The sequence below is a fragment of the Natator depressus genome, chromosome 6, assembly GCF_965152275.1.
Source record: "Natator depressus isolate rNatDep1 chromosome 6, rNatDep2.hap1, whole genome shotgun sequence".
Lineage (NCBI taxonomy): Eukaryota > Metazoa > Chordata > Testudines > Cheloniidae > Natator > Natator depressus.
The window spans coordinates 25657015-25728148 of record NC_134239.1 but is presented as its reverse complement, the minus strand read 5'-3'; the positions used below and the strand labels follow the sequence as shown (position 1 = coordinate 25728148).

Here is a 71134-nt window from a genome sequence, read left to right as displayed (position 1 = left end):
CTCCCTCCTGTAGGAGGCCCTTCCTGCCATGTGCAGAGACAGCTCTGCAACCCTCCCCCAACACAATATATTCACCCCCTGGAAGAGCCCCAGGCAGGCCCAGAAGGAGTTGTACACATTGTGTATTCCCTGGTTGTCACAAGGCCTATAGAAGCTATCGGGCAGCGGGGTACAAGTTAAGATTTCAGCACATGGAGCCCTTATATTGCCCCCCTTTGCTATGTGGCGGATTAGACAGAACAATGCTGATTTCTCCCTTTGTGTAGTAAAGCCTGTTCTATTGCAGAGGTCAGAGATGGGATTTGTTGCTCCCTGGAGAACACCATCTGTTTCCTCACACTGTCTCATGTGTAGCTTGCAGGCTGGGACTCCAAAGCGCTCTCAAGTTGCTTGAATTTCTCCAGGGTTGAGCTCATAAAAAAAAGTCTGTGACCAGTGGGTGCGTGACATGCAACAAGCAAAGTGGCACATTGGCTGAGCATCCTTCTGTTCATCAGAATTTAAAAGGCTCCTTTCAAGATAGCTGTTTTTGTGTAGTTTAATTCTGTTATTTTGACTCTGTGACTGCACGGTTTAGCACTAATATACAATGGCAGGTAGATATCACAGGGACAGAGGCTTTAGAAATTGGCCAGAGAGAGTTTGAGGTGCCTTTCTAAAAGCTGGAGAAGAACATTTCTTTCCCTACCATTTAACTAAGAGTAACAATAGTGTATTGTCTTCTGTCTGGGGAATCTCCAAGTACTAGAAACATATTTTTGAATGTTAGAAAGGAAGGATTAACATTCCTGTTTTACAGATGGGGAACTGAGGCACAGAGAAATCAAATGACTAACCCAAGGTCATACAAAGGGTCTAAGGCCAAGCCAGGATAAGAACTTAGCCCTTCTTGTTACCAAACTGCTACTGGAACCACCAGGCCATCCTCCCTCCCCTTACCAAGATACTATCTACCGTGGCTTCATTCAGGCTGGTGGATCCTTCCATCACAGCAAGAGGCCTTTTCTTTGTGTTCAGGGAGAAGAAATCAGAAGAAGACGAGCTCCCTGAGCCATGCTCCAAGCAGCAGCAGGCAGGAGCAAAAAGAACCTAGCCAGAACATAAGGACAATGCACTGAGAGGTTCTTAAAGCCAGGTGGAAAACAGCATCAAAATACAGAGGAAGAGAAAAATCCTACAAAACTGCATTAAAAATTAAAGGGTAGGTGGTTTGACCTCTTGCCAGAGATGATGCTGAATTCTTCTGTCACAGTTAAATGGCTCAGTTCCCCGCCTTGGGTTTACCTTGTATAGAGAACCCCCTCTCCTCCCTATATAAGAATGGCCTTCGTGGGTCAGACCAGTGCCCAGTATCCTGTCTTCTGATAGTGGCAGATGCTAGATGCTTCCAAGGGAATGAACTGAGCAATTACCAAGTTGTCCATCCCCTGTCATCCAGTCCCAGCTTCGGCAGTCAGAGGTTTAGGGACATCCAGAGCATGGGGTTACATCTTGGCTAATAGCTATTGATGGACCTATCCTCATAGGTATATGAGGATATATATATATATATAACCCAGTTATACTTTTGGCCTTCACGACATCCTCTGGCAAGGAGTTCCACAGGTTGACTGTGCATTGTGTGAAAAAGTACTTCCTTATGTTTGTTTTAAACCTGTTGCCTATTTGTTTCACTGGGTGATCTCTGGTTCATTTGTTATGTAAAGGGGTAAATAACACTTCCTCCACACTATTCATGATTTGATAGACCTCTATCATATCCCCCCTTTAGTCATCTCTTTTCTAAGATGAACAGTCTCAGAATTTTTAATCCCTCCTCATATGGAAGCTGTTTCATACCCCTAATCAATTTCTTGCCCTTCTCTGTACTTTTAAAAATTCTAATATATCCTTTTTGAGATGGAGCAACCGTAACTGCAAACAGTATTCAAGGCGTGGGTGTACCATGGATTTTATATAGTTGCATTATGATATTTTGTCTTATTATCTATCCCTTTCCTAATGGTCCCTAACATTCTGTTCGCTTTTTGGACTGCTGCTGCACACTGAACAGATGTTTTCAGAGAAATATCCACGATGACTCCAAGATCTCTTTTTTCAACGGTAACAGCTAATTTAAACCCCATCATTTTGTATGTATAGTTGAGATTATGTTTTTCAAGGTGCACTGCTTGCACTTAATCAACACTGAATTTCATCCACTATTTTGTTGCCAAGTGACCCAGGTTTGTGAGATCACTTTGTAACTCTTCACAGACAGCTCTGGAATTAACTATCTTGAGTAACTTTGTATAACGTGCAAACATTGACACCTCACTGTTCATCCCTTGTTCCAGATCATTTATGAATATGTTGAACAGCATTGGTCCCAGTACAAAGATATTTGCCTCTTGCCACTGTAAAACTGACCATTTATTCCTACCCTCTGTTTCCTATGTTTTAACCATGGATCTGTGATCCATTACAATACCTTCCCTCTTATCCCATGACTGCTTATTTTGCTTAAGAACCTTTGGTGAGGGACCCTATCGAAGGCTTTCTGAAAGTTCTACACTATATCCATTGGGTCACCCTTGTGCACATGCTTGTTGACTCCCTCAAAGAATTCTAATAGATTGGTGAGGCATGATTTCCCTTTACAAAAGCCATGTTGACTCTTCCCCAACATATTGTGTTCATCTAGGCATCTGATAATTCTGTTCTTTACCATAGTTTCAACCAATTTGCCTGGCACTGAAGTTAGACTTACCAGCCTGCAATCAACAGGATCACCTCTGGAGCCTTTTTAAAAAATTAGCACTCTATTAGCTAATCTCCCGTCATCTGGTACAAGCGATAGATTACAAACCACAGTTAGTAGTTCTGCAATTTCATATTTGAGTTCCTTCGGAACTCTTGGATGAAGACCGTCTGATCCTGGTGACAGCACCAGCTCCCTTCTCTTCTCACGCAGATGCTCCTCACTTTTAAAGATCCATGGAAAATGCCAGACAATTGTGTGAAGCCTCAGAACCACAGGCTTCATACAAGCTACTTCACAAGGAAACAGGTCCAGACTGAATAAAGGGTAAGGAGGCCCTGTCCTTCTCCAGTTCAGTGCTTGTCCACAAGCTGAGGCAAATGTGCCAGTTCTACAAAGTAAGATCTCAGCTCTCCCAGCCAGTATCCACAGAACTATTGAGGAATAACAGTGAACACATCAAACACACCCCGTTCCTGGTCACACCCTGGAATGCCCATCGCCTCCCCACTCCAGCATGTCTCACCTGGCATAGAGGCCCACAGTGACAGGGTATTTTCACCTGGACCCAACAGGGCCATGGGATAACATTGAATTGAACTCTCTGTGGCTTTTCTCACACTGCCCAGCTCTTCACTCCATCTTTCACCTTCTTTTTTCAGTAAGTATTGTTATGGCAGATGGTGGTGCTCATATATTTAGAATTCTAAGTTCCTTTCCCTTACTTACTTAGCACAGTGAGGAAATTTTGACTAGGAAGATATGCTGTCCGGTTACTAGGTTTTGGTTATGCAAGGTTCTGTGTAGGGGCAGCTTGAAGAGAGAGAGTGCTGGGCAAGCAGCAGGAAAGCTTGCTCATTATCTTTGTCTCTGAATAGTCAATTCTTGAGGCAGAGTTGCTTCCTAGGAACCAGCCAATGATGTTGGGCTGAAGTTCCTGGAAGCAGCGATTGATGTACATGTTGTTTGACCATCTTTGTTCCAGGACTGGTGTATATGTGTAGACAAAGCAAGTTACAGTTAAAGTCAGCCCAGATTCTGCATCACTGATTTTGTCTTTGCTGGGAAACTGACCAATATTTTATTCTCCACTCCCTCCGCTCCTTTTAGTCAGACCCTCCTCAAAAGAACAAAAACCCAGTAACAGCCAAGTTGATCCTTCAAGGCCAACATTTACAAAGGAATTTAAAATTAGGCACACAAATTCACCCATCTCTAGTGACCCTGACCATCCCATTGCCACTGTGCCACCTGAAACCACTACCCCTATAGCTTGGACCTAAATACCCTACGTCCACTCCCTGAGATGAATTCTGAACCCTGCATCCATTTATAAATGTTACCTTTCGTATAGTCCAGTCTATCGTGCCTTAAGCCTGAGGCTTTAATTTGCTACATGTCCATTCTACAGGCATTTCTCAGCTGATTTATTTTACCCTTTATTTCATTAAATGTGCTTACTATATTCAGTTTGCCACTATAGGCCTCACCCCACTTGCTGTATCAATTTCAGAATGATCGTCTCAGTTTTTTCCAGCTTGTTCAATAGTAAGTAGCATTAAACTCAGAACATTTATTAAGGACCATTGACAATGGATTTTTTAGTCAAGTTCAGGCTATTAATCTCTATTATGATTTATCTCAGCTTTTCACACCCTGTTGGTATTTGTTTAGCTCTCTGCTAGCCATTCAGTGGAGATCCAGATAATTTAAGATTAATTTCCTTCTCCTATAAATCAAATACTTTAATGTCTTCAGTCCTCTCCTCCGCAAAGGCAAGCAGGTTGCTTGTCCCTGCAGGTCTTTCTCCATAAGAAACAAAGAGCCAAAATCAGAGGCAATATGTGATGTTCGTGTAAATTAGACTCACTTAAACTCCCTTACACTTTTGGGACCAAGTTCAGAGATGATGGCTCCAATTTTCCAATGTGCTATGGCGGTTCTGCACTGCTCTGGCAGTACAATGCAGGATCAGGTACCTGAAAGATTCCTCCTTCATAGGGAGATACCCAGATGGTGTAGAGCCATTGTAAATAGCCCCAACCCTGGCCCCAGCACAGGGGTGTGACCAAAGAAAAGGGAAGGTGGCCAGGGTGCATCTGTGTCCTGCTGACACAGGCCACTGGAACAGTCCTTGGCATAGTTTGGAGCCGCCTGAAGGCTGCTCTAATTTATGCTGGAGGCTCAAACCTGGAGCCCCATTAGCTGTCAGTAATAAGCAGGCTCTTCTGCTTGCTGGGACCAGCCACTGGCTAGCTGGAGATGGAGAACATTCTGTTCTCTTTAGGATCTTATTCCTCACCCATTCCCGTGGCATCTGAGTGCCTTGCAGAATCAGGAAATTAACTAAAAAATTTCTCTACTTAGAGAGAGGGGTTTCCATGATTCAGGGCCACCCAGCCCTAGTCCAAGTTAGGGCTACAAAAGTACAGCCCTGATTTACTCCAGCACTGGAGGGTCCTTCAGGGCAGGGCTGTTACCTATCCAGAAACAAAAGCATTCTGGCTTCGCAGGACATGACAGAACAATAGCCATCACAAACCTCCACAAACAATTGAAAGGCTTCTTTCATGTTACGCGTAGGATGATGGCACTGGTAAGGACACCAGTCACCTGAGGATTGTGTATGTCTGCAACATTAACAGCTGCTACAGGGACAAGAGCCTCCATGGACTGATGTCATTAGAGTGATGCTGATTTAGATCAGCCAAGGATCTGGCCCAGAATCCTGTCCTCTTAGTATTTGGCATGGCAGGTCAGTAAAGGAGGATATGATATTTAACTGTTCTGTTTTAAATTCTCTCACTTTATCATTTACAGTGATCTGACTCCTTAAACTGTTTACTGTGAGATTTTCAAAAGTGCCTATGGGCGTTAGAAGCACAAATCCCATTGACCTGTGTTCCTAATTCCCTTTGGTTACAGTAAGAACTACTAGTGTAAACCCACTGAGGTCAACAGAGCTGCACCAAGAAAACACGTGGCCCAAGATGGCTTCCTCCACAGCAGAGAAGGCAGAGTGAACTGTTTTAACATTCTGGATTTTATTGTTCTGTACCTCTGATGCTTTTCCAGCACAGGGATTTTTTTAATTATTACTATTAAGAATTATTCATATGATGGAGGCACCTAGCAGCCCCAGCCGAGATGGGGGCCCCATTGTCTAGGCACTACATGCACACAGAGTAAGAGTGTGTTCAGTGTTCAGTATTTGCCAAGATGCGGTTTGACACCTGGCCAATTCTGTCTTCTCTCAAGAGAAGCCCTGGCTGGCAAAGGCTGGCACAGGTGCCCTGTGGCATCAGGGTAAAACTCACCTAAAGTCTTAATCTAAAACAAAGAACCCCTTAAAAATCCCCAGAATGAATGGCCCCTTGAAATGCAAATGCCGGAGGTCTGTCTAACTAGGTACCTAGCCCCATGACCATTGTGTCAAAGTGGGTGTCCCACAGCATGCTTGGGAGGTAGGGCATCCCTGGTATTCCCATTGAGAGACTAGGTGACATGCCTAAAGTCCATTGGAAGCCTGTAGCAGAGCAGAGATTTGAACTCCAGTGCCTTGACTGCAAGTCTGTCCTTCTGCCCCGCAATTTGAGGACCAGACTCCTTGACATCACATCTTTCCCTAGCCTGCCATGACTCAGCATCTTTGGCTTGTATAAAAATCTAGGAATGCCCTCCCCCGAGTAAAATATGATTCTGGATGATCATCCCACCTGGGTCCTTCCAGTAAGAAGCAGCCCATCCATCCGTGGCAGTCCATTGAACTGTGGTGTTGTTTTTGTGCAGGTTTGTGTCAAAGGAAGTGTCCTTATTGCATTATTTTCAGTAGCATGTATTTCTCTCTCCTAGACATGGTGGAAATAACCCACTCCATGTGTCCGTACATCTCCAGTATTCCCCTCCTCACCCGAGGCCAGGCTCTTTCCAGATCCCCACCCACCCTGCCTGGGGTATAATTGTCTCTGCGTCAACTCCCAACCCCAAAATTTAGCACAGAGACATGTTCCACACAGTCCCCTCCACTGGCTCAAAACAGGATAGTTATGCTGGGGATGGATTGTAGGTTCGGGTGCTCTCAAAGCTCTTGTCATTAGCCTAAGGTGCCATATGCATGAGTGACCAGCTCCCAGCATGGCCCGGGAACTTGGTTCTTGCTCACTTACATTTTGGCTACAATCGATACAGATTGTATACTAATCAATACAGATTCTTCATAGCAAAATCCCCCCAACTCTCCCAGCCCGGGCTCTTCTTGCCTTTCCTTGGCACTCCAGACCATCCATCCAAGCATGCCCATTGTCTCAGGTTCCTTATGCTCCCGAGTGGAGAGAGAGAGATAGAAGCCTCCCTTTATTTGCCAGGCAAAGGCAGCTTGAAGTGGGATTTCAGCCCCAGGGCTTTGTCCACTTCTTCTACCAGCTGCAGGCTGTGCCACTGGGCGATGGGTCGGCGGGGATTGGCCAGCATGTCTGACCAGTGGCGCAGCTGGTTGCCCGTGGCTCGGCAGCCCAGGAGCACCTTGCCGATCTGTTGGTTCTTGGTCACCTTGTCGTGATCCCAGACCGAAATCACCAAGTCGATGTTCTGGAGGGAAGGCACAAATGGAACAGGTGAGAGAGAGAGAGAGAGAGAAAGAAGGAAGGAGGGGGTGCATGTAAAGGGATAATAAAGATAATAGGGGGCAGATAGAAAAGGAAGCAGAAGAAGATGGTGGGCAAAAGGATTAAGCGGAAAAGAAAATTGAGGGTGAATGGCTAGAGAGAGAAGCGTGATTTCCCCATAGGGATGCCTATGTAAAATGTTTGAATCCCTTCTCTCTGTGAGGGGTATGTTCTCTGTCTCCTAAAAAGTACCGCTGGCCCCTGAGCAGGTTGGCTGGGGCTGCCTACGGAGAGGCATGTAGGCCTCTGCAGGAGTGTGTATAGAATCAGTCACGGAAGGGTTAAGTGGCTACTGAAGAGTAGATGCAGTTGGGTTTGTTAACCCCACATGCTTCGTGGCCATGTAGAAAAGGAGGAAGAAGCCAGCCATGACTGGGGATGGGCTGACTGGACAGACTGACTGACTGACATGCATCCCCACCCCTTCTTGAAAATAAAGCATGAACTTTTATTTGGGATTTGGCTTATCCCCTGGAAAGGGAAGGGCTTGGAGGTTCAGCTGGTTGGGCTGGGAGGGTCATGCTCACACCAGGGAGAGGGAGAACCCGCTCTGGGATGCTTCCCATTCCTTTTCATTACCTCCTGACCACTCCCCTGCTCCCAGTCATGCTACAGAAAAGTGTGAGAAATACAGTATCCGGGTCTGGAATGAAAAATGCAATCAGCAAGGTCCCCTACACTTCCCCAGGGTAAATCCGGGGTGAGAGATTTCCTCGGAGGATGATGACATCAGCCAAGAGGGGGCAGCACCTGAAAGCCACTCGCTCCCCATTCACTCAAACCCTTCAGCCCACACCGCCCTGAGTTCCAGACTCCTTGTCTGTCTGTATTGCAGGAGATCCCTGTATTGCAGGAGACCCCACTTCATTTCCCTTAGCCTTGCACAGCAGCTGAGCAAAGCTAAGCCCCCACCACAATGGCAGCGCCTGGCACCAACAGGACTATTATAATTTTTTTGTTAGCACCTTCAGTTATAGCAGCCACTTCACAGCCAGTGACTTTGGGTTCATTGCTAGTGGTGCCTGTCTGTTACTGAATGCTCTCCCTGGCTGGGGAAACCTACCTGGATCTGGTTGAAAGGCACCTCAAAATTAAACGCCTCATTGAAGTAGGGGCTTAAAGTGCTCTTCTTCACACCTGTCTTCTTCTTCTTCCATTTCTTCTTGTTCAAGATAAGCTGCACTTTGACAAAGGGGTCTGAGAAACAAAGAGAACGTAGGCAGGAGTGGAGGGCATGACCAACCAGTATCATTAATGCTATCCCTTGGCGCAAAGATTTCCACAGCTGGCCCATGAAACAGCTTCATGGAACATTGACATTCAGAATTCTGCTAGCTTTCCTGGTAACTGGCCTCTGCATGGCTTTGCCAATGCCCCTCGGTCATGACCTGCAGCAACCCCTGCTTTCCAGTCCCGGGCTTCCCCCACAATTCAGCCAATCAACCTCAGTCCTGATCTATGATATCTCTTGAAATTCCACACAGCTCTGCCAATGCACCTGAATCCCAACTTCCAGGATTCCTGCTACTCCTCATGGTGGTTGTGTTGGGGCAAAATGAGGAAGAGGGGTAGATTCAAAGGAGAGGCACGGGATATGAGGCATCTAACCTCATATGCTAGGGGATTCCTTTAAACACAGAGTGGAATTGCTCCCCGTCCCATACACGCAGAGGGGGTCTACCCTGAGCCCTTTCCACCCACAGACACAAAGTCCCCCCACACACTCTTTGGGGTTGCCCCCAGAGCCCTTCTGCTGAGGGCAAATGCAGAAGTTGCCTATTGTACAAGCTTTTGCCAAACTGTGTTACAAATATATGTTTGCAGTGTTGCTGTAGTCATGTTGGTTCTAGGATATTAGTGCAGGGGTAGGCAACCTATGGCACACGTGCCAAAGGCAGCAGGCGAGCTGATTTTCAGTGGCGCTCTCACTGCCCGGGTCCTGACCACTGGTCCCGGGGGCTCCGCGGCTGGCCTGGGGTACCGGCCGCCAGACCCCTGCCAGGTGGTGTTCCGTCTGCCAGCCCCGGGTCCCGGCCACCAGTCCCGGGGGCTCCGCTGCCGGCCTGGGGTCCCAGCCGCCGGCCCGGGGCTCTGCAGCCGCCCCCAGCTGTGGCCTACTGTCCCCAGCCTGAGGCAGTGAGGGGTGCAGACTGGGGCAAGAGAGGGCGCAGCTCAGCACCCCCACCTTAAAAATTGTTCCAGCGCCACTGTACTGGGATATTTTTAAGTCCTGATTTGCTGCTTACATCACTATCATGCCACGTGGAACAGCGCACTGCGTTTGATGTTGAGATTAGAATGTACATGTAAGAACTGGAATCAGAATTTTCTGACAGATTTCAAGATTTCCAGCAATTTGGCCCAATGCTTTCTTTTCTAATTAAACCTGAAAAGTTCAATGAAAGCGACTTGGATTTGTCTGTATTTCACTGGATGGGTGTTGAAGATTTCAAAATGCAGCTCATTCAGTTAAACAGCTCAGAATTGTGGGCCTCAAAGTTTGAAGCTCTGCAGACTGCACTTGAAGCTACCAAGAGAGATCGTGGAGCCTCTATTCTGACCTGCTGGATGTCCCTGCCAGTGAAATTTAACTGTTTGAAGAAAACTGCGTTTGCAATGCTTTCAGCATTTGGATCCACATACCTGTGTGAACAGGTATTTTCACACATGAAATCTGTCCTCTGTCCCTCTCACAGCCAGTTAACAGCTGATCACTCAGAAGCCTGTGTGCAGCTTAAAGTATCCAAATACGTGCCAGACGTTGGAAAACTCAGCAAGGGCAAGGATCACACTAAACTGATAAGATCTGCATTTTAATTTAATTTTAAATGAAGCTTCTTAAACATTTTATAAACCTTATTTACTTTACATACAACAATAGTTTAGTTATATATTATAGACTTATAGAGAGAGACCTTCTAAAATTGTTAAAATGTATTTACTGGCACGCAAAACCTTAAATTAGAGTGAATAAATGAAGACTCGGCACACCACTTCTGAAAGGTTGCCGACCCCTGTATTAGAGAGACAAGCTGGGTGACCTTTTTCATCAGCAGAAGTGGGTCCAATAAAAGATATTACCTCACCCCTTATCTCTCGTGCAAATATATGGTGTGAGTGTTGGAAACTGGAACTAGACAATCAAACTCATTCATCCTCATCACCTGAGGCTGAATTTGAATCCACAACTCTTACCATTGGTGCCTTCTGTATTTCTGTCTGTCTTATTTCCACTCCCATTATAGCAATAGGAGTCAAGCCTGAACTGTGCTGGAGCAGAGAGAGACCTGTGTTTAAGGCAAACCTGTCTACTTGGCGCTTATCTGTCAATGCAGCATCATGGTGTGTCCTTCCTTGTGTGCCCCACACTCCCGAATCCCACACTGTACAACCATTGTGGCCGCTTCTGCCTTACCTGATAATCCACTTGAGTCCATCCTCTTGAGCTTCTTGGCTTCCAAGATCACCACGGTGAGCTTACTGGTGCTGGGGATGTATCGGAGTGAGAAACAGATCTCCCCAAGGCGCTCTTGCTGTTAGAAACACAAAGTCAAAAGAGAAGTGATCACTGAATGCTTGATGGCAGGATCAGAGCAATATAGCCAACCTGGCCAATGCCAGGGGCCGATGGGGCTTTATGGACTAGGGTTAGCCTTGGGGCCATAGGACTCCCAGGGGTAGGGATAGGGTTACCAAGGGTATGGATCTCCAGGGTAGGGTAAGGCCTGTGACCAGTAGGGAACTTCAAGGTAGGCTTAGGGCTTGGCTACACTTGCGAGTTACAGCACAATAAAGGAGCCCTGGGTGCACTAGCTCACTACCCATCCACACTGGAAAGGCATGTAGAGCGCTCTGACTCTGCGGCTACAGCGCTGCTGGTACTCCACCTCGGCAAGTGGAATAATGTTTGCTGCGTCCCCGCTGGAGCGCCGCGGTGCCAGTGTGGACGAGATGTTGCGTTACTGCACTCTGACCAACCTCCGGAAAGTCCCATAATCCCCTTAAGTCAAGTGGCCACTCTTGTCATCGTTGTGAAATCGGCTGCAGGAATGCGGAAATGCCCTTTCAAAGCTCCATTTCGGAGAAGCCAGCTGCTTATCAGCTCCCGAGAAAAAGCAAACATTTACTGTTTGCTTTGAGTGAGTGAGAGAGAGGCGGGGGGAGGGGGGTCTGAATTTACAAGACAGCATGCTGACACACTCTCAGCACCCCAAAAACCCACTCTTTTCCCCCCACACATACACACAACACCTCCCTGTCACACTCCACACCACCACCACCCCCATTTGAAAAGCACATTGCAGTCACTTGCATGCTGGGATAGCTGCCCATAATGCACCGCTCCCAATGCCTCTGCAAGTGCCGCAAATGTGGCCACGCCAGTGCGCTGTCAGCTGTCCGTGTGGACAGACTGCAGCGCTTTCCCTGCTGAGCTCTACGAAGGCGGGTTTAACTCACAGCACTCTACATCTGCAAGTGTAGCCATGCCCTCAGAGTTACAAAAGGTAAGCTTCTCTGGACTAGGACTATGCATGGGGCTGGTAGGGCTTCCCAGAGTAGAGTTAGGGTTAATAAGGGTAGGCCTTCACTGGCTAGGGTTAGACCTGGGTCCAGTAGCACTGCCCAAGCTAGTGTTAGAATTACCAAGGGTAGAGCCCTCTTGGGTCAGGTTAGGCCTGAGGCTGGTCAGGCTCCCCAGGCTACAGTTAGGGTTACTAAGGGTGGGGCTTTCCAGGCGAGTGTTATGCCTGGGACAGGTAGGGCTCCCTGAGCTAGGGTTAGAGTTACTAAGTGTAGGGCTCCCCAGGCTAGGGTAAGGGTTTCTAAAAGTAGGCCTCTCTGGGCTAAGGTCAGGGTTACTGAGAGTAGGGCTCCCTGGGGTAGAGGTAAGGTTATTAAACGTGGGCTTTTCTGGGCTAGGGTTTGGCCTGGGGCTGGTAGGGATTCCCATATTAAAGTTAGGGCTACTAAGGGTAGGGGTCCTTGGTATCAGGTTACGCCTGGGGCCAGTAAGATTCCCCAGGCTAGGGTTAGCATTACTAAGGGGAACCCCTCCGAGCCTCGGGTTAAGCCTCAGGGTGGTAGGACTTCCCTGGCTTGGGTTAGGCCTGAGGCCAATAGTGGTCCCCAGTCCAGGCTTCGGGTGGCTAAGGTAAGTGCTCTCCATCACTGCCTCTGCTGCACCTGTCCTGTGGATACACAAAGGAACTGGCCTGTGAATGCAGCATCTTTCACCTGCATTTAATCAGTTCTCCCAGAAGGGTGCCACCGGACATGACCAAAACAGTAAAGATACAGGTTACACCTCATGCTCCAGGGGTTTAGAAGTGGGAGAAAACATCCAAATTTGAAATTTCAAACAACATGTTTTGGTTGAAATTGCAATGAAAAAAAAGGGTGAAAATGTGAAAATGTTTGTGAAAATGATGTCCCGTTCTCTGAGCTCCTCTAGTGTGGAATTATAGCCTCATGCTTTGCAAGCCACAGTTCATCAAAGGCCATGTTCCTCTGGGGGCAAAGTTTGTTGAAAATGTTGTCTCTTTTTTGTTGAAATGTTGATGAAATTGCCCATTTTTCAACACTTTGACCAGCTGGTTGAAAAGTGGGACATTTTCATGGAAATGTCATTGAAAATACTGTCCCAGTTTTTGGTTGAAATTTTGACAAATTTGCAAATTTTTGATCAGGTCTGCTACACACTCCATTGTGGATTTTTATCAGGTGAATAAATAATTTACAATTAATCTTGTATTCCCTGAATTTTACCTTTTTTTTTTCCTATTTGCAAATAATCTTCAGACACACCAAGAAAATGTCCAGTTTTATAACTAGGCAAAATTAATAGCAAACTTCTACTTGTTAATTAGGAGTATTACAACCAGGGCTACAAACTATAGTTCATGCTGTAACTGATGGGACTCATTTACATAACTTATGTAACTATTTTATGTAACTCTAATTACATAAGTGGTATAATTTACAGTGAATAACGAGCACGGCATGAATTTTGAACTGTAGATTTGACTGTCATCTTCAACATTTGCATTTCACACTGTTTTGGTTAGTAGCTTTTCATCCAACCAGAGAATAGAAACAATTCCACGTGACTAGATAGCATTGCCAATTCTTGTGATTTATATCATGAGTCTCATAATATTTGGTGCTTTTCTTAAAACCCTAGCTCCTGGACTTCTGTCATTATAAGAAAATTTCCATTTTCAAACAACTTTTAAAAAGTACAGTTCTAGCCTTCTGGCCCTCATGATTATAGAGGAAAGCTTGAAAATGTGAGCCTTAATGGCTCAAAAAGCAAGAAAAATAAAAAGAACCCAATGTTTATTATTTTGAAAAATCTCATGATTTTGAAGTCAGGCCACGAATGATTTGGGGCAGGGGGGTGCTGACTCATGACTTTTGACTGCTTGGCTTGGCCATCCTGCTTCTGTAACCAGCCATCTCAGCAGAAGTTGCAGTTCCCTTGTTATTTATCAAACAGAGCAACTCAACGTTTGGCAAATATTCCAGCTACAAATGTGCTTTTCCTACTCCTTTCGGGGAGGAGCGAGTTATTTCACCCAGGCTCATGGAGCAGTTTACTACCCACAATCCTGGCCATCCATGCTGGCTAGTGAGTGGGAGAAGGCTCCTCCCACTCTTCACCCCTCTCCATCCTTTCCTTGTTTACTGGCTCATTGCAGGGAATCTGGAGGGAGTAGCCTCTGCTCTCCTCACTGTGTCTGGAGGGGAAATCTGAGCAACCAGGCAGGCTTTGCTCCCCTGTGCAATTGAGTAAGGACTGCAACAGTCCTAGCCCATGGGACTTCAGCAGAAGTACTTGCTGACGAGGGAGGTGCTGCTCAAGAGGAGAGAAGGTGGTGGAATCAAAATTTCCATGGGGAGATCTGTGAGATATTTTGCCACTGGTTCGGTTTCACTTTGCCCACTTGCTGCTCCCCTCACTCCAGGATTTGACTTGTATACCCACCTCCCTCTTACTGGCAGCGGTGAGCTCTTGCCACTGTTCAATCACGTGCTGCAGATCAAAGTCGCCCAGAGGCAGCCGGACCTCGCCGATGATGTCGTGTTTGGCAAAGCGGTTGAAGTCATAGATCTGCATCACCAGGGTGGACTCGGACATCTCCGCCTGGGGAATCTGTCCGGGAGGAGACCAGAAAGGAATGGTAGTGGGGGGGTTAACAATATCACTGTCGTGCTCTTCTGTTGGAGCTCAGTCTCATGAGACTGGGGCAGCAGAGCTGTAACAGAGTTTCCCTCACTCCATTGCCACTCCCTTTCCCCCTGCGCTGAAGGCACATCTGGGCCTGGGCAGGCCCTCCTCCTCTCCCAGAGTGAGAGTCAGCCTCCATGGTCATTCAGCGCTTGGATTCCCAACACGCTGCTCTGCTGGCCCTAAACCCGGAGCAGGAAGGACCCCTGAGTCTTGGAAACCAAAAGACGGAGGGAAGATTTGTTGCTGTGATCATTTTTGCAGGAGGGAGCACTGAGAGGTGACAAGTCCCCGTTTCCCACTCAGACTCAGCAGAAGAAACTGGCAGGACGCAGACATGCTTGTGCAGGAGACCAAAGCTTTACTCCTGCAGGTGCGTGTACGGGGCTGCACAACCGGGAGAGCAAACTGATCGTGCTCCAGCACACACGTGAGTGAGGGATTCATGGGGGGCAATGGAGGGGAGCGTGCAGGGCACTAATAGCAGCAGCCTGGCTGCTGCAGCACTGGGAAGAGTGCCGGCTTCATTGAAGCCAATTAGTCAGCCTCTGCTGAGGATTAATGACCCTTGGGTAGTAACTGCTGGGCTAAGGAGGCAGTTTGGCTCAGCAATGGGGAAGATGTAAGCGGGAGGAGCAGGAGCTAGGGGGAAGCTCAGAGGGTGAGCCTGAGCTGAGGAGAGATGGCTGTATAGAATTCTCCTCCCACTGTATAAGCCTGCAGTGCATTCTGTTGTACTGTGTAAGTGAAGAATAAATACCCACGTGGTAAAAGGGTAACAATCTGGTGTGAGGGGGTGGTTAAGACAGCAAGAAACAGGCCAGGCCGTACAGCACACTGGGTAGTCACAGAGCCGCCCTCTGACGGGGGAAAAGTAAGTATGAATGTAAGAAAATCTCAGACCCTGTTTCTTTATTCTCAAGAATCCAGGGCATAAATGGGGCCATGTGGGTAAGAATGGGGGGGCCTGAGGAGACATCCATCTTCTGTGTCTCTCCTCCTTGGCCTCACTCCTGCCACAAAGCAGGAGGAATTTGTTGGAGGCGCAGCAGTGCTCTCCCTAACAGGATCATGTCCTCATCCTGCTTACTTGTTTACCTTGCTCTCGTACGTGCCACACTCTGTATCTGCGCTCTGCAGGATCAGCACTCGCTATGTGAGGTCTGCTTTCAGCTCACAAACAGTGAGTCAAGAGCAACTTACAGCAGCGATCCGGATGAAAGGGAGTAGCTGAGAGCATTTCTCACCTGGAAGGTGAAGGTCTCATTGAAGACAGGGTTCAGAGTCTTCCGGTAAACCTTGCTTTCATACTTCTTCCTCATATCAGATGTTAAGTAGACAATAACGTATGGGTCAGAGGTCCCCCCGCTGTCCATGGCCTTTAAATCTGCTGCCTGCTTCACTCCAACTTTCATCTGAAAAATATCAACAGCAAAAGGTTATTCCATGTAAGGAGAGACATCTGGCTCGGCTTTGCAACCTTCCAGGTGGATGTACTCAAAGTCTGTTGCAACTGGACACAGAAAAGCACGGTAGGTGCTTTTTGTTGTAGGAAGCAACGTTGGGGGTGCTGTTATGGGTCAGTAGCCAGGAAGACAGGAGGGACCCTGGTGGCCAACTGGAGGGCTAGGACCTATTCAGTATCTGCAGCTATGCCCACAGGTTTAGGGGAGGAACTGGAGCTGTGTGCACAACAGAGGATCAGCATGTTGGCTGGCTGTTGTGGGGGTGGACAATGTGATGGGCAAGGGGAAGAGGTGCAGAGCTGGCTCTGAAAGGAGAGGGTTTGGGATGCTGTGAAGGAGGAGAATCTGACGATACAAGAAAAAGGCATTTCCTGCATCTTCCATCAGTACTAGGTGGCTCACCCTGGCGTAGCAAGTCCTACCTCCTGGCTACGGAAGTTATACTCCAGGGAATACTGCAGCCTTCCTCGCTTCTCGTTCTCGAGTCCAGACTCCAAATCTTCCATATCTGGCTGGACCTACAGAAAGAAAGCAGCAGAATGTCTTCTGAAATAACATTGCTCATGAAGATTCAAGACTGGGATCTCTGGGATTTCTCCATGGCTGGAGACTAGGGGCAACAATGCAGTTCTCTAACCATGTCACCGTATTCCAGAGATGATGCTGCCAGCCCAAGCTGCTTGCTCCTTCCTGAGCAGATAAGAGTGAACCCCAAGCTCATTACACTCTACTGCAGAGTGCTGCAATCCTGGAGGTCACTGTTTTAAAGTCATGTTTAGATTGTGACAAATGATGAAAGGATCCCTATTACATTCTGGGAGTATAAGTCTGCAGACCGGCCACACTGAAGTGAACCAAGCAAACAAAAATCAGGACAGCCTCAGGATTATGCAAGGCTCCATTAATAAGCCCAAAAAGGGACACTGGTACATCTTATTCTGCCACACTAAACATAGATCTCTCTCATGCTGGCTACTCAAAGACAGTCTGTACTTCCGTTTTTCTTCCTCTGTTTCCATAGCTGATTAATTTGGAGCTCATGAAAATGAGTAACTCATAGCACTGGTGCAGAGGAAGTTCTCCATACACATCTGTGCTAAACCATCCTCATTCTGGCCCGCAGCAGACATTGCTAACTTAGCTTGAGGTCGTTTCTGAACAGAAGCTGCCCCAGTGGTGTGTCCCTGGCAAAACCCGTAAGTTCTTGGCTCTCCAGCCTTGTCACTCAGTTCCCTAGAACGTGCTGCTGCTTTCTGAGTGCCCCTGCATGCTGTAGAGTGAGGCGGAGGAGGGGCAATGGGAGGAGCATACCAGGCTGGCAGTGGTGGAGCCATTGATGTTTTGCAAGTTGAGTTTCTCCTTCTTCTTGTGCTTCTTCTTGCAACAGCAGCACTTGATGATGCAGATGAGGAAGAGGATGAGGAGAAGGCCTGCCGCAATTGCAATGACGATGAGAGCCCATCTGGGTACTGTTGCACCGTTTTGGAGACAAAGAGAGAAAGAAATGGGGTTAGATCACTTTTTATGGAATGCCTGTCTAGATAATCCCTGTTTCTAGGGAGAGAATGTTATCAGGACTCCTGAGTTATCATCTGAGCCCTGGGCACATCACTTAAGGCCCAAATGGTGGACTTTAGGCACCTACATCCACATTTAGGCACCTAAATAAAAGTGGCCTGATTTTCAGAGATGTTGAGCTTTTGCAACCCGCCCCCACCCCCAAACTAACTCAGAGCTGTGTGTGATCAGCACTTCTGAAACTGAGGCCACTGTGACTGATCTGCTGGAATATGGATTAATTAATTGTCTAATGTTTGGCACACCCATCTGAAAAGTCTGGCCTTACCTTCCCTGTGCCTAAGCTCCCTAGCTGTCGGGGGCGGGGGGGGGGTGGGAATAATACTCCACTACCCCCTAGGGATGGAGTGAGGGTTAATTCATTCATGTTTGTACAGTGCTTTGAGACCAATGGAAGAAGTGAGAAGTATCATAAAAGGCCAAACGGTCGATGTAAGTTCATTTCAAACATGGGTAGCTGGGTAGAGAAACTGGCTGAGATTTTCGAAGCAATCTAGGCGATTTAAGTGCAGGCAAGTCCTGAAATGCTACAGTGGCATAACTGCTGTGCTTTACAGTAAATGCTCATTACAGCAACCAGAGGGGTTCTCCTGTTGGCATAGTTAATCTACCTCCCCAAGAGGCGGTAGCTAGCTCGACGGAAAAATTCTTCCATCGACCTACTGCTGTCTACACTGGGGGTTAGGTCAGCTTAACATAGCTGGGGCAACTTCCCTGTTGAGTGTCAAGCTGGTCTTAGACACTTGTCTCCTATTGAAATTAATGGGAGCTATCTATCTAAATCTCCAAGGCTGCTCTGAAAATCTCATCCACTGGTTGACTGGGTTAGCAGTTTGTGCCATGGGGAAAAGGAAAGACCCAAATGCAGAAGCAACTGCACTCGTTCAAGCCAATAGCACCTCCGATATTGCATTCACTATCCCTCGCAGCCTGTTTTATCCCAACGTAGCATGTCCTGCTAGCACTGCAGTGCTGGTTGTTCTCATCTTCACAAGGAGACGGCAGTAAGCAAACAGGACACATCCTGCACAAACACTGCCATGTCCTTTAAATCCCACTGCCGACACCCCGGCAGGTCCCTTCATGTGCTTCCTGATCATCATGTGCTTGGGAGAGACCAAGAAGTAGTGAAGGGGTTGTGAATATCAGATCCAGCAGTGACACATGTTATGTTCCCAGCCATCGTTAAATGATGTGTCATTTTGGTGGCGGAGGTGCCTCTGTTTGAGGAATCAGTGCAGGTCAGTGTGACAGAACCAGCATCGTATCCGTGGGAATTCATATTTGTTTAGAGGTTGAGATGCGAGCGCCCAGCTGAGTTATATCTTTTCCTTGTTCTGGAGATCGGCTTTGCTAAGCTCTTGTACTTATGATCGAGTTTCGCCTGCAGTTCTGCAGCAATGGAACTGGCCTGGGAGTTCACTCCCTTGGTGCAGGAATTTGCTGCAAAATACAAACTTGCACTTTGGGGGAAAAAAATGTTCATGGCTGAAAAAACTCACGGTACAGAACATAACTGGATGTAACAGCTGCACTGTTGCCTCCAGGAGACCAGAGACAGCCTGGAACAATCACTCTCCGACAGCCTTGAACCACTAGGCTGTTAAATCTGAAACCTAAAGATACCAGTTTCCATGGCCGCATTGTTCACTCTTTCCTGGCTGATCTTTCTAGCAGAAACATCCAGTGAAACGCCTCCTCCTGCCCCCCCCAAAATAAACCCTGAATGTACCAGTCATTGCTAGATTTAATCGGGTTAACAGCTACCTACATTTTCAAAATGTATCAGAAACTGCCACTGGAGTGCGGCACAATCCAGGAATCAGGCCACAGAATTTTCAGGCCCTCCCCCGGCACCACGCTTATACTGTACAGCTGAGCACAACCTGAAACTGTGGTGCCACTAGGTGGCGCTGTCATCATTTCCTAAATTCCCCCTTTCTTCATTACTCTTTCTAAAATGCCCAGTGGCTACGGGAGCCACCATTCAAACCTGAAACGGAGTACTTGTGGCACCTTAGAGACTAACAAAGTTAGGACAAAGTCATCACATCGAGCCATCCTATCTTTGAGTTTTCACTTCAGGTCACCATGAAGTGGAGCTGGAGGGGTGAAAAAGGCAAAGGAGCTCGTTGGGAGAAGGGACCGCTAGGCTCTCAGGCCAGGAGCAGTGTCCTCAGTCTGCAGGGTACACCTCCCTCCCTCCCTGGTTGGGGTTCGGGGGAGCTGGCAGGGGTTTGGGGGAGCTGAGGGCTTTAAAGCTTATGGTGGCAGCCATGGAGCCTTGGCTGGTGGCAGCCATTTGTGAGATCAAGGATAAGACCAAGAGGAAGCACGGTTGACTCATGATGGATTCAGCAAATAAATTGATCCCTGGTGAACCCAACACTTGTGCCCACTCTGCCACCTTTAATTTACTCACGAGGTATTTTGTTAATAATGTCATCGATGAAGCCAGGCTTGGCAGTAGTCAGAGCAGCGGTACTGGGGGCAGTAGTGCTGTTTGAACTCATTTTGTTAGCCATGAGTAAGTGTGGGCGACCTGAAGAAACAAACACAATAATTGGGAAATTCATTTCCTTTGCACTGTTTGTCTCTCCAATCCCAGACTCCAGTAAGAGTAAATACATATAACATATGAAACAAACATAGTAAAATATGAGTAGCTTGGACCAGATCACCTCTGTAATAATGTGTTAATTTGCACTATACCATTTAACCACTAGGTGTCTCTGTGTGCTGGACAGAATTCCAGACAGGTTGTAGTCCCTGATAAACAACAGAGACAAAGCTGGGACTCAAGCTATGCGGAAGTCTGTTTGATTGTGTCTGTCATCTGTGCTTTTCTTTAATAAATGCCTCCTATTTAAGAAAGACTGTGATTCTATGTAATGTGACCATCTCCTCCTGCAGAGAAACTACTGGGAAAAGGACAGAGAGGATGAAAGCTCCACTTGCCCTCAGGGCATTTTCCTGCAACCATCGCCTCAGGTGGGAGAGATGTGAGGAGCTGTAGGTGCAGGAGTTCACGCTCCCTCCCAACCCTATACAATTCAAGGATCCAGGGGGAAAGGAACTTCCTTCTCCACAGAAACAGGAGCCATTTGGCACTGACCTTTCCCTGTGGCAGCATGGCTGGAGCAGGAGTTGTTTGCATTGACTGGATCCCCTTGTTCAGTAGCAGCCTCAGAGGGAACCCACGGTAGGTAATACATGATGCCACAGAGAGCAGTTTCTCTCCTGCTCCGTTCTCTTCCTTCCCCAGCCCTGCTCCTGAATTCCATTCATGGTGCAGATGAGTATCCACATGAAACAATGGAGGGGGAGATAGTGGAAAGTCTGTGATCCATGCATGGAGTGCCCAACTCTCATGGGCCCCTTGCATTTCTATTGCATCCATAGGTCCCTAAGGATTCCAACGTGTGTGGGCGGTATTACAAACCACACAGACAGACCTCTGTTTTCACTCACTGAAATGCAGCCCCCTCTGGGGTGGAACGTAAAAGAGGATTAGTAGCAGGCTGTAACTCCACACTGCAGTTCAGCACAGGAAATGGAGAACACTGTGTCCAACTGAAACTACAGCACGTTAGTAAACTTGGAGCAAACTAGACACTAAGAACTGCATCATAGTACACCATCTTCGTTATGATGCTGTGCAGGATCTGGGAGCCTCCAGGCCTGAGACATGACTGGATCTTTCACCTCTGCTATGTTAATCACAGCCTCCAGCACTGAGACAGCAGCTCATTACCTTTATAGAAGTGCACCATGGCATCTAGTGTTGGACCCTTAATCCCCAGGCCGTGACTGTATTACCGCTGTTCTATGAGAGCATTGCACCTGGCACCCACCAGCGCGGAGACACAGTCATATGGCCAGTGGGACATTACAGCATGGACAGGTGGAAAGAAAGAATGAGTGTCCAGGAACCACACATCATCCTTTTTTCCAGAATTAACAGGAAGAGATTTATTATTAAATGAATAAACATGGAGAAGAGAGGCTCGGGATGTGTGTATGTGAGGCTGCTAACAATGGACCAGGCCCCATTACTCAGCTGAGCAGTAGCTCACACAACTAGTCCCATTTACTTCAATTATTTATATTACTATAGCACCTAGAGGTGCCACCAAGATCAGGGCCTCATTGTGCTAGTCGTTTTACATACACATAGTGAGACCCAGTTCCAGGCCCAAAGACCTTACAGTCTAAATAGACAAGGCAGACAAAGGATGGGAGGAGAAACAGAAGCACAGAGAAGAAAAGTGACAGAGGAGCCTGGAATAGACCACACCTCTCCTGGGCCAGTGCTATAGCTATTGAACCATACTGTCTCCCCTGGGGGTAGCCATGAATAATAGCTGAGCATTGTGCACAAAGGGGTCACAATCTGGCCTAATGTTGGCTGAGTGGGAAGCAACAGGAAAAATTGCTGTGATAGTGAGTCAGCAATCAGAGAAGTCCTTTGTAGGGACTTCAGCAGGAGGCAGTGTGTGCTAGTGGATGGAGCACTGGACTGGGAGTCAGGAGACCTGGTCTAGTCCTGGCTCTGCTCCTGCCCTGCTGGGTGACCTTGGGCAAGTCACTTCACCTCTATGCCTCAGTTTCACCATCTGTAAAAGGGGGTAATGATTCTGACCTTTGTAAAGTGCTTTGAGATCTGCTGCTGAAAAGCTTTAGGTATTATTAGTACTATTACTAGGAATGTCTACACAGTTACAATATACAAGGCCCTTTCCCCAAGCAAGGGTGTGCAACACCCATTCATGAACGTGCTGGGTGCTGGCCGGTCAATAATCAAAGCCAGGTGTGTGGCTCTCCTCCCTGGAATAGTATTAATAAATGCCATGCCAGATTGATGTGATGGACACTGCAAAGTATGTGCCTATTTACCTTGGCTCCCAGCAGCCACTTGCTGAATGTGAGCATGTCTCCATTTAATGAGAAAATGCAAGTGTATATTGTCCGCCACTCAGCAAAGAGACAAGTAATGGGCAAAGAATATTCCTAAAGAGAAACTTCCCTTGACTGAGTTTTGTAGCGAATGTTTCATAACACTAATGAAGGTACATGGAGCTTTTTGTTTTCAAAGTGATTCACAAACCACAGCTAATAATTGAATTAATTAATTACAAGGCTATTCATAGATTCATAGATATTTAGGTCAGAAGGGACCATTATGATCATCTAGTCTGACCTCCTGCACAACGCAGGCCACAGAATTTCACCCACCCACTCCTGCGAAAAACCTTGCAGTGCAGTGTAGTAGCACCTAGAAACCCCAACGGAGATCACAGTTCAGCTAACACTGGGCACTTCTGAAAATCCCATGTAAATTTCCAAACATCAGGCAGGCAGAACAAAGAATGGACTCTATTCAGTGCTGAAGGAAGGCATTTGTCTGAAGTAAAATTACTCCAAAGCAGCCATTAGAAAGTACTTTAATTAATTTTGTTTTAACTTCAGTGAAAAACCTCTCTTGAATTTAAATCTTCCCCTGCAGTGACAGCAACCCTAACCAGCCGCTAGTGCTGTGAATCAGAAAGTCAAAACTGTAAACAAAAGTGAAAGTAACCTGTGCACCTATGTCCCTCCGAGTTCCATGAAATGCAAAAAGAGGATCCATAAAAATGGTGCAAAGCAAATTAGATTTTTAATGGTCTTGCACTTTTAATAATCCAATTTGGTGTATTCAGTACTCCAGGTAACGAACACTGGGTTTCTAATCGTGTGCATTTCCCCCCTCAAATCTCTGTGTAAACTGTCAGATTAGAAATTTATTCCCATTCACACTTAATTTAAGAAAGCCAGTGCAGGAATTTCTACTGCCTTTGCTGCATAATAGACTTCTATAGTGATGCCCAAATTTCTGGACTGTGGCTCAGACAACGCACCTGTAGAAGGGAACAAAACCACCACTTACACCCCTATGCCTAAGGCAGCAAGATACCGGGTCCAGGTATTGTAGAGATATGTTTATGAAAGACTGTGATTTGGAGATGCTTCCTCATAAGGGACAGTGTGGGAATTTGGAGATGTATCCTGGGAGGGTGGGCCGCAGCTCACTACAGAAGCTCTCCAGTTTGTTTTATTAAAGTTGTATTCCTTTCTCATTCACTGGCTTGTTATTTAATGAACCCCAAGATTGTTACAGGCATGTAGGAGTAAGCAAGGTTATTTGCCTGCGGACTCCTTCCGTGGAGCAAGTGGGCAAGGAATGGGTGAGGAACAAGCATAGCCTTGGCTCCAGCTCCCTACTCACTAAGCCAGATTGGGATAAGTAGGACAGTAGACTTTACTGATGGCAAAGTAAATTCCTATTCCAGGAGAGCAAGAAGGAAGCATTGGGACTCAAAGTGGAGTCTCTGAGGCAAAATGTCTCCTGGGGCTGCTCCCTGGTTGATGCAGCTTTGGCCTCACCCCTTGCTCAGGGCTGTGAGCTTGAATCACAATCTAACCCTAGGAATACACAAGTTGTGGGACAATAAGCTGGTTCCTCCTATAAACATGGAACAAAAAGATCTTTGGCATGTGCCACGCCCTCAAGATAGCTCTGGCAAACAAACAGTGATAACTCCCAGCTGGCATCTGGAACAGAGCGTCAGGAAAAATGTCCAACTGCACTGAATGATGTGGATTTTATCAAATTCACAGTATCCAGTCCACACACATACAAGTGCACAAACAGGCATACACAGATGCCAGCATGCACAGGGACAGGCATCTGATCAGAGACTCAGAGATACTTACACTAGATGTAAACATGCACCCACACACGTATGCACATATTGTATATACTGAATGGACACACACAGACATGCATACACTTACAAATACATTCAGACGTCATGGATAGATACAAATGCACACACGCATACTCTATACACACGCACATGCATACACACAGGGCCTGATTCTCATTTATACTGTGGTCCCTTTATATTGCTCTGGCAGCAAAAAGGGGCCTTAAAGTAGGAATACATTACACCACTGCCAGTGTGGTTTAAAAGGGCCTGAGTGTATGTGAGAATGAGGCTTATGGTCTGCATCTATGCACTGCTACGTTCACCAGGCAAACGGTCTAACTGTTTATTGGCAGGGGCCTTAGAAATGGGAAGGAAGGAAGGAAGGAAGGAAAGCCCTTGCTCAAATGGCTGGGGCTCAGTGGTAGAGAACAATGAAGTAAGAGAAGAGGAAGAGCACAGATACTTCTGTATCATCTTTCACCAGATCTCAAAGCACAATATAAAATTAGCTCTACAACACTCCTTCGAGGGCGCTAAAGGATCTCATCCTCCACCTCTGGGGTGGAAATACAGCAGCTGCTAAACAGCACACAACAGTTTAGGATAGGAGGTGAAGAACAACGTATCCAACTGAAACCACATGAGGATTTGGTTAGGACAGCATGGACTAACACCCCTGCTCATTCTAAAAATGCCACAGAAGTTTTAATACTTTGACTGCAGGACAGTACTGAGGCTCAGGGACAGGGCTGTGTGGGAAGCTTGCTGGCTCCTCAGTTGTTATCCTCCTTCACCTTTCCTTCACTAGCACCCAACTCCTCCAGGCCCTGGACAGCTTTCTTCTCAGGAGCACACTTCATCTGCCACAAATGCAACATTTATGCCTGGCTACACACCCCGGAGTGACGTTCAGCCTGAGAATGGGTGTGTGCCTGTCGCAGCTTAATGTGTGGGTGTGTGTGTGTATACACAAAGGTGGGGATCAGGTGTCCACAGCAACTCTTTCCCACTGCCTGTTAATTGCCTGGCAACGCTCCTGCTTTACTGGGCGTCATTAAAGGTCAGAGATTAGTGTCCCAAGGCCACCTTCCCAAGGAGCTTCTCCAGGCACCTTATTTCTTAACATTGCAGAAAATTGATTTCTGGTGCTATTCTCTTCCCAACACCTTCTGTAGCCCAAGGCCTCCATTAACACTATAGACCAACTCCTCAGCTAGTGTCAATTAGCATCACACCACTGACATGAGTGGAGAGATGCTGACTTTTATGTACAGGGACAGCTCCCTAATTGGTGTCAGTCTATCAGCATTCCCTTCGATGGTGCTCTGCTAATTAACACAGCTGAGGGCCTGTCCCTATATATAGAAAGCTAGTGATAGGCTGTCTTCTTCTTCTTCTCTTCTTTTTTTTTGTGATAGCTAGAATACCAGGTTGATTGTATGAGGCTTAATATCAATCAAAACCAGCAACTCACATGTGGTCAGTGTGTGTGTGTGTGTGTGTGTGTGTGTGTGAGTGAAAGTAAGTAAGTGTAATGGGGCAGGGATTAGCCCTAATGCATTAGCAGAACTGTTCAACTTTCTCAATTTCCCCTCAAGCAGGAAGAACTGAGAAGCAAGACAGTTTAGCCACCTTTTACTTCTCTGCTCCCTCTTTACGCTTCAAATCCCAGGGCCTCATTCTTCTTCCACTGTGTCTGAGCAACTGCCACTGACTTCAATTACTGCTATTAGGTGAAAGAAATATATTACACTGCAATACCCTTTCTGTAGGAGAAAGTTAGTACAGAGTTGAGGGGGTTTTGCGGTTCTGGTAAGGAGAGTAGGGATAAATCTCTGAGCTTTATAAGGCAGCAGCAGGCCCTTCCATCCTGGCTTGTTTTATTGGTGGATCTCTGGGGATGGGGGAAGCTGCTACCCAGTTGGAAGTGTTCCCTTGAGCTACGGTTGCTCCAGTTTCGGTTGGTCGGGTGGAAGGCAGCGGTCACAGTGGAAGGAAGCGGAAAGCTGTGCAATATGGGTCACTGGTGGTGGTGCCAGAGTTTTTTATACCTAGGCCATCTTGGTAGATTGTAGGTTCACATTAGGAGGGTCTTTCACATTGATATAGCAGGGGTGGACCCAGAAGAAGTGCAGGTGCAGTTAGCGCTGAGATTTTGATGCGGGGGGACTGCTCTCCCCCCAACAAAGTTACGTTCCAAAGAGATCTGGAGATTGGAGGGTGCAATATTGGTATTGGTGCAAATACACACTAAACCAGATCCTCAGCTGGTGTAAATCAGATTAGCTTTTCAATGGACCTCTGGGGAGCTATGCTGATTTACATCAGCTGAGAGGCTGGCCCAGGGTAAATATCTGATAACCTATCCAGTCAGGTGAACAAGTAGGAGCAAGCAAACATCAGCCCATCAAGGAAGATTCTTTTCCCCAAAAACTGCACAAGCAAATAAATACTTAGATAGTTTTTGATTGGCTAGTACAGGGGTGGCCAACCTGTGGCTCTTCAGAAGTTAATATGCAGCTCCTTTTATAGGCACCAACTCCGGGGCTGGAGCTCCTGGCGCCAACTTTCCAATGTGCCGGGGGGTGCTCACTGCTCAACCCCTGGCTCTGCCGCAGGCCCTGCCCCCACTCCATCCCTTCCCGCCCCCTCCCCTGAGCCTGCCGTGCCCTGGCTCCTCTCCCCTCCACCCCCCAGAGCCTCCTGCATGCCACAAAACAGCTGATCGGGAAGCTGCCGGTGGGCAGGAGGCTCTGGGAGCAGGGTGGGGGGAGCTCATGGGAGGGCTGCTGACATATTACTGTGGCTCTTTAGCAATGTACATTGGTAAATTCTGGCTCCTTCTCAGGCTCAGGTTGGCCACCCCTGGGCTAGTAACTAGAGATGAGTGAATACTGCAAAATATTTTCTGCTGATATTTTCTCAACTATTTGCACTCATTTCAGCTCACACTGCAGGCTTTTCTGTGTTTATTTTCCATGAATAGTCTAACAAATGAGTTTCCTGGATGCTCTTGCATTTAAAGCACTGGTTGGCAACCCAGTATATCTTGATCCAGTTCTCTCTGCCACAGACCTCCTGTGTGACCATGAACAAGTCATTCAATCTCTCCCTGTCTTGGGTCCCAATCTGTAACAGAGACAATCATTCTCTTTCTCCAACATGTTGTCTGACTTGTCTATTAGATTGGACACAGGTTCTGTCTCGTATGTACTTGTACAGCACCTACCTCAATGGGGTCTCTATCTCAGAGCTACTGTAGTACAAATAATTAACAATTATGATCCTTGCAAAGATTCTGGTGAAACAGGGAATGTTAAGCAAAAATTGAAGAATATTTACTGAAATCAAACCAAGAATTCACAGTCATGTGCATTTGCACAATACAATCCGAGCATAGGCATAGATAGTATGGTTCCTATATTAGGGGGGCAGGGGCTTACTGCTATTAATAATAGGTATAGGTCTAACTTCCAGATTGACCGATTTAGTGGTATTTCAATTACAGTGTACTTAATGAGTGAGTCGGGGCAGAGATGCCACTCTCTCCCCAAGCCCCGCTGTGTAGGGCTGGCCAGCCCCAGCAGCCCTGCCGTGTGGGGCTGGCCTGAGCCGCCTGGTGTCACCGCTCACCTCCCAAGTGTTCTTCCATGCCCCCATAGAGAGGGCACGCCCCACAGTTTGAAAACTTCTGGTATACAGTTTGGGGGCAACACCCCTTCATGTCCCCCAAATTGCCGCCCCTAAATGAGCAGGTAACAGGAAAGTACTGTATGTCCAGTCAGAGAAGTATGAATTTGAATATTTAACACTTGCAATAAAACTGCTCAGGACCAGACTTCAGAACAATTCTTTGGAGACATTATTCAGTGAATACCTTTAGTAACAAAATAAACTGAAGAAAATCACAATTTGTTTGTGGAGCCATTCACAAACAGAAAAAAAGAGGAGAATTATATGGAATAAATGCTTCATTAGGCATTAATGGCTAAGTTGTACTAGTAACTAAAAAGTATCTGTTGGATTTTCTCTGATTTGAACAGGTTGCTTCCTGCCATGATATAATGAAGTAGATCCCATTGCAAGACTAGCAAATAGAAGCCCACTATGGGTTTTCATTCTCCATAGACAGGCCCCCAACCTTCTGCACCTTCCAGCTGATTTGTGCGGCTCTGGCAGTTCAAAGCAGCCCTGAAGCTGGCTTAACTGGTTACTTGAAGACTTCTCTTGTCTACAGAGGATCTTCAGGGGGCAAGTTGCCATAACAATTCATACACTGCCCCCACTTCTGGTCATGTGGAAAAAGGGGCATAGTCAGGGTGTCCCTATCCCACAGTGATTCCCCAGATGCTGGAATGGCCCCTTAGTACCATGGGCAGATGGTGTAAATCAAAGCAACCTTCAGACTGCTCTAGCTTGCTCTTATGGATACCTTCCCACTCACTCCCTCTCTCCCTGAGTTGTGCTGTGTGTATCATGGGCCCGCCCAAGGATCTGGCCCGGAATCTTTGCATTCAATGGCCAGATTGTCAGCTGGTGAAAAATGGGGTAGTTCCAATCTGTAGCTATGCTGATTTATGCCCATGCAGGATCTGGCCCCATGATATATAAAATATGCAGTGACACGTAAAATGTTATGTCGTAGAACATATTTCTTAAATGTTTCCTCAAATGGCCAACTTTATACTGTTTTGTAATATATTCTACAACTGCTCTTCATCCTGCCAATGTAAATATCCTGAGTTCCACAAAGCTTATGCAGTATTTTGGATGAAACCATCAAAGTCCTATCGGTTCTCCATTAAACTTCCCTCAATAGTTTGCACAGAAGTCAAGCTTGGAACTGATTTCCTTTCCCTAAATCTCCTTTCCCCTCAACCCCATCAGGCAGTATGCTGCATGCTAGATAGTTATTGGCCTGCCAGTCTGAGAGATGGCTGCATTTCAACAGAGCTGAATGTTTAGTGCCTGTAAAGAACATTGGGTCCCATCAAGATGGAAGGTGCTACATCATCATTGTACAATAGTACTATTTGCTTTGCAGTGCATTTGATCAGAGACAGAATAAATATACAGGAAATACCTTTATTCTGACCACCAAAGTTGGACAATGAACAATTCTGCTTATCCTGTGGGTGACTGCAGTAAACAATAGAGCTGGAACTAGCCAAAATCCATACTTGCCCACCAGCCATTGAACGCTTAACATTCTGCAGACAAGCCCCTCCAGCCGTCCCCTAATGGGCAGGAAATGAATGCTGTGCACAAGAATGAATATACCCAGACCACGGGGCACTAAGCTGATCGTACGGGATAAAGCTTGGCTTCGTTCTGGGATTTCCGAGGAAAGAGACACTCGTTATCACTGAGGAAGATACATCTGAGCTTGAGGCCAGACTGGGATCTAGGTTACAGCTCCTATAGAAGTCAATGGGGTTGCACACAGAGTGGAATTTGGCCAGTCATTTTGTATCAGATAAGCAGGTAAGGGATATATAAGAGGAAGGAAACCACTTACCTCTTTGTTTCTAGCCTCCCTTTTTCCCACCTTAGCAGCAGCTGAGCCCTTCTCCTGGGTATACTGATTCCGCTCCCTACCTCGGAACCTGAAAAGGGCCCATTGTTGTGGGGGCCATTAGCCCTCAGCTCAGCACACAGGGCTGGTGGCTCACAGCAGGGATCACCGTGTCTCTGTACAGTGCAGCCCAAACAGGAAATTCTTCTTTGCGAGCTGCGAAACCAGACCGATTGGAAAGGCTCTAGGAAGCCCCACCTCAGGCATTAAACTATTCACCTGCACACACAAAAAGCCACAAAGGGAACTCCCAGTGGGACCAGGAAGCAAAATCAAGAGACTCTCTCTGCCTGGGGACAAGCTAACAGGCTTAAGAAACTGGAGGCAACAGGTATTGTTGCTCTGCTGCTTGTTTGTATCAGGGGGACAGGAACCTCTGAAGTGGAAAGCTTCATTAAATTTGGTGTTAATGATCTTCCTTATTTTGACCCACCTCAGCATACCTGACACCCACACCTTCTGTTAAAGCCACTTGCTGTAGCAGTGATGGGGCTGCAGGTTGTCCACCACTGTGTTATAGACTTCTCCTCACTGGGGAAGTCTGGGGAAGGAGTCATTAGCAGCTACCCCACAGCCAGCGTTGCTACACCACTGTCTACAGTGACTGTTGCTGGACGAGGCTGGGACTGAAGTTATCATGAGCTCTGCACAACCAGCACTTCTACGCCATTTCCAAGAGTGACTCTAAGGCCTGGTCCACACTACAGAGTTAGGTCTACACTAAAATTTCGCTCCCACCAACGTGACTGCCCCGCTACACCGACTTAATAACTTCACCTCCATGAGCGGCGTAGAGTCATGGTCAATGTAGTTAGGTGGACGCAGTGGCAGTGTAGACACTGGGTTGCTTACGTCGGCTGTTACTGGCTTTCAGAAGCCGTCCCACAATGCCCCACACTGACAGTACAATCGATACAAGTGCTCCTGGTGAGGACGTGCACCGCCAACACAAGGATCAAAGTGTAGCAATGCACAAATGACGTAATTACTGCAGCGGCTGTACTAAGTTAGGTCGACTTAATTTTGCAGCGTAGACTTGGCCTAACTAGGAGCCTGCCTGGAACAATTACATCAGTGGTTCTCAAACTATTGTACTGGTGACCCCTTTCACACAGCAAGCCTCTGAGTGCCACCCCCCCCCTTATAAATTAAAAACACTTTTTTATATATTTAACACCATTATAAATGCTGGAGGCAAAGCGGGATTTGGGGTGAAGGCTGACAGCTCACGACCCCCCATGTAATAACCTCACGACCCCCTGAGGCATCCCAACCCACAGTTTGAGAACCCCTGAATTACATGCAAGATCCTTGGCAGCTGCTCCATCCATTTTGCACTAAAGGGATGGAGAGCTGCTTTGGCAGGGCAGATGGCAATTCCCTTTGCATAGCAGAATACACAGGTGGTGTAAAGCCAGCATAGCAAGCTGGCCATTGGGGGCTTCTCCAGGAGTGCTAGTTAAATAGCTCGGAGGCTTCAGTCCCCAGTTACCCCCCAGGATCTGGGACAGCAGCAAGGCACCTATGTCCCCATCCTTAGGAGCACAGCGGAGAATCAGGCTCCAGAGCTGTAATGAAATATAATATTCTTGCATTACGATTTGGTCCCATTAACACAGACAAGGTCAAACCCTGCTGTAAAACTCTCCGCTTGCAATTGTGTTACAACCCAATTGCCCACAGGGGCCATTTGGCTGTGCAGAAAGGTTCTAAATGACTGAGATGCAGCAGGGCTGAGTGTGACTCCTGATGGGGCTGGAGGCTGTGGGGTCTCCGCAGCCAGTGGTCCTCCATCATTCCTTGCTCAGTATTGTGTATGGAAGCTTATTCCTCAAGACATTATTTTCCAGGAGAAGTGTGCTCACAATTTATTTTTCTTTTAAAATCCACTTCTCAGATGTGATACTGTGAGAATCAGAACATCAGAGCCTCCCCATCTTGCCCTTACCACCTACCCCCCTCACTCACACTCACACGCTCTCTCTTTTTCTCTCTCCCTGCCTAAATTATCAAGACTGTGGCCAGTGAGCTACATCCTTCCAGCAGAATAAATCCATCCAAACAAAGTTCACAAGCCACTGGGCATGTCACAAAAATCAGTGAACTGGTAGTACATCAGACTCGTGGGTTTATCTTGAGAGAGGGAGTTTTCTTTCTCTGTCAACTTTGCTCTGTATATCATGCCTAGTGTAGTCTTCTTCTGTGCAGCATTTAAGAGAATAGCCCATAGCAAACAGGACTGCTTAATTATTAACTCTGGACCATAATAACCACTGTAGTCAGGAAATCCTTGGTGAGCAAGTCATCAGCTGGGATGCGGAAAATGGTTTCACAGATGGTAAACGTCAAGGCTGTGTCTTAGTGGTGCAGGAATGCTGGCAGTAAGGCATTTAACAAATGTTTAGATATGTAATGTTAAGGCCAGGGGAACAACACGTCAAGCTTTTAAGCTGGTTCTTTGTCATATCCAGAAACAGGCTCAAGCCACAAAATTCAGAGCCAGATCTGGTTTTTGAACTCCCCCAGGATTTAATGTATTCAGAACAAGGAATGAAGAAGTGGTAAGGGGGACAAGTGGGGGAGTGGGTTTGGTTTATGCTTGTCTCTAGTTATTTGCTACAAAAAATTCAGGATGAATACAGCCTTTTTTGAGAGAGGATGGGGGAGAAACAAAGAAACATTGGGTCAATAAATAGCAAGATGTAGTGGCCTGTGTTGTGACATATAAAATAGTACAGTCTGGAGGCAGGAGGTATTTGTTAAAGAAAACTACAAATTATCAATACAAATAAACAGACTTCCCCATACCTTTGGTTCCCGCTTTGTCTCCTTGCTTTACCAGGGACCACACCTTTCTGGAACACTGCACAACACACAGAGATATCTAATGGCTCAAAGATGCAGCTACTGGGGTTAAAATGGTGATGGAATATTAGCCTCTAACCAGCTACTGCCCCTGGACCCAGTATGTTACAGCCCCAGAACAAAATTATTCAGGAGCTTTGTCTCCCCCTCTTGGTAGCTTACTGAATGGCTTCTAATCTGCTGGGCTGGCCCATTTGACGGTAGATTCTGTGTCTCTGCCTCCAATGCTATTTTATATCATCTTTATTGCAGGGACTCTTGGTGAATCACAACAGATACCGTTGCACCTCCTACAGGAATAGCTGGCTGTGAGAAGGGGTGTTGTGCAGAGGCCTAGTTAACAAAACTCCAAATCAGGTTGTTAGATAAAATTGTTATTAAAGTTGGAGGCAAATCGAATGGTACAAACCGGATTGTTGAAAAGAACCATGATGAAGGGTCTGCAAAGCTCCGGGGAAAGTCACAGGTTGGCATAATAACAACATGAAAGATTAGAGAAATGGGAGGAAGTAAATGTTGATGGTTAAATTGCCATAATGATTGGTTAATTTTAATGGGAGGTGGTTGCTTCCCCTTGTTGACTGAGGAATAATTGAACTCTTGGACTTGAAGGAGCAAGCTTCACCGTCATAGCTGCTGCCACTCCACTGTCTCCTGGGATCCACCATGGCACCGTTGAGCCGTCATCATCCTGATCCTGAAAGACATCCTGACAAGAGAGAGGGAACCCGATGACATTGCCACTTCCACCATCTTCAGCCAAATCCTGAACAAAAGGGGAGAGAAGAGAACAGCAAAGAGAGACAATGTCTCTGGTGAGACTTGGCTTCCTGCCGTCACTCCTTCCCCCAGATGTCATTTTCCTTCCCCACCTTATTTCTCCTCTTTCCTGTCTCTCTCCGTTTGTCTCCTGTCTAATAAGAGTGTGGCTTAGCCGTCCAAGACAACTCCACCTTTTGCAACACTGCTGTGAACCAATGACCGGACAGGTAGCTAAAAACACCACCTTCAACAGCCCAACACTCGTACGAGTTAGCCAGGTCTAGGAGTGGCTGACCAGAGTGTGCTGGGCCTGTGTTTTGCTTTGTTTCTCTTTCCCCCCAAAACAGGAGAGTGAATACTGTTTTTAATACCATCAGAAAGTGTCAGACAAGACTTTCCCCTCTATAGAGAGACAAGGTGGGTGAGGTAATATCTTTTATTGGACCAACTTCTGTTGGTGAGAGAGACAGATAAAGGGAAAGGGAACAAAGAATATTGTTACAATGAAAGCCTGTTTTAACACTTAATGTTTTAAATGGTTTAACTGTTTCTCTCTCTTTTTCTGTGTCTTTAATAAAACCTTAAAATTATTTGAATGGTGATTGTTACAATGGGAGTAAACCAGAGATAACTAGAGCTGGAAAAATTAGCTTCAGCAAATAAATTTTCCACAAAAATGCATTTTGGGGGGCATCAAAACTATTTGCGAATTAAGGTCAAATTCAGTGACTAGCTGCTGCCAAAAAAAATTTTTTTGTCGTAAAAAGTCCAGTTGGTTTCAAACGTTTCAGAATGTAACATTTCAAGTTTTCATTTTGAAATGGTGTTTAATTTCAAAATTTAACGAGATTTTTTTTTTTAACGAAGTGTGAAAAATGCCTAAAATGTAAACAAAACAACACCCCACCCCATCCCACCCCCCAAATCTCATTTCAGTCCAATGTTGCATTTCAGGTGGTTTTCAGTCTTTAATGATTTTTTTTTGCTTGTTTGTTTCATTTGGGTGAGAAAAAATTTTAAAAAAAACTAGTTTCAGTTCAAAACTACCCAAATTCTTTTTTCATATTTTTCAGTCCAGTCCCTGAACTGAAAAATCAATTGTTCACTCAGTTCTAGTGATAACTTGACAGAGAAGCCACTTTTAACTATTTAATGTTGTTACAGTGAACAAAGTTTTCATTAACATCTCAACCCTGGCTGGGCATGACACACCCTCATATTAACCCAACTTCCTCTTATCCCTTCCCCACCAAACAATTCCATTATTACAAAAGGGTGTGCTACAGCAGGGCACTATCCCCTCTCTCTACTGACACCTGTGCTATAAAGAGATAAACTTCACAATTAAGTGTAAAATTGCCACATTTGCTGCAGGAGCGGCTGTGCAATGCCACACTACTACCCTCACACAGAGAGATGTGAACCAGCTGCAGAGCATGAGACAGAGAATACAGCCAGGCTAGATTAACACACTACTGCTGGTGCTGTAATAAGTTACCCTAAAACCTACCTGTGTCATCACTGAAATATTACATGGGACCAGATTTGGAAAAAAATGGAGTTCTGGAAAACCCCACCTGACTGCAGATCTCTGATGAAAGGGATGCTGACTCCAACAGGAGACAGGCACAATAAAAACAGCTGCTGTAGACGCTATGTGACTGTGACACGTAAATCTTCCACTTGCCCTAAAACTCCTGGAGAATGCTAAGGAGATCTGAGGAAAGGCTCAGAAAGCAATCTGAGCTGCATACAAGGGCCACAGAGTGAGTCAAATGGAAAAAAAGAAAAGCCCAGTTATTGATGGTGCAGTATACAGTGCATTTCATACCAAGCATGATGAAGGGGAAGGAAGCTCTGAAGAAGTAATGAATAAGTGCAACGATCATTGTACCCTGGCAAAAAATGTTAGCAAAAAAAGACGTATTTTCTGCATAAGGAACAAAATGGGGAGAAGAAAGCTGAGGAGACTTTAAGATAAAGAACCAGAGCCTGATTCTCCATAACACTAAAGTCACTCTGGCAGCTTAAAGGGGTCTTAAAAGTTGCAGAATTGGCCCGCTGAGAATACCTCTGTGCTAAGGGCCTCTCCTTGGGCTTGCATATGGGCTCAATTCTGGTCCTGCTCCCTGGTGGATTGGGGGTGTGGCCAGAATACACTGCACTTAGTGCTATTCTCTCCTTCCCAAAGGCCTAGGGGATGCAACGCAAAGTTTAACTTAGAGCAGCCCAGAGGCTGCCTTAACTGATACAGGGAAACAGGCAGGCCCCTACACAGTCCCAGAATATAAGGAGCACAAAGGCAGCTTAAAAATCCCTTTGCCCCTGTTCTTCTCTACTCCAGACACAGGGATTCAGGAAAGGAGAATCAGGCCCACAGTATTTGAATCTGGAATATTAGAAGACTGTCTTGGTATAGGCCAACTAGCTTTAGGGCACAGCAATGAAAGGCTACTTAAGGGGGTGGACATGACGTTTGAAAAGGCAATATTCATAAACCAAGAACCAGAGCAAACAGATGTGTAGACAAACATAGCATGTGACTGTAAACGTTCTAGCTATAGACCTACCTCTTAGCACAACACAAACGACTGAATGTTTTTCTCCACCCCCCCACCATGAGGTAGGGAAATGTCACCACTCTCCCCATTTTACAGATGGGGAACTGAGGTACAGGACGATTAAATGACTCACCTGAAGTGACACAGGAAGCCTGTAGCAGAGCCAAGTATTGAACTCAGATTGCCTTTAGCATAGCCTCGCCCTTTCACCACATGATTAACCACCCTGAGGAAGTGCATAAGAGCTTACAAAAAATAACATGGCAAAGGATTAACATGCCAAACAAAGAGTGATGTCACAGTGATGTGGGAGCTGGCAGGAGTATAGAACAATCCAGCATTTGGACATGGAAACTGTAATAAACCCAACCCCTTTTCAGGGTGTTTGGTGGGCTAAAGGTAGAACCTGAGGATTCCTCCAGTGAAGGGATGAGCTATTCATAAAAACAATAATGAAAGAAGCTATGAACTCAAAAACGGTGGCTAATAAACATATGCGCAAGTGATTCACACATGACATGCAGAGCCAGAGTCCCAGCTGATGTACATAGGCACAGCTTCATTGGTTGCACTGGAGTGATGCTGATTTCAGCGGGGGATGTGACCCCTGAAACAGACACAGATACAAGTAATAATAGAGACTGAGAAAGGGCTATTCAGTGAAACAATCAAGATTGAGATGTGAGCCTGAAAACCGAGAGTGTCTTTACACAGCTGTGTACTGCCTGAAAACAGCCCAGTCAGACAGCCTGGAACAAAAGGGTTAAAAAACCTAGGGACACAGAAAGGCAATCTCACCCAAGTGTTGCATCTGCTCCACCCTGTGATGAAGACATAAGCACTTCCTCATAGCTGCGAGCTTTAACAAGGCCATCTGTGCATCGGAGTCTGATCTGCAATATCCTGGGACACAGAACTGGTCTGCTTCTGTGCAGCAGAGAATGCCATGTGTCATGCCAATGGCATGGCAGGCTAAAAGGCTTTTACTTTGTTTCTCAAAAGGAAAATGTTTTAAAAACTCAAATAGACTCTTTTAGCAGGTCAGATGAAGAGATTAGCTACCTCAGAATAACAGAATAATGCCTCAACTGGAGTCTAGTTCTTGTACACATTTCAGAAAAAGAGTCAATAATGATACTTAGCACTAATTATGGCACCTAGGCCTTGATCTAGCAAAGCACTCAAACATTTGCTTAACTTTAAGCATGTGGGTAGACCCATTGTCTTCAAGATGCTTCAACACATGCTTTGCTGGACAGGAAGTTTAAACCTCCAACAGCATGGGAGGTAGGAAGAGTGTTTTTATCCCCATTTTAAAACGTTAAAAATAATTGTGGGAAATGTTAAAATCTTCACATAATGAACAGACAAATTTTCTTGGCATCCTATTAATATTCTGTGTTAGCCCCTTTGCCTGAGTAATCAATAAACTCACCGTTTCTCTGTGTGTGTGTGTATATATATATATATATATATATATATATATATATATATATATAGTGAATGACTTGTATTCTTGAGTAGGCGTGAGTGTATATAATTGGTCTAAATTATGACAGTTCCATTTTCAAGGGCCATGAAATGAAAGAGCTGAAAGTGAGTTACAAATAGCTCTGAATCTAAAAACAGAAGGAATTGCAGGAATGACCACACATACCACTGAAAAGTAACAGAGCAGCCCAGTTGCACTCTGATTCTGAGATTATCACTGCCTTTTCATTAGTAGCCTGGCTGCGCCCAGAACCTCTCATTACTAAAGCAGTGTCCTGGGAGCCACCCTAAAGACTACAAACCTCTCCCCACAACCTGGCAGCCTGCCATGCTGCGCAGCCTGGGAAATGAAGTCTAACCCTTCTTGTTTGCATTGCAGAGAGGATGCCAGGCTGCAGAGATGACTACGAATCCCAGCATGCTGCGTGGGTTCTCTGAGCATGGGCACTGCCACATTCCTTTCTGCTTCCTGCCAGGGGATGGGAAATATAAAAGGTGAGGCAGTGTCTTTTTTAAAAATTTTGAATGCTGCTACCACTGCTGCGACAAGCTGCACTGGAGAGTGGAGGGAGCACACACAGTGAGTTTGGCTTGTATGTGTCTATAGACAGCTCTTGTATGTTGTCCTGAGGGCAGTCTGGAAGAAAGATGCTTTTTCCCAAATAAGAATGAATTAGTTTCCAAGCTGGTCTCTGTTTGTGCGTGTGTGTGTGTGTTTGTGTGTGTGTGCAGGGGTGCTGGAACGACTGGCTTGAAGTAGTTTCCATCGTATACAGGGCAGGGGTTTACAGCTTTGTTCAATGCCTTTCAATGCTATAAAAATTGTTCCAATGCCCCTGTGTGTGTAGTAGGACAGGAACATGGAAATTAAGCAAACTTGGCTTTATACAGGAGAACCATCAGACCAAGGATGGTAGGGGGAGCAGAGGCAAAGTCCAGCATCGCTTCCAAGAACAAAGTAACATCACAGACACCAAGGGTATGGCGACAGTACGGCCGCTGCAGTGGCCCGGCTAGGGTGGTGTAGTTGTGTCACTGTGATATAGACACTTCCAACATGGATGGAAAGGATTTTACATTGACCCAGCTGTGTCTACAATGAGGGGTAGGTCGACCTAACTGTGTCGTACAGGGCACAACATTTTTCACAGCCCTGGGTCAATCTAATGTTTTAAGTGTAGACTTAGCCTAAATGGCCCTGTTGTTGCTTCAGTTCAGCGGCTGGAAGGGGAACGTGGATCTGTTTCTTCTGGTTCATTTCTCTTTCCTTTTCAGCTGATGTGGTTAGACGCAAGCTGCCTGCTTGGGTGAAGCTCTGTGGTGGGAAACCTCTCTTGCTGCTACGTGTTTATAACAATATTCCTTCTACATTATAATGGAGGCTTGATTTAATTCCCCAGCAGATGCATGTGTGCGCACAGACAAATCCGACGTCTAATGGGCATCTCCCTCCAGCATTCAGCAGCCTCCCTTGCTGTTGTAACTTCAAAAATGGCAGTTCTTGCCTATGTGCCTTGTACCAATCCATGGTGTGCACGTAAAGCACTGGGTTTCAGTGGTTGTTTACATGTGTCATAGAGAATAGGATTTACCCCCTTTGGCTTCAGCCCAGGTTTCTCCTCCAAGAGCTGTGAGAGCAGGAGCTGTTTGATATACCCCGATGTATCCCATCTATTAGAGGACAGTGGTACTCATACACACAGTTCACGATCAACATGTGAGCCAACCCAATGAGTTATGTGCACCCTCCAGCATCCACAGTACCTGAGAGAATGTACCATTCTGGTTAAGCTAGAGCAGTGGTTCTCAACGACAGGTACGTGTACCCCTGGGGGTACGCAGAGGTCTTCCAGGGGGTACATCATCTCATCTAGATATTTGCCTTGTTTTACAAGAGGCTACATAAAAAGCACTAGCAAAGTCAGTGCTAACTAAAATTTCATAGACAGCGATTTGTTTATACTGCTCTGTATACTGTACACTGAAATGTAAGTACCATGTTTATATTCCAGTTGATTTATTTTATAATTCTGTGGTAAAAATGAGAAAGTCAGCAATTTGTCAGTAGTAGTGTGCTGTGACACTTTTGTGTTTTTATGTCTGATTTTGTGAGTTTTTAAGTGAGATGAAACTTGGGAGTACACACATAGGCACGGGAGCTAGGAGTGCAGGGCATGCTGCAGCACCCCAAGGCTCTCAGCTAACAGCCCCGCGCCTGGAGTCCCGGCTGCTGCCTTGCACACCCAGGGTCTCAGCTGCCGGCCCCACACCCAGGGTCCCGGTTGCCACCCCGTGCACGGGGCTTTACTCCCAACCTCAGCTCTCGGGGCTGGACAAGGGTAAGGGGGCTGGCTTTCAGCACCCCCACTATTAAAAATTTTGCACAAGACAAATCAGACTCTTGAAAAGGGTACAGTAGTCTGGACAGGTTGAGAGTCACTGAGCTAGAGACTTTCTCCTTGACCACCATTGATTGTAGACCTAAATGTATCTCATACCTGGCAAGTTATTTTCTGTGACTCACCAGAGGGAGTTATAGAGGAATTTGCACAACTAGGGTGGAGCTCAAGCACTGAGGAGTTGTGGTTTATTCACAAGCAGGCATATATAGCAACAACCCACAAACCACTTGGGTTGTACAGACCACTAAATTGAAATCCCAAAACTATGCCATGATCTAAACCTCTGCAGTCCAGAGACACCATGTAACTAGCTGTGTATGCATGGGGACCATCCGAATTCACGAAACCACCACATTAGTCCCTTAAAATCTCCCTCTGCTTTGATACTTACAGAAACATACGAACAGCCAATTTAGACTCCATAATTTTCTGTGTGTAGTTGGCATTATGCTTTCCAATGTGCATCACTTTGCTTTTATCAACATTGAATTTCATCTGCCATTTTGTTGCCCAGTCACCCGGTTTTGTGAGATCTTTTTGTAGCTCTTCGCAGTCTTCCTGGGACTTAACTATCCTGAGTAGTTTTGTATCCTCTGCAAATTTTGCCACCTCACTGTTTACCCCCTTTTCCAGAACATTTATGAATATGTTGAATAGGACTAGTCCCAGTACAGACCTCTGGGAGACACCACTATTACCTCTCTCCACTCTGAAAACTGACCATTTATTCCAACCCTTTGTTTCCTATCTTTTAACCAGTTACCAATCCATGAGAGTACCTTCCCTCTTATCCCATGACAGCTTACTTTGCTTAAGCAATTTGCAGATGATACAAAATTTGCAGATGATACAAAATTACTAAAGATAGTTAAGACCCAGGCAGACTGTGAAGAGCAACAAAGGGATCTCTCAAAACTGGGTGACTGGGTAACAAAATGGCAGATGAAATTTAATGCTGATAAATACAAAGTAATACACATTGGAAAGCATAATCCCAACTATACATATAAAATGATGGGGTCTAAATTAGCCGTTACCACTCAAGAAAGAGATCTTGGAGTCATTGTGGATGGTTCTCTGAAAACATCCACTCAATGTGCAGAGGCAGTCAAAAATGCAAACAGAATGCTGGGAATAGTTAAGAAAGGGATAGATAATAGGACAGAAAATATCATGTTGCCTCTATATAAATCCATGGTATGCCCACATCTTAAATACTTTGTGTAGATGTGGTCGCCCCATCTCAAAAAAGATATATTGGAATTGGAAAAGGTTCAGAAAAGGGCAACAAAAATTATTAGGGGTATGGAACGGCTTCTGTATGAGGAGAGATTAATAAGACTGGGATTTTTCAGCTTGGAAAAGAGACGGCTAAGGGGAGATATGATTGAGCTCTGTAAAATCATGACTGGTGTAGAGAAAGTAGATAAGGAAGTGTTGTTTACTCCTTCTCATAACACAAGAACTAGGGATCACCAAATGAAATTAATAGGCAGCAGGTTTAAAACAAACAAAAGGAAGTATTTCTTCACACAACACACCTTGCCAGAGGATGTTGTGAAGGCTAAGACCATAACAGGGTTCAAAAAAGAACTAGATAAATTCATGGAGGATAGGTCCATCAATGGCTATTAGCCAGGATGGGCAGGAATGGTGTCCCTAGCCTCTGTTTGCCAGAAGCTGGGAATGAACGACCGGGGATGGATCACTTGATGATTACCTGTTCTGTTCATTCTCTCTGGGGCACCTGGCACTGGCCACTGTCAGAAGATGGGATACTGGGCTAGATGGACCCTTGGTCTGACCCAGTAGGGCCATTCCTATGTTAAGCACCTTTGGTGAGGGACCTTGTCAAAGGCTTTCTGAAAATCTAAGTACACAGTATCCACTGGATCCCCCTTGTCCACATGCTTGTTGACCCCCCTCAAAGAATTCTAGTAGATTGGTGAGGCATGATTTCCCTTTACAAAGACCATGTTGACTCTTCCCCAACAAATTATGTTCATCTATGTGTCTAACAATTTTGTTCTCTGCTAAAGTTTCAACCAGTTTGCCCGGTACTGACGTCAGGCTTATCGGCCTGTAATTGCCGGGGATCACCTCTGGAGCCCTTTTTAAAAATTGGCATCATATTAGCTATCCTCCAGTCATTGGTGCCCTTGCCCTTGACTGGGCTTGTAGGTGCTACAGTAACACAAATAACAAATACTAACAGTAATAATAACAACCCTGTATAATGAATTGGATGCAAACCGTTTTTTGGACAGCTCTATTCTGTTGCAGTACTCTCAGCTTTGGCAGGAGACCTATAAAATGAAACTCTTTCAGTGAAACATGTTTGCCCAGTGAAATCATAACAAGGTTATTGACTTTTTAGTAATGAAAGTGCTGAATATTTTATGGTTGATTACAGCAAACAGTGCATCATGGAAGATCAAGTCCAGCTAGACAGCCTAGCCCATGGAGGAGAATGAGCGTATGAGGCACCCAAACTACAACTCCCATGAGGCACCACAATGGCATCTTAGAATAAAAATATTTTGGTTTTCAGTTGAAGTATTTTGGGTTTTGGCTGAATAGTGAATTTTTTTCAGTTTTCAGTTTATTTTTTGATGAAAAATTGAAATTATCTTCAGAAAGCACATGCTTCTTCAAAAAAGTCTCCAGTCAAAAACCCAATTTTGCATGAAAAAATAGTTTCATTGTAAAGTATTCAACCAGCCCTAGATAAGATCCATGGTTGAAAGACTGGTCCATTGAAGTCAATGGGAGTTTTACCAACTTACGTAGATCTGTGATTTCACTCCATGTTTTTACTGTCCATGTTCTGTACTGGTTCAGTAAATGGGTGTGATCTAATATAGACTCACCTCAATGTCTGATATAGATTTGCTTGGTAAATTTAAAAAAAGACTTTCAATTTAGGAAAGTACAAGGTTAACAAGCTTAATTCATTTCCACATTTCCCAGCCTACTTCACCAGCACCTTTCCTCTTACTGAGAAAGAGGCAGAAAGATCCAGGGAACCAGAACCTTTGGTTCAGTTTTCGTCCTGATTTATACCAGTGGAGATTGCAAGGGCTATTAATCAAAGCAGAATTTGTCTCTTAGCTGTTCAATGAATTTAACCCAATCTAGTCTCTTATATAGTAGCCAACATGCCCCTGTGAATTAGGGAAGTATTATCCCCATTTTACAGATGGCAACAGAGGCAGAAGGAGATTTAAGGGACTTCCTCAGCGTCACAACTGGAGTTTGTGGTAGAGCTAGGAACTGAACTCAGATCTCCTCCATCCAGTGCCTCCATCCCAGTCTATCTCAGAATATAAAGGCTTAGCCCTAAAAACACTATGCACAGAGGCCTAAAATGCAAAGGGTCCATTTTTTATTTTCATCACAACTTCTGTTGTCTTGACTATTTTTAGTGACTAGTTCTATTCTAGTGCTAATTACTGGATTTCTGAAGCTAACCAACCCTTAATAAGTATCAGATCTGGCATTGGCTGAATAGGAGCCAATGTGGATCAATTTGGTAATGATCAGATTAGACGGAAATGGTTAGATCAGACATTTATTCTTTTGTAGGCGACCTATGCCTGCCGATAGTGGGGGAGGGTGGAGTGAGGGCAGTGGCTTCTGCAGTGTTACTGAGCATGCTCAGTGCGTGTGAGCATGCTCAGTACAAGGCAAGCAGCAAATCTGGGGGGGGTGACCCTGCCCCTCCCCCTCCACGTCCTCTAGTGCCATGCCACTTGTTGATTAAAATTTGAAAAGAGTAAAACATCTCCTGAGTCTGAATTTGATCTAACATTGTTGTCAAAGTTTAATAATTTATTTTCTGTTGTTTGAGGTTGGAGATAGAAGATGGCAGAGGTTGAAAGCACAGTTATAAACACCAATGTGAAACAGGTAAGAAGTTATTTGTTACACCACTTTATATTTCATCGTTCAAGCACTTATCGTCAGTGTGATATTCCAAAACCCACCAACAAAGAGAAGCAAGATCTAGGGACCTGAGCACAGGAATGGGAGTTAGGAACTCCTGAAATCTAATTTTGATTCCAAAGTTGGAGTTAAAATGTTCATGCCGGGGGAACTAAAGAATCCCTATTTTCAGGCACCTAAATAAAAGCAGCTTGGTTTTCAGAACTACTGAGCACCTGAAGCTCCCAATGAAGTTATGAGAACCTATGAAAGCTTATGCCCAAATACATTTGTTAGTCTCTAAGGTGCCACAAGGGTTCCTTGTTGTTTTTGGTCATATAAAGAAAGGGTGAGACTGATTCGTTTGGAAAAGCCTGCCTTTGCAGTGGCTGAAATGAAAACTCACAAGTGGTAGTATCCATGAAGGACATGATTGACTTTTTATTCGTCTTGCAAGAGTGGAGACAAACTGAGGTGAAACATGCCTGTGAAGGGAGGTGGGGCTGGTGATGTGCAGTGAAGCTAGTCTGTGTTGGCACGAAACCGTGGATTGTGTTGGTAAAGCATGTGTCCCCTCTTTACAGCTCTGCACAAGTAGTGGAATGAGGCTGTACTGTGTCCAGATCAGCCAAAATTATGGAGCAGTTGCCCAAAACTGTCACAGACAGACAACAGTATGCGTCATGCATGCTGCCAAGTTGGGAGTGACGTGACCTCCAACTTCTGCCTGCCCTATCTTTTGTGATCTGAGGGGTTGAGAGTGAACACCATAGACCCAGGGTGCATCTCTTTCTCCCTAGGTCCCTCTCTTCCCTGGATTGTGCAGGGCCAACAGCAATCAAGTGTGTGTCATGCTATCCAATGCGCACAGCTGCCACGGTGGGGTTTGAATCTCAGGCATCATGCCTTAATTCATCCTGGTCAACAAATATATGTAACAAGTGAGCTGTTGGTAGAATAGGTGTCCTATCCCACATCTATTCCTGCCTGGTCTGACCCCAGCGTACAGCTCTATTCATCCAATAACTTCCACCTGAAACAAACTTTGTCCCAGCTGCTGTAATGTGCAAGATGTATACACACCATCTAGGTTCTGAATGGGGGACTCCACTAACTGGGGAAGTGCGCTATCAGTGTCCACCCACCAGCTCGCAGACAACACCCACAGGTGAGAGAAGGTGTGTAGCAACACTGTGACGCTGGCGGTGCTCTATAGATCAGCTGGACGGAAACGGTCAATCACTGTGCCTGCTCAAGTCTTGGCACTGAACAGCCCCACGTCCGCAGGGATTGGCTGCCTGTGGTGGGGGGGTCGGGGCAATTGCAAGGCTAACCCAGGTAGTTAGGACCCCAGGAAGTGTGTGGGAGAAGGGAGATGATGTCAGAGCCTGCAGCTCCCACTGCTCCTTTGCAGCATCCTCTCCCCATTGATCATTGCCATCTCTTTCTTTTAAATCCACCCCTCTCTTCTTTTGGGATCTCCCACTGCCCACCGCAGAAAGACCCAAATGAGGCGCTGGTCATCGCCGTGACAACCAGGGCCATCTTCAACCTGGAGGAGGAGCATCAGCTGTTCCTGACAAAGGGCAAGGAAGAGTATGTGAAGTATCAGCAAGTCAATGAGGATAAGCCCTTGGAGCAAGGTACCGCCTTCGCTTTCATTCAGGTGAGATGCCAGCAATGGCCCCCACTTCCTTCAAGCCTTGTGCTCTTTGGCTGGGGCATCTCTCTCTGACATAGGCAAAGAGTTGTGCCTCACTCATGGTGAGGTATGCTTTCATCCAGGTGAGATGCTTTGGCCCAGATTTAATAATTTTATTAAGATAATGTTGAAATAAGCAACGGTACAGAGTTCAAGCATAGAAGTTTCTGGTTGTCAGGGGATAAGGTACAGATTATCAAGGGGTACAAAATGCGATTTAGGAGCTGGTGGAACAAGGATCACATAATAATCTGCAATGTCCCCGACTGGGGGGAAAGTTTAACCGGTCAGAGTACAGACATCGAGATATGGGGTAAGTTATCCACACAACGGCTATGTTCAGTATGCTGGGTACAGTGAGTGAATACGAGGGTGGGGATGGGTCTACCCTCATTGGTGGGGTTTAGTGTTCAGTGGGATTACGTTTCCAGCTCATACGGTCCGGTGGGGAAGGCCTCTCAGTCTCTTTCCCACAGTGTGTGCACAGTGTTCCGATGGGGAAGGCCTCTCAGTCTCTTTCCTTTGGCCCAGATTCTACATTAAAACAACACCTAAATACCTTTGAGGGTCTGGGCCTTTGCCCATAGCCAGGTGAGACCTTGGCTTTTGTGAGGTCAAGATGCTTCCAGCCTTATCTCTTATCAGTATAAGGTGTGGTCTTTGCTGCAGTCAAGGTGAGGTGCTTCCTCAGACATGCATCGGAGTGTGACTCTTGGCCCTTATTTGGAACAATGAAATATACACGTGAGTTGTGTGTTGTTCTGTTTTGTGGAGGGATACATTGCGGACACATAAACCATCAGGCACCATTCCAAAACTGATGGTGGTCAACTTGGATGGCACCACATCACTATGGTATTTTTAAAAATCATTTAGTGTTTCAAGCATAAATACCAGCCTTCCTGCCATATCCAGGATGGCAGACAGATTGTGAGGAATCAAGGAAAACTATGACACTAGTTTCCTCATCACAACCATCCTAGTAACCTTACCGTAGAAGGTTAGAGACAGAGCAAAATCAGCACCATGAAGTGACTTCTTGAGCAAGGACGTAACAGCAGCAATTTGGAGGGAAGATGACACCAGCAGAGGTTGGTGACATCTGAAAGTGGGTAGGCAAGTTGAATTATATATACTTAGTGCATATATAATGGACTATGTATAATTAGACAAAATAGGCTAAATTCAGGCCAGACATATGTCAATGGAAAAGGATGTGGCCCTGAATAAGGAATCTGGGGAGCTGTCATTCCCAAGGCTGAGGGGAGCTGTAGGCCACGCAGCAATACATGCTGGGAAAGGGGCAAGAAGGAGGTCCCTTTTTCATCAGTGTGCGATACACTGGGGAGAGAATAAGACTTGCTGTTCGTATCCCTGCTAGGAGAAAGAGCGACACTAGGAGAAGGGCAAGAGCTCCAGGTCTCTCTGGTCAAAGGGCCTGGGAAGAGGCCCAAGAGAAGACAGCCAGAGGGTGGGGTGAATCACTCCAACGAGGGGGTGCCTGTTGCAGAGTGAAGGAAGTGGCATGAAAGGGGAAGTGAAGCAGGGCCAGAGTTGGTGGTTGGACCTGACACCGGCTTCTCTGTCGAGGGCCTGAAGGTTGGAGCTTGAAGAAGAGAGAGGGCACGAACTCCGCTGACTCAGAGGGAGCAGCAGAGCAGGGGGCGTTGCAGTTGTCCCCAAGGGAGGAGAGGAAACTCACAGACCCTCAGGGGAGGGCTGTGATCCAAGAAATGAGACTGCGGGCAATGTTGGACTCTCATTTACCCAGTGGAGTGGAGTGCTTTGGGTTAGCCAGAGGCTTAAAGTACAAAAACCAAATTACTGAGAGGGTAACTATGGCAACCAATAGGTCACAGCTAAATTTGGCCTCTTCTGGTTTAAGCCCAGGGTCAGGGCTGTTGGCGGTGGAAAGGCTGCAATCTCCTCTCTGCATCCAGGCGCCCTGCATGGAGGGGACACGGCTAGAACAATCACTAATGTTAGCCGATCCACCACAGGACTCCTGTAATGCCCTAGGGCAAGTTAAAGCCATCCCCTCCGCAACAGAATTCCTGAGGGGAAAGTGCATGGCAATGCTTTTGTCTGCCCTTCCTTGAGTGATTTCCCCATTGGTTGCAGAGGGCCACTGTCATCTACATTTCCCTACACCAACAAGAGCGATTCTGTCTCCCAGATGCAGGGGAGGAGTGCTGGAAATTGTGTGGCAGCAGATTGTGGGTACATTTGTAAGTATACAGCTCAGAGAACAGCCCTTTATAAAACAGTGTCGTGTCTCCGGCTGCTTCATCCAGGCCACGCAGTTTGTGAATGAGAAACTCCTGGAGAGAAACCCAGAGGAGAAGGGCCTCTTTGATGTCATCATCCTCTCCAACAACAGCCCAGAGAGTGGCATGCGCATCATCAACAGTGCTAAGCAACATGGTAAGGAGATCCCACCTCTCATTTGAAGTCCGCCCACATTCAGTGAATGGGGGAAAACTGTCATCTGGTCCTCCAGAGACTGCTGTGAAATAGATGAGGGGGTGGGTCCAGGGGGGATACACGCCCGTCTGGGGACAGGTGGTATCGAAGGAGAAGGACACAGGCTATGTGTGGGATGGTAGCACAAAAAGGGGATGAAGTGAAGGGGATGTTGCGGGAAATGGCTGGCATCCTGAGAAGGATGTTGCATGAACGTGGGAGATAGGGAGTGAAGATTTAACATTGTGAGGGACCTTGTGCTGAGGTGGGGAGGAAAGATAATGGTGGCTATGCTGAGGGTCACTGCATGAGTGGAAGGCAGCAGGAAAGGGGTATTGCCCTGATATCTGGAGCAGCAGTTGTCCTGACAGGGTCATGACATCAGTTGCACAAAGGGACACTGCATTAGGGTGTGTCGGCCATGGCAGGAGATGTAGGGAGCGCTGTGTCAGTGTGTGGGCTGGAGCACAAGGCAGGCTGGAAATAGAAATTAAAGATCGTTTTTTGTGGGTGATCTTGGGCAAATCATTTCCCTGCTCGGTATCTCGGCTTTCCCACCAAGTGGGGATAATGATACGGACCTCGTTTGTAAAACACATTGAGATCCACGGATGAGAAGCACTGTATAAGAGCTAGGTATTCTTTTGATTTCATTTACTTTTTCTGATGTTAAGGTTTGGAGATTTCCAAGTTTTGCTTTGTCAGCGATGAAGATTCCACCCAGTACTTGAAATCCCATAATGTCAAGCTCTTCCTCTCGGCCGACAGGACGGACGTGTGCAATGCACTCCAGCGAGGTGTGCTTTCTCCTTCTCCCTCACCCAGTCTGGGATTTCATTCTTACACCTGGGCCCTACACCGCCTCCCCCCAGCACCCCCAAGATGAAGTTACTTCAAGACTTGCTTTTTCAGAGGGGTTTATTACTCGATTCAGAGAAGTGGTTCTGGGCTCGATCTTGACACATTAGGTCTCAGCCTGGAAACAATTCAGAACATAACAGTTCAGCAGGGTCTAGAAGTCACACATAACCATCTTGTAACTGTTTGGTGGTGCATGTCAGATGAACTAGCAGGTCTCCAGTGCAACTAGGCAAGTAACTCATAATTCATCTGTTGCTGAAGAGTTTAGTCTCTTTCTGTTTACCAGATACCCACAAACAGACCATGCGTTTTCTCAGATGTATTCATTATTCTAAACTATACATCAAATAGTGTGTGTGAATACTTGTTGCTCATGAATTCGGTCATAAGTTGGTTGTTACGAGCATCCAGTATTGTAGATTCAAGCTGTTCCTGCTCCCGGGTTGAATGAGTCACTGTTACAATCAGGTTTGCAGAGCACTCTGATTATAAATTGGAAATTTGCTTTCTGTGATTCACTTAAAATTAAGCATATGCTGAAGTGCTTTTCTGAATGGGGATGGACATAAGCATGCACTTAACCTCAATCAGGGTGTAGGAGTCTTTCCAATGACTTTCAGGGGGATCAGGCCCAGAGTCTCTTTTCATGAACAATGCTGGTTTGACTGGGACCTCGCCCAGCTGTCGAGGTTCCTTCTTTCAGGCAAACAACACAATCCACAAGCAACTTACATCTGAACAACAAATCTTTTCTCTGCAGTGAAGTAAAACCCTAAAGCTGCCTGATTGAGTAACATTCCTTGTTTAAAACCCATTTCCTGGCTATAATACCAGTATGTGAGAGTGGGCAGAGAACCCCTTTTCTCCAGTGCAGGAAGAGGGCCAGCATTAGGCCATGTGCATAGAAGAATATAGTGGAGGTGCCAGCCAGTTTCACCACCTGCACCAAGGGAGCATATCTGGGTTTGGCAGGGTAGGATAAGCACAGGCAGGAGAGTGCTGGGTGTATTTGGTGCATAGGGGTAGCAAGCCACGCTCCCCACAGCACCTACGGAGGTGTCTCCAGACAGTGACATCTGACCATTGCCTCTCCTTCGCACCCCCACAATGGCTCTGCCTCTGCAGATGTCTAGTTGAGCCCTATTTAGAGATCTATCGTCTGTTTTCACTTGGGGAACCGGAAGCTGCGAGGGCCTGATCCCAAGCCCATTGAAGTCAGGGACAGTCTTTCCCTGGATGTCAGTGGGCATTGGGTGAGGTTGTAACAATTTCCTGGAAGAAGCTGTGCCTATGCTGACTGCTCCCCAGCCTGCCCTCCCTTGCATGCAAGCACAAAGGTGAGCAGCATCACCAGGCAGCCAGGACTCGTACTCTGGGGCCCTCACCGGAACGTGGACACAGTCTCTCTGGTTCCCATTCTCAGCTGGGCAGTGACGCATCTTTCTGTCCCACAGGAGTGTCGGCGGCTCTCATCTTCCAGCAGGAGGTGCAGGCCCCCTGCACCCAACTGCGAGTGGTGTTTGACGGGGATGCCGTGCTCTTCTCGGATGAGACAGACCGGGTTTTTCGAGAGAAGGGGCTGTCGGAGGCTCTGGAGTATGAGAGGGCAATGGAAGCCGTGCCCATGGGGGAGGTATGTTCGCTTGCCCTGCCTTAATGGGCTTCCCAGTCCCTACACTTGCTTCCAACCTGCTCAGTCTGGTTGTGTTACACTCACCCACAGTGACCAGTGAGTGAGCCCTCCTGCTAGGGTTTCACCAATAACCCCTTGCAGCAGAATATGCACAAACATTCATGGGTGGCCTCTGGCCTATACATTGACTGCTTTGGCCTGATCCAACACCCCGCTGAAGGCATTGGAGAGTCCCCCATTGGTTTCAGTGAATGCTGTAACAGACCATAGGTCTCTTCTCCTGGAGATGAGGTTTGTGATGCTGGCCCTGCACTGAAATCAGATGGGATGCCTGTGAATATTTGCTTTATTTCTAACCCTCTTCCCAGTCTGCAAACCTTTATTAGCAAATTCGCTGTCATTTGTCACAATCAACTGGTCCTACTTTTGTGGTGCTGCTTGTTGGAACATGTCCATCTGCTCACTTGGGACTGAGATAAGGCCACAACATTCACTTCCATTTCTGCCCTACTTGGGGTTTACATCAAGTCTTCAAAAGTGAAGGGCTAGAGCACTAACCCACTGTGCTACTACACAGTTCACCCTATGGCACAGTTCACAGACCACTGGTGCTCTGCCGACCACTTGCCGGAGGAGAGCTGACTGGTGGCACAGTGCTGGCTCCCTCTTGTTTCTAGCTGCTAAGTTGCATTAAAAGACAGGTACATGCTATTCGGCTTTATGACAGGTTTATGATATTCAAAGCATAAACTGATTTCCTAAAGTCACGTTTCCATGTAAGCAATTGCTGTCATTGCTACAGGGATGTTTTATGATTGATGAGCGGGGAAGTGTCCACAAGACCATCCCTCTAGTAAATTGTGGTCCAGGCACTGGAAAAGTTCGAGATCTGCAGCTGTAAGGAATCTACATTCCTAGCCTCTGTGAGAAATCGCTCGATCTTCCTTGACCTCTCTTTTCTGGCTATTTTTGTGCAAAGGTGAAATTAACCCCTCCTCATGTACTCCCAACCTCTAATCCCTGTGTGGTTTCCAGGGTCCGTTGAAGGCATTTGCCATGCATCTTGGGAAGATGCGCAAGAAGTTCAGCCAGGAGAATTCCCCTATTCGCACCTACTTGGTGACTGCCCGCAGTGGCCGTGATATGGGCATCCGTGCTATCAAGACCCTCCGGGAATGGGGGCTGGCGATTGACGAAGCCTTCTTCATGGACGGGGCTCCCAAGGGCCCTCTCCTCTCCCAGATCCAACCCCACATCTTCTTTGACGATGGCCTTCATAACATCCAGGGAGCTCAGGATATTGGCATACCCTCTGCCTTGGTCCCCTGTAACTGCTGATGGGCAGGGATGAAGGGGCAAAGGTCATCCAAGGATCAGGCCTCCCAAAATGCAATGGGAGAACACCAGGACAAAGCTTCTGCCAGAAGGGATAAGGGAGGGTTTCTAAACCTGTGCTAAGCAAGCTTGGGGCAGAGGGAGAGAAGATGCTGTGTGTTGACGTGGTGCTGGATCTGTTGCTCTTGGGTCCCTCTCTTAGTTCCAAAGACAGGGTCCATCTGACCTTGGGGATGTGGCAACAGAAGCCAAAAATCCACAGGAAGGAAGGACTCTTGAAATGTAACCATTACGCCCATCTCTTGATCTGCCTTAGCCGTCTCTTCAATGACTGCAACCCTTCCAGCCACTAGGGCTAATGTACTCCACTACTCGTGTCATACGAGCACTGAAACCACAGCTCTAGCGATGAGACCATATGAGCTGAAGACAGCATGTCACTGTCGTAAGAGGCAGGCAGTGTAAGCTCAGGCTGCACTCAGGCATGGGAGTTGGTCTTTGGGGCTTTGGGCCAGTACTGCTATTCAAATGCCAAGATGCCCTCTAAACGCTGCATTTGTTGGGGATTGCGCTTTTTCAAAGGAAACTATTTTTTTTACTGTGTATGTTTTATATATATGGGGCCAAATCCTGAGGGGTGCTGAGCAACTAGTGAGCATTTGCATCTTCCGCTGACTTCAGCAGGAGTTCCAGATGCTCAGCACCTCCCAGGATATGAGTGCCAGGGACCAGGAAATCTGTCTTCTCATAGTTTCTAGTTTGTAGGTATGCCTTACGTTGGGCCTGATTCTGATCTCCCATTTGGTGTAAATCAGGAGTAACTCCACAGAAATCAGTGGAATTATACCAGGGTAAGTGAAATCAGAATCCGGTCCATAATATCTGGTAGTTAATTTAATGTCAACCTCTCTCTCTTCCACATCTCTTTTCTGCTCAGTTCTCTCTTTTCCTGCCAGCCACGCAGCCTCTCTGCTGCTCTCCCCTTTAAATGGCACAGAAAGATCAAGTCACTGTCAATTTATAATGCACAACACTGCAAAGCTGCTTTTCTCACAGTATCTCAAGTATGTTTGTGCTGAGAATAGGGTAAGAATGGCAGGCCCCACAGTATATCTGGTCATTCACACTTAGGATCCAAGACAAATCATTCCAATGTTATTTTCCAGTAATAATTTTTTTAAAGAACTAAGTCTGGGTTGGTTATATCTGCACACAAATATGGTGCAAAGCCCTCGTATAGACGTAATATACATAGGATACTAGGGTTATATCCTCTGTGTGTGTATGTTTATTTACATAGATATAGATAGATATAAATTATGGGCCAGTTCCTCAGTTGGTGTAAATCTGTGGTAGCTCCTTTGACTCAAGGAGCTATGCCAACTTATCTGAGAATCTGGCCCTACATGTATGATGCTGCAGTAATGACCTAGCACTCCAGTTCCTGTGTGCTCTTGCCAGCAGCAGTGCTTCGATTTTAGTGCTTGAATCTCAGCAAACTATTCAAAAGGGGTAGGATGATTCAAAAATAACAGCAGAGTATTGGGGTAGGAGAGGGCTTAGCCGAGTGCCTTATTCTAAGCACGCTGCGTTACACATTCCTTGTTTCTTCTCAAATAAACAGCCATTAGCTTTTGTTCTTGCTGGCTGTAACAGGGGCTGCTGATTACACTGCGGCATTGTTCTTGCTGGCGCTGGAGCATCTGAAGCCTGTCCTGAGTGGTTTTGGATATGTTGGATTGTTTACTGGGCAGGAAGCAGTAGGATGGAGCCTAATTTATTTTTGCTAACCTGCAGTTTCTTTCCAAGGGCTGGTTTCAGCGTAGCAGCCGTGGTAGTCTGTATTCTCAAAAAGAAAAGGAGTACTAGTGGGCTCAAATAAATTGGTTAGTCTCTAAGGTGCCACTAGTACTCCTTTTTCTTTTTTCCAAGGGCTGAATTTCATCCATTTGTCTATGCACACATTCACCACCAGAGGCCACCGTGCTGCTCCTTACTGAAACAGGCATGCTGGCCAATTGATCCCATTGCTGCTGTGGCATGCGGCCAGGTCACAAAATCAGGGCAAACAGAACTTAGATTTTTGCTTCAAAGGGGCTCTTACAAGCAGTGGGTGAAAAACAATGTTTAATTGACAAAATACGAGAAAAATATCATACTTGACTCTATATAAAAATCCACAGTACGCCGACATATTGAATAGTGCATGCAGATTTGGTCACCCCATCTCAAAAAAGATCCACTGGATTTGGAAACGGTACAGAAAAGGGCAACAGAAATAATTAAGGGTATGAACACCTTCTGTACGAGGAGAGATTGAAAAGACTTGGGATTTTTCAGCTTGGAAAAGAGATGACTAAAGGGGCATATGATCGAGGACTATAAAATCATGACTGGCGTGGAAAAATTGAATAAGGAAGTGTTATTTACTCCTTCACATAACACAAGAACTAGGGGTCACCCAATGAAATTAATAGGCAGCAGGTTTAAAACAAAACAAAAAAAGTATTTCTTCACAGTCAACCTGTGGAACTCTTTTTTCCAGGGGATGTCGTGAAGGCCAAAACTATAGCAGGGTTCCAGTAAGAACTATACGTTCATGGAGGATAGCTCCAGCAATGGCTATTAGCCAGGGTGGGCAGGGATCCAACACCCTGTTCTGCATGTCCTTCGCCTCTGTTTGCCAGAAGCTGGGAGTGGGCAACAGGGCAACTTGATGACTGCCTGTTCTGTTCATTCCCTCGGGGGCACCTGGCATTGGCCTCTGTCGGAAGACAGGATACTGGGCTAGCTGGACCTTTGGTCTGACCCAGCGTAGCCATTCTCGTGTTCTTATATAGAACCCAGATGTATCTGCTCCCCACTGTAACCCACTAGACCCCGCTCTCCTCCAAGAGCTGGGATAGAACCCAGGAGTCCTGATGGGGTCTCTCATCACAGAGTTAGTAATAAATTCAGAATGTACATTAAATTTTAAACCTAACCAGTGGCCCTTAAGTGACTTACCACAAGATATCAGAACACGTTGTTGTTAGAGCTGAGTGGGTCTAATATTTATATAGGAATTAGGTACAGAGCTCCTGTCAGCTAATTGCTGTTATCTGCCAAAAAATTAGAGTTTTCAAGTGCCTAATGACAGGTTTCAGAGTAACAGCCGTGTTAGTCTGTATTCGCAAAAAGAAAAGGAGTACTTGTGGCACTTTAGAGACTAACCAATTTATTTGAGCGTGAGCTTTCGTGAGCTACAGCTCACTTCTTCGGATGCATACTGTGGAAACTGCAGAAGACATTATATACACAGAGACCATGAAACAATACCTCCAGGATTCACGGTTTAAGGTGGCTCCCCCTTACCAAAATCTGCAGTGGCGCCCCTGGCTGGCCCACTGAAGTCAATGGCAAAATCCTCATCGACTTCAGTGGAGCCAGGATTTCACCTTGAGCTCTCCCCTTTTGAACCAGTAGGGGCTCAGAAGCAGGACTGCTATACACAGGAGTGAGTGTTGCTCGAAAGCAACCTTCCCTCCCCAGTGGTTGATGGAAGGAGTGACATTGACTGACACATAATCACTCCCCTGGCTAGAAAGATGCTGGCTGCACTGTGAGAAACTGAAGGTGAGAATGTTAAAGTAGGGAAATGTATGTGAGGTGGTAGTGAGGAAGAATTCCCAAGCTCTAGTGGAAATACTGTGGACCACTGCATACTGAGGAAGGGGGAGTTGCTGCTATCTCTTTTGTAGATAGATGGTGTCATAAATATAAAGGGAAGGGTAACCACCTTTCTGTATACAGTGCTATAAAATCCCTCCTGGCCAGAGGCAAAGTCCTTTTAGCTGTAAAGGGTTAAGAAGCTCAGGTAACCTAGCTGGCACCTGACCCAAAATGACTAATGAGGGGACAAGATACTTTAAAATCTGGAGGGGGGGAAAGGGTTTTTGTCTGTCTGTGTGATACCTTTGCCGGGAACAGATCAAGGATGCAAGCCCTCCAACTCCTGTAAAGTTAGTAAGTAATCTAGCTAGAAAATGCATTAGGTTTTCTTTGTTTTGGCTTGTGAAATTTGCTGTGCTGGAGGAAATGTGTATTCCTGGTTTTGTGTCTTTTTGTAACTTAAGGTTTTGCCTAGAGGGATTCTCTATGTTTTGAATCTGACTGCCTGTAAGATTATCTTCCATTCTAATCTTACAGAGCTGTTCTCTTATCTTTTTTTGTTCTTCTAATAAAGTTCTGTTTTTTAAGAATCTAACTGTGTTTTTTGGGTGTTAAAAATCCAAGGCTGGTCTGTGCTCATCTTGTTTATTCTCAAGCCTCCCCAGGAAAGGGGTTGTAAGGGCTTGGGGGGATATTTTGGGGAAATAGGAACTCCAAGTTGTCCTTTCCCTGTTCTTTGTCTAAATCACTTGGTGGTGGCAGCATGCTGTTCAAAGATAAGGCGAAGTTTGTGCCTTGGGAAAGTTTTTAACCTAAGCTGGTAAAAATAAGCTTAGGGGGTCTTTCATGTGGGTCCCCACATCTGTACCCTAGAGTTCAGAGTGGGGAAGGAACCCTGACAGATGGCTAAAGCAATAGTCTTCTTCAGCTTGCCACTCCTGTAGTAGACCCATAACCTCTGGCTGAGTTACTGAAGTTGTCAAATCTTGATTTAAAGACTTCAAGTTACAGAGAATACACCATTTACTCTAATTCAAACCAGCAAGTGACCCGTGCCCCATGCTGCAGAGGAAAGCAAAAAACCCCAGGGTCTCTGCCAATCTGACCTGGGGTAAAATTTCTTCCCAACCCCAAATACAGCACTCAGTTAGACCCTGAGCATGTGGGCAAGACTCACCAGCTAGACACTTGAGAAAGAATTTTCTGTAGTAACTCAGAGATCTCCCCATCTAGTGTCCCATCTCCAGCCGTTGGGGATATTTGCTAATCACAATCACAGGTGGGCCATATGCCATTGCAGGCAGTCTCATCATACCACCCCTCAAACTTATCAAGCTGAGCCTTAAAACAAGTTAGGTTTTGTTTCCCCCCTACTCCCCTTGGAAGGCTGTTCCAGAAGTTCACTCCTCTGATGGTTAGAAACCTTTGTCTAATGTCAAGCCTAACTTATTGATGGCCGGTTTATACCCATTTGTTCTTGAGCCAGCAGTGGCCCTTTAATAACTCTTCTCCCTCACTGGTGTTTATCCCTTTGATTTATTTATAGAGAGCAATCATATCTCCCCTCAGCCTTTGGCTTGTTTAGCCAGAAAAAAAACAAGCTCCTTAAGTCTCCTCTCATATGGTAAAAAGAAAAAAGAAAAGGAGTACTTGATACAGACTAACACGGCTGTTACTCTGAAACCTCTCATATGGTAGGCTCTCGGTTCTTCTGATTATCACAGTAGCCCTTCCCTGCACCGTCTCTGGTTGATTGTGCAGTGTTGCTGATGAGTGATGAGCTGAAGGCAATCGTGCAGAAAGGCTCTGACATCCATTCTTCACCAGTAATAGACTATTGCATGGCACAGGAGAGCTGGTTGAAAAATCTCATTTTATTTCAGCAAAAATGTCAAATACAAAGATCTTGTCTTGAAGTGGTTCATGGAAAATGTCAAGTTTTTGACCAAAAAAAATCAAAACAAATGTTTGGTACATTTCAGATTTTAGATTTGCATTTTGTCTTGGTTTTCAAAAATCAAAGTGAAACGAAAACTGCAGTTAGAAATGAAGCCAAATGACAATTTTTGGTTTGAATTTTTTTCATTGACAGTTTAGTGGAAATTGAACAATTTTGGGGCACATTTCACCAACACTGTACTTTTTGGTTGGGGGGAAAAAAATTCAACTGAAAAATTACAACCAGCTGTAGTTATGAGTAGCAGTGACTACTGTCCAATGAGATAACAAATTCAGTCTGCCTCTGTTTCAGCTTTGAATCACTTGAGTATCTCCTGAGTGAAATCTAAGGTTTTATTCCACCAGTCCCTAAAAAGGAGGTGAATCATAGATTTCACAAACGGAAAAGGCCTGTTAGGTCATGCCTGTCAGTGCAGAATTGTTCCGTACAGCACAGCGTCTCGTGTTTCATCCAGTCTATTTTAAATTGTGCCAGGGGATCAGGTTTCCATCATTGTTCCATAGGCGAATATGGATATTCTCTGATATTCAGCCTAAGTTTTCCTTCTCTTTAATGTCATCCCATGTTCACTCAGTGTCAAAGGACCACACGGTGTCTCTCCATCTGGTGCATATTTATGTCCATCCAAGAGGAAAACATTGCACATGATCAACCATTGCCTCCATCAGAAATGAACGTTGTTTGCTGTTAGTATTTAAATTTTGGTCTTATTTTTCATGATGACAGAGGCCAAGAAAAATTCATGGATAAGAATTATGGTAACACTGCTGTGGGCATCGATGCATTTGGAACTGGTCAGAGTTTGATAACGAAATGTTAACAAACTCTGACCAGGGAACGAGGAGGGTGTTGTGCATTAGAGGCAAAATGCTGCACACGAGCGTGAGAAAAACATGGAAACATGAGATCAGCTGATTCTAGCCACAAATTCTCTAGCCCCAGTGAATGAACAAGAGAAGGATCATGGGGAGAGGAGGAAAAAAGGTGGATGGTTTCTATTTCAATGTGATCAGAAAACAACTTTTGAAAAATGATTTACAAATTCCACTCCTGCCAATGCCGTTTTCTCGGATAAATAAATAGATGGATGAACATCATTTGATGGTGAGAAAAAAATTTTCCCCACTCGTGTGTGTGTGTGTGTGAATAAAAGGGTAGAAAACAGCCTAACATTTCTTACGATCCTGTTGTACACTTGAAAGGAAAGTTGAGTGTTTATTCAAGATTTTTATTAAATACATGCACATGGTCAGGCAATTTATTAAGTTCAGAGTCCACTGAAGTCCAGGGAAAGATTTCCATTGATTTCAAAGGGTTTTGGATCATCCCCTTAAGGAAGCAAGTACCTAAAACCTCTGGCGATGTAACATTGCTCCTAAAAAGTGTTTTCCCAGGTGCCATGGCTCTGAGAAGAGAGGTCATTCATTTTAGTTCCCAAGTTGCCTATATTACAAATAAACTCGGAAACTCCTATTTACATCAAGAATGAATGACGAATCCAAGGTAGAGAGAGTGATTCCCCCTAGAAGAGCCCACCACATTTTCAGTTTCCTGCATGAATGATTGATTGTTTTCTGTTCCTCATTTTGGTCTTTGTCAAGCGTCGTGTCCCACGTTTGGGCCTTTGTAGGTTAAGAAAGACACACTTTGGTCCCCTCTCTCTCTCTCTGTCTCCTCCCTCCCTCCCTCCACTCCCAGCTCTGAGGGTGGAGTTCTTTAGTGGTCACAGACCCTTCTGCCCCTTTCTATTCTAGTCTGTCCCTGTCCCAGTCCTGTCTCTTTCCCACCCCCCCTTCCCTGCCTCCTCAGCTCAGTCTCCTCTCCTAGTTACTCCCAGTCTTCATCCCCCTGTGTTCCTCATCCTAGGCCTTGTTTCCTTGCCTGTCCAATCTAGTCTCCCTGGCATAGTTCCAATATTCTCCCCACTCTGACTCTTCATCCGAGTCTCCCTCATTCATTCTCACTCCCCCTGCCCAGCCGCAGTCTCCCACTCTAGGTTCCTTGTCCCAGTCTGCTTGCCCAGCCAGTCCCAGGCTCCTTCCCATCTGCTCATCTTATCTCAGTTTGCCACCCACTAGTTCCCAGTCTCAGCCCTGGTCTACACTAGGGGTTAGGTCGAATTTAGCCACGTTAGGTCGGTTTTAAAACAAAAGCGTCTACACAACCAACCCCGTTCCGTCGACCTAAAGGGTTCTTAAAATCGACTTCTGTACTCCTCCCCGGTGAGGGGAGTAGTCCTAAAATTGACCTTGCTAGGTTGAATTTGGAGTAGTACAGATGCAATTCGATGGTATTGGCCTCCGGGAGCTATCCCAGAGTGCTCCAATGTGACTGTTCTAGACAGCACTTTGAACTCCAATGCACTAGGCAGGTACACAGTAAACGCCTTGGGAAATTTTGAATTTCATTTCCTGTTTGGTCAGCATGACGCGCTCAGCAGCACAGGTGACCGTGCAGTACCCCCAGAATTGCAAACGAGCTCCAGCATGGACCGAAAGGGAGACACTGGATCTGATTGCTGTATGGGGAGAAGAATCTGTGCAGGCCGAACGCCGATCAAAAAGAAGAAATGCTAATATATATGCCAAAATCGCACAGGGCATGGTGGAGAGAGGCTACAACAGGGACGCACAGCAGTGCCGTGTGAAAGTCAAGGAGCTCAGGCAAGCCTACCAAAAGACAAAGGAGGCAAACGGTCACTCCGGGTCAGAGCCCCATACATGCCGCTTCTATGAACAGCTGCATGGCATTCTAGGGGGGGACCCTACCACTACCCCACCACTGTCCATGGACACCTGCGAGGGGGGAGTCTCCCGCAACAGGGAAGAGGATTTTGTAGATGAGGAGGAGGAGAATGTGCAGCAGGCAAGCAGTGAATCTGTTCTCCCCAATAGCCAGGACCTTTTCATCACCCTGGAGCCAATACCCTCCCAAGGCGGGATCCCCGACCCTGAACCCGGAGAAGGCAGCTCTGGTGAGTGCACATTTTTAACTACAGTACAGGGTTTAAAAGCAATAGTGTTTAATGTTTGATTTGCCCTGAAGAATTGGGATGCATTCACGACCAGTATAGCTACTGGAAAAGTCTGTTAACGTGTCTGGGGATGGAGCTGGAATCCTCCAGGGACATCTCCATGAAGCTCTCCTGGAGGTACTCTGAAAGCCTTTTCAGAAGCTTTCTGGGGAGGGCTGCCTTATTTCATCCTCCACGGTAGGACACTTTACCACGCCAAGCCAGTAGCAAGTAGTCTGGAATCATTGCAGCACAAATCATGGCAGCGAATGGTCCTGCGTTTTGGTCGCATTCAAGCAACATTCGGTCTTTATCTTTCTGTGTTAGCCTCAGGAGAGTGATATCATTCATGGTCACCTGGTTGAAATAGGGGAATTTTTGTAAGGGAACAGTAAAAGGACCCCGCTGGGTTGTTTGTGCTTGGCTAAAAGGGATCATCCCGGAGAATAGCCACACGGCGCGGGGAGTGGAAAAATGATCATCCTAAACAATAGCCAGGCGGTGGGGTGGGGGGAGGTGTGTGCTGCACATCCACCCGAAAACTGCAGCCCCTCCTTTTAAATGTGAAACCCAACCAGCATTGCTTGCTATGGGAAAGGATGGCGCTGCAGTTTGAAACCATTCCCACATGTTATGAAGGCGGAGGAAGCCAACCCCACGTACCAAAAGGCTGCCTGGAAACTGAATTCTGTTGCCAAGCCATGTGTGATGTGTCACCATACGGTCAGGCACTCAATATAAAAGGAAAAATGCGACTTTGTACCTAAAGCACATGTGCTGTCTGCTGTGAATTGCTTGACTCACTGTGAAAGAGTCTCCCTTTTGTTCTCAGAAATGTATCATCTTAAATTTTACTCTCCTTTTTTATCCCCCCCACAGGTGCAAATATTTCTATGCTCCCCCTATCATCTCTGTCCCTGAGGTTATCGCAGATTAGAAGGCAAAAAAAGCGCACTCCCAATGACATGTTTTCCGAGCTCATGCAGTCCTCCCTCACTGATAGGACACAGCTTAATGCATGGAGGCTTTCAGTGGCAGAGGCCAGGAAAGCATTAAGTGAGTGCGAAGAGCAGAGGCAGGAGGCAATGCTGTGGCTAATGGGGGAGCAAACAGACATGATGAGGCATCTGGTGGAGCTGCAGGAAAGCCAACAGGAGCACAGACCCCCTGCTGCATCCATTGTATAACAACCTGCCCTCCTCCCCAAGTTCTATATCCTCCTCACCCGGATGCCCAAGAACACAGAGGGGGAGGCTCCAGGTACCAGCCACTCCACTCCAGAGGATGGCCAAGCAACAGAAGGCTGTCATTCAAACAGTTTGATTTGTAGTGTGGCTACAATAAGCAATGTGGCCTTGTCCTTCCCTCCTCCCACACCCCACCCCACCCGGACTACCTTGTCAGTTATCTCACTTTTTTTTTAATTAATAAAGAAAGAATGCATGGTTTCAAAACAATAGTTACTTTAGTTCGAAGCGGGGAGGGTGGTTGGCTTGCAGGGAATTAAAATCAACAAAGGGGGCAGGTTTGCAGCAAGGAGAAACACACACAGCTGTCACACCATAGCCTGGCCAGTCATGAAACTGGTTTTCAAAGCCTCTCTGATGCGCAGCGCACCTAACTGTGCTCTTCTAATTGCCCTGGTGTCTGGCTGCTCAAAATTGGCCGCCAGGCGATTTGCCTCAACCTCCCACCCCTCATTAAACATCTCCCCCTTACTCTCACAGGTATTATGAAACACACAGCAAGCAGCAATAACAATGGGAATGTTGGTTGTGTTGAGGTCTAACCTAGTCAGCAAATGTGACTAGGTTAGACCTTCATGAGCCATGTGAGCAAGGGGTAGGCTGGGTCCCCAAAATTAACTATAGGCATTTCAACATCCCCAATGGTAATTTCCTGGTCTAGGAAGTAAGTCCCTTCTTGCAACTGCTCGAACAGCCCTGAGTTCCTAAAGATTTGAGCGTCATACATCTTTTCTGGCCATCCCATGCTGATGTCGGTGAAACGTCCCTTTTGATCCACCAGTGCTTGCAGCACCATTGAGAAGTACCCCTTGCGGTGTATATACTGGTTGGCAAGGTGATCCGGTGCCAAGATAGGGATATGTGTTCCGTCTATCGTCCCACCACAGTTAGGGAATCCCATTGCAGCAAAGCCATCCAGTGTGACGTGCACATTTCCCAGCGTCACTACCCTTGATAGCAGAACGTCAGTGATTGCATTGGCTACTTGGATCACAGCAGTCCCCACAGTAGACTTGCCCACTCCAAATTGATTCCCGACTGACCGTTACCAGTCAGGCATTGCAAGCTTCCACAGGGCTATTGCCACTCGCTTCTCAACTGTCAGGGCAGCTCTCATCTCGGTATTCCTGCGCTTCAGGGTGGGGGAAAGCAACTCACAAAGTTGAAGGAAAGTGGCCTTATGCATGCGAAAGTTTTACAGCCACTGTGAATCATCCCATACTTGTAACAATATGCGGTCCCACCAGTCTGTGCTTGTTTGCCAGGCCCAGAATTGGCGTTTCATTGTATCAACCAGCCCCACTGCCACCGTGATGCCCCAACTGCCACAGCCCGTGCTTTCAGGAATGTCTGTGTCCATGTCATCATCACAATCATCCTCGTGCTGGCGTCTCTTAGCCCAGTTCTGCACATACTCCAGGATAATGCACAAGGTGTTTACAATGCTCACAACAGCAGCGGTGAGCTGAGCGAGCTCCATGCTTGCCATGGTATGGCGTCTGCACGGGTAACCCAGGAAAAAAGGCGCAAAACGATTGTCTGCCGTTGCTTTCACAGAGGGAGGGAAGGAGGGGAGACTGACAACATGTACCCAAAACCACCTTCGACAATGATTTTGCCCCATCAGGCATTGGGAGCTTAACCCAGAATTCCAATGGATGGCAGAGACTGCGGGAACTGTGGGATAGCTACCCACAGTGCACTGCTCTGTGAGTCGATGCTAGCCACGGTAGTGAGGACACACTCTGCCAACTTAATGCACTTAGTGGGGACATACACAATCGACTGTATAAAATCGATTTCTAAAAATCAACTTCTATAAAATGGACCTAATTTCATAGTGTAGACATACCCTCAGTCTCCTCCCCACTCCCTGGCTCCTTATCACAATTCACGCCCTCCACTGTCCTAGTTCTTGCACATTCTCTGCATTCAAGTCAGGTGGCTTCTTACTCCACCCTACCTGGTACTAGCCATGGGAACACTGAGAACACAGGAGAGACCATCTCCCTCTGCTTTCAGTTCTGGTGCTTGGTGCCACAGGAGCACCAATTGCAGAGAAAGTGCTGCTCAGCCCCTGTGGCCCTGAGCGGGGTGCAGACGGCATCTTCAAAGAACTTGGCTGCCAAAACCCAACCAGTTCATACTGAGCATTTGCAAACTGAGATTTTTCAAAGGGCTCTCACATGGCCAAATATAGGCAGTTTTTCATGTCAAAGGCACATTTCTGACATCAGGGCAACTCCCCTGTCCAATTTCAAGCCATTACTCCAAAGTACACGAGTGCTAGCGCTTCTCTACAAAAATGCTTGTCGGAATATTTTTAACATGGGCACGATAATGTATTTTCCCCTGATCTTGCTCTTATAAACAGCTGAATTGTTTTTGCGGAAGCTTTCAAAAAAATAAATAATTCAACCAGAGGCAAACACCCGGCATGGAAAATTTCAGCTCAAACAGTTGAAGTCTGGCGAAGTTATAAGCAACTGAAAAGAGGATCTTGTGTTGGGCAACTTGAGCTAGAAGTGTCTCTACCAGCGCCTCCTATTATGTAAAATCCAAACATGGAGTCATCTCTTTAGGAACATCCGGACTTGAAATAATTCCCCAGCCTCAGTCTTTTTTGTGAACTTTCATGTTCGTGAAAATCACTTTCAGTTCTATAGTTTCACCAGTAGGTGCCACTCTCCTTTTTCACATGTCTTACAGTGCAAGGTGATGGGGGACTGGCGTCCAAGTTCAGATCTGGAGACAACATCAGGCACGTTTGGATCCCGAGATTTGCTTAAAGACAGATCTGTAAAATAAATACATAAAGGGCCAGATCCTCAGCTGATAGAAAGGGACATCAGTGGAGCTACACCAAATTGCACCAGCTGAGGATCTGGCTCTAGACTTTACAGTTTGTAAATTCAGGTGCAGACGTTAGCTATTTTCAAATAGCACCCACAAGTAATCACCCTTAATAATGCTAAGTACTTTTCCTCTTCAAAGTACTGAGCAAACACTAGCTAATGAACCCTCCCAACTCCCGTGGGAGGTAAGTAAACATACTTCTCCCAGGTTTAACCATAGGAAACTGAGCCATACGCCCCGATTCTGTCTTGCGCTGAGTTCTGTTCACTGGAGCAGAGGTGGAGGCAGGGAGGCAGCACGCACTGGCCCCTTGGTTCTCAGAGTGCACCTGCTCTGGCCCCCAGCCGCAGCAGACGTTAGAACAGCCTAACAGCTGCTTTAACTGACGCTAGCTGGCTATGAGCCCGAGGAGACCATATGCCAGTTCCAAATTGGCAGAGTTCAAGTGTGGTCTGCTGCACCGTGACATTAAGGGATGTGAAAAGCAGTTGGCGTAGACACAGGCTATGCTAGTTAACTCCAGCTAAGACCTCCCCTGTCCTGAGAGAATTCTGTGCTGGCCAGCTAGGGCCACTTTCTGTCACCTAAGCAATGCAAAGAGCAAGGGGGTGGGGGGCGGGGAATCTGAGCTGTAGGGAGTCTTAAGCAGCTGCCCAAGGCCACATAGTAAGTCAGTGTCAGAGACTAGGTTAGAAGTTAGGAGTCATGATTCATGGTCCCCTCTAACCATTAGTTCTTGCTGCCTTGTGAATTTTTTCATCCACCTTTCCCAGGAAGGTTGCTGCTGTGTCACACCCCCACTACACTGCCACACCAGCTTACTTATCACCACCGTTCAGCTGTACCAGGCTGGGACCTTGGAGATAACACTGCTGGGAAGTTAGAATTTCCACATAGCACTGAATGAGACTTCCTAATTAATCCCTATTCCCTAGGCTTTTGTGTCGAGTTTAACACTGACAGTCAAATATCTCAGCAAGTAGGGATTAGCTGACTCAGGAATGATATGAATCTTTGGCAGGCAGGCAGGACACTGGGAGGTTATCCAGATGCATGATGGAGGAAGAGAAACCACCCACAATTTAGGGTGGGCAATCTGGTGCCTCTGCTCACCCTGAATAAACAGAGATGCATGTGGGTTATTACACAGCATAAACTGCTAAGGATGGGGTAATGGAGCCATGTGCTTTCAGGCCAGTGCTGTCAGCACAAGGGGCGATGACCTTGAAAGAGGCAAAACATACCTGCAATAGAGAAGGGGAAGGAACACTCAGCCACTGGTCTTGCTTCATCCCAAACCAGTCATGCTAGCACTTCTGCTTTTGGTTCCCTCTCCCCATCTAAGTGAGGGACTCTGGGCCCATCCTCCATTGCTGGCTCTGATCCTAGGCCCAGTTACTATTGAACTGTTCACACTCCAATACATAATGGAACTTCTGAATCTGAATCTGAATCCTTCCTGAGCCATCAGAGGTCTCTCGTATCACAAACAAGGCTCTGCCATCCCTGTCTATCCTGGGCTGCTCTTTGCATGTTTTCCCTGTTGTTAATTCCCATAAATTTTTGCCTTCTCTGCAGAGTGACTGATGGAGGGATTCTTTCGGTCGGCCCCTTTTACATGTTCCTCCGTCTGCTGAATGGCATGCCTACCATGGCAGATCCTCTGGCTTCGTTCTTAATACATGTCCCAGATATGTCCATTCTCTTTTCTGGATAACTTTAAAGATAAGTGGTTGTTGGACACTCTGACCAATCTTCAGCATTTGTTATAAATTCAATCCATTTAATACCTAGTATTTCCCTGAGGCATTTCCTTTTAAAGCCATTGAGACATCTGTCTGTACCTTTGGTGGATTTCCAGCTGTCACATCCATATGTTAAGGTGCAAAGACCACTGGAGTTGAACATTTCGTGTTTGGTCTTTAAGTCATAGATTTTCAGTGACCAAACCTTTAGCTTGCTCCAAAAGCTATTTAGCACTCCAGTGGCTCAGAGTGCATGCTGCTGGACCACGCATCAGGGCTCAGCACAGACAGAAGAGGAGGAGGTCGCTAGCCATAGCAGAAGGGGTGAGGCAGTTGTGAGCTGCAGGAGAACGTTTTTACTGTTTGGGTTTTTTAATTTAAAAAAAAAAGAATCCCTCCCCACCCCCAAATGTGACCAGTTGGATAGCTGATCAAACCCCACAAACTTTGCAACACAGGTTTTCGTACAAGCTTTTTGGGGGGGGGGGGGAGGGCATGGAGGGGGAAGGTTTTCCTCTGAACTCTAATTTTTGATGAAAAACATTGTTACAAACTCATACGTGGGAAATTTCCACAAGCTCCAACTAAAGTGTATCAGTGTGACATACATAAAGCTGAGCCAAATGATCACCACAGTCACTAGCCTGTTCTGCAATTGAGACTCTCTGGGTCACTGGACCGGACTATCAAAATCTGCCATCTGGGTGGGAATGAAGCTACATTGGGGAAGAAGAAGTTAGGCCACATCTCCTTTCCGTGGACCAAGATATTTTGTAAATTACAGGCCCAGTGGAGGTTATAGCCTAATGCTGATCCATGTTGTAAAACGCCATCAATTCACGAGCCCTGGATAACAGGGAGGAAATCTGGGCTTGCCATACTGAGAGAGTTCAACAGCTCAGTTAGTCTCCTGCCGCCAGCAGTGACCCACACACAAGTGCATCTCTGCTATCTCACTGGATCCTCTGACGTGGGGCTGCAGTAGCTCCAGGTCAGTGGAGGAGGAGAGCTCTACAATTTTGGTTGCAGGGCTGTGGTTTAGCGTGAAGACCCCAGAAGAGGGGAACCCTGGCAAGAGTCAGGCTGAGCTCTAAGTAAGTGCTCTGCTCCTGCTTAGACAGCAAGCAGAGGGACTCAGGGTCACTTCTGCTTGCCCTTGCCTGATACAGGCTCCTCACATCACCAGGTGGAGGGTCTGCAGGGGCAGCATGGAGAGGCAGCGCTGGGGCAGCAATGCTGCCTGAGGACAGCAGGAAGGAGAGCAGGTATAACGCCGACAGACCCAAGTCGTCGGTGGGCAGGATCGAACCGGGGACCTCTGGAACTTAGTCCATGAGCCTCTACAGCATAGGCATGAGCTGTTAGCTAAGGCTGTAGCACAGACTCATTTAACTCTCTCTAAGTGGTCACGGTGCCACTAGATGGGACAGAACACCACACCCAGAGCATGTGTGGGTTACACAGGGAATACAGTCTCTCTACTAGCAGAGAAAGAGAAGCTGTACTGCCCTGCAGCCACCCTTACTTTAGCACCCGTTGGTTAGACTTGCACCATACCCCGGGCTCTCCAACCACGTGGCTGCATGCAGCAGTGACTTAGGAGGAAGCCAGGGCAAACCACGCACACCCAAGGATCGTGCACGGCCTGCTGGGGGCACCAGGACCTCTAGGGAGCTCTGAATGGGTGAGTTCATTTCTCTCACGAATAGCGCACATTTGCCCCCTCAGACACTCGCACCGTGCCTCTACACCTATCCTATAAAGAGGTGTGCTCCGCCCAACTCTCCCTGGGACAGCAAAACAACTCCATTTGGGCAAGTTGTGTGTTTTAAAGACACAAAAAGACACTCCCCATGAGGTCAGCCTTGGCAGCCCTTGCCCACGCCCATGGTGTCTGCGGGAAGTGCGCCATTGGCTGGTATTTGAAATCCTGGCTCCCTAGATATGCTCCGTTTCGCACCTAAGAGGCTGAATTGATCTCCTCAGCCAGAGCCAGACAAGCCGGCTGTGTTCTGTGGAGGCATGTGACAGGCCAACTGAGAAATCAGAAGAAACCTGTTTCAGTGGGATATTGTTTCTGCTGGGCTAGAGAAGATTACAGAGGATCCTTGCCTAAGGCATGTCCCCAATCCCCTTTCTTTGCCCCTTATTCCTAGTCATCATAAGACTGGACGAAAACATTGACTACCCTGTCCATCCAGATGCCAGGGGGAGGTGCCAGCTGCCCCAGCACTTTGGCACATGAGATTAGTGTTCCTAAAGTCTCTCGCTCACTCTCTCTCTCTCTCTCTCTCTCTCACACACACACACACACACACACACACAAACACAGCATGTCAAATGTATAAATGGCACTCCAGGAGTGTGGGTTTCCTCATAGCAGCACCACTTCTGGCTCCTATGATTGAGAGCTTCCCCACATCAGTGCCCCATCAGTACCAGGTTTCAGAGTAGCAGCCGAGTTAGTCTGTATTCGCAAAAAGAAAAGGAGGACTTGTGGCACCTTAGAGACTAACCAATTTATTTGAGCATAAGCTTTCGTGGGCTACAGTACCAGTTATCCTGGGCTTGTTGCAATAGTGTGATTGCAGTTTGAAAGAAAAAGAAGGAAAACTGGCTCCTTTTTTATGAAATGGTGGCGCTGTGGAGGGGCCTGGCAGCACACCAGGTGTTTACATGCTAACTGACAGCTGCATTGATGGTGTCCAAGAAATTTCAGGGCTTTATTAACTTTTGGCTGCAACTTGAGACTGTTTTGGAAACAAAACTGACAAGGCAAAAGCAGGTAGACGTGTGTGTGTGTGTGTGAGAGAGAGAGAGAGAGAAATTGTGTGTGTGCACACATTTGAGTGTTCTGTGTGTATATGTGTGTGACTATGTAAGCATGCACAAGTGTGTGTGTGTTCTCCATGTGTGTACTTTCTATGTGTGTCCTCTATGTTTGTTGCTAAATGTGTGACAGTGCATGTATGCGTGTGTGTGTGTTTGCATGTATGTGGGTAGTCAGTGTGTGTTTGTACTCTGTGTGTGTGACTAACTACTTGCGTGCATGTGTGTGTGCACTGTGAGTGAGAGAGATTATGTGTGCATGCACGTGTGTATTCTGTGTGTGAGGGAGAGACTGTGAGCGTACATGTGTACTCTGTGTGAGACAGACTGTGTTGGTGCATGTACACATGTACTCCGTGTGTGTGACTATTTCTGCGTCTGCGTGTGCGTATATATGCATACGCTGTGTGTGTGCGTGCATGTGTACACAGTATGTGTGTCCCTGGGTGGGTGTGTGCTCATGCGTGGATGTGTGTTTTTACCTTTTTTCACGCACAAGATCATCATTTGAATTCATTACAGAAAACATTTACCAGTGGTGTCTATTGAGCCCCTCCTGCCTTCCTAGATAAAAGACAAAAGAAGAGCTTGAGCCAGTGAAATACAACAGCCAGTGTGAAATACTGTGCTTGGTAAAACACTGCCGTGTCCTAGAGTAATCGTGGAAAATCCGCTAGTAACCTGCTTACGCGCGGAAATGATTCTGAGCCCTGAGTTTCCAATACGGCACCACTTTGAAGTAAGCGGAGCAGCCCAGTGGTGACCCTGTTGTACCAATAAATTAAAAACCAGCAGGATCTTATTAAAGGGAAAAGGCAAAATACCACATTTATTGTGAATACAGAAAGAATCATAGTAAGCAGTTAGTTATAGCTATAACATTCCATTCAATCTCATATTTCTTCACACATTCATTCATATACACACACACACACACACACACAGGTTCTGCAAGGTTGTTATCATAGTTACCAGCCTTAGAGTTGCTCATGCCAAGCCACTGGCCAGGTGGCCTGGACATGAGGAGGGAGCAGGGCCTTGTCAGATGCTCATCTGATGCTCCTGGAAGTTGCTTTGCAGAATCAGACCCCAAAGTTCTCACTTTTTAAGAGTCTATTTTTATAGGAATTTCTTCCTATGCCAGTCTATGGGAATTGCTTCATCATGCTGTTGCTGAATCAATCAGCAGATAGCACATTCCTGACGGCTCCAAGAAGTTATCTTGTTCTTTGGTTCTCCCATTCTTGAGGCTGTTGGGTGGATTCCAGTCTGCCCTCCGGGGGTCCTCTGGTTATTTCCACTTGACGCCTTCTTCAGCCGATGGACACTGGATTCTTAGGCTGGCACCTCCCTGATCATTCAGTTGTTATCCACACCAAGCATCCGTCCACATACATCCTCTATCTCTATTTTAATCACAATTGTTAATACAACAAAAGGGCGGGGAGTCTCTGGGTGCTGTTTCTGTTGTTAGAGTATTGCTTTGAGTCTCTGTGAATTGCTTTGAGAACAGATTCTGTCTTAGAATGTACTAACACAATTAGCAGCTTGCAAGTTTCACACATAGAGGGAGAGAAACAGTACCAAAACCCAAGAGACCTCTTAATTAGTAATACCCTGGAATTTAAACTATGGGGAATCAAACTCATTTGTGATTTTAATACAGAACTTCTTTAATATGATCCAACATGCAGCCCAGTGGTGACCCCACAGCAAACCTGCAGCCGCCGTACTCTGTGCTGCCACTGGGCATCTCGCTAGGGCCACAGCTGGGTTTCCTGGTTAGCCCTTGTGCTCTGAAGAGTTTTCTCAAACAAAGATTTTTTCCCAGCAT

The 71134-nt window shown here is 46.4% G+C and overlaps 2 protein-coding genes across 6 annotated transcripts; one reads left to right on the top strand and one right to left on the bottom strand.

The window, feature by feature from the left end:
- Positions 1–6099: 6099 nt before the first annotated feature.
- SYT8 (synaptotagmin 8) lies at positions 6100–30112 on the bottom strand. Its single transcript, XM_074956908.1, has 9 exons — positions 29944–30112; positions 20099–20218; positions 17410–17567; positions 16521–16616; positions 15880–16047; positions 14390–14557; positions 10820–10937; positions 8468–8601; positions 6100–7327 (listed from the first exon to the last, which is right to left on the bottom strand). Exons 2-9 carry the CDS (start codon positions 20199–20201, stop codon positions 7094–7096), a joined length of 1179 nt encoding a protein of 392 aa, XP_074813009.1. The 5' UTR covers positions 20202–20218; positions 29944–30112; the 3' UTR covers positions 6100–7093.
- Positions 30113–38106: 7994 nt separating this feature from the next.
- On the top strand, positions 38107–62010 carry LOC141988830 (cytosolic 5'-nucleotidase 1A-like). 5 transcript variants are annotated; one of them, XR_012639838.1, is made up of 8 exons: positions 38117–38259; positions 43932–43990; positions 45504–45671; positions 48002–48131; positions 48845–48967; positions 50486–50664; positions 60034–60584; positions 61503–62010. XR_012639838.1 is itself a non-coding variant. In XM_074954842.1 (7 exons), exons 2-7 carry the CDS (start codon positions 43946–43948, stop codon positions 52000–52002), a joined length of 948 nt encoding a protein of 315 aa, XP_074810943.1. In that variant the 5' UTR covers positions 38107–38174; positions 43932–43945; the 3' UTR covers positions 52003–60139. The 5 variants fall into 5 exon arrangements, 4 of the variants coding, with proteins under 4 accessions (XP_074810943.1, XP_074810940.1, XP_074810944.1 ...); XM_074954842.1 differs by lacking the exon at positions 61503–62010 and having other exon boundaries at positions 38107–38174; positions 51700–60139; XM_074954839.1 differs by lacking the exon at positions 61503–62010 and having other exon boundaries at positions 51700–60139.
- Positions 62011–71134: the final 9124 nt, after the last annotated feature.

Bases quoted from the DNA above. Each gene is read 5' to 3' on its own strand.
- SYT8 (XM_074956908.1), bottom strand. From the start codon at position 20,201: ATGGCTAACAAAATGAGTTCAAACAGCACTACTGCCCCCAGTACCGCT. The intron at 16,048-16,520 runs GTAGGACTTGCT...GATATTTTTCAG, and splicing joins ATAACTTCCGTAGCCAGGAG to ATGAAAGTTGGAGTGAAGCA. The intron at 10,938-14,389 runs GTGGGTATACAA...TGTTTCTAACAG, and splicing joins CCGCTGCCAGTAAGAGGGAG to CAAGAGCGCCTTGGGGAGAT.
- LOC141988830 (XM_074954842.1), top strand. From the start codon at position 43,946: ATGGCAGAGGTTGAAAGCACAGTTATAAACACCAATGTGAAACAG. The intron at 48,132-48,844 runs GTAAGGAGATCC...TCTGATGTTAAG, and splicing joins CAACAGTGCTAAGCAACATG to GTTTGGAGATTTCCAAGTTT. The intron at 50,665-51,699 runs GTATGTTCGCTT...TGTGGTTTCCAG, and splicing joins AAGCCGTGCCCATGGGGGAG to GGTCCGTTGAAGGCATTTGC.